At 38.1% G+C, this 72,089-nt stretch overlaps 2 protein-coding genes across 2 annotated transcripts; both read right to left on the reverse strand.

The window, feature by feature from the left end:
- Positions 1-2,268: 2,268 nt before the first annotated feature.
- On the reverse strand, positions 2,269-37,906 carry hck (HCK proto-oncogene, Src family tyrosine kinase). Its single transcript, XM_022202841.2, has 13 exons — positions 37,713-37,906; positions 21,709-21,848; positions 17,474-17,507; positions 16,866-16,959; positions 16,633-16,728; positions 15,110-15,213; positions 12,901-13,050; positions 10,328-10,480; positions 10,059-10,241; positions 8,435-8,511; positions 6,788-6,941; positions 5,637-5,768; positions 2,269-4,853 (listed from the first exon to the last, which is right to left on the reverse strand). Exons 2-13 carry the CDS (start codon positions 21,838-21,840, stop codon positions 4,651-4,653), a joined length of 1,512 nt encoding a protein of 503 aa, XP_022058533.1. The 5' UTR covers positions 21,841-21,848; positions 37,713-37,906; the 3' UTR covers positions 2,269-4,650.
- Positions 37,907-41,195: 3,289 nt separating this feature from the next.
- Positions 41,196-64,093, reverse strand: rbbp8l (retinoblastoma binding protein 8-like). The gene is made up of 13 exons (XM_051950159.1): positions 64,033-64,093; positions 61,238-61,280; positions 58,575-58,670; positions 53,446-53,558; positions 53,123-53,198; positions 51,549-51,733; positions 51,415-51,458; positions 50,327-50,406; positions 47,854-48,565; positions 46,876-46,972; positions 45,425-45,489; positions 44,942-45,086; positions 41,196-44,624 (listed from the first exon to the last, which is right to left on the reverse strand). The coding sequence occupies exons 1-13, from the start codon at positions 64,091-64,093 to the stop codon at positions 44,563-44,565; spliced, it is 1,779 nt and encodes a 592-aa protein (XP_051806119.1). The 3' UTR covers positions 41,196-44,562.
- Positions 64,094-72,089: the final 7,996 nt, after the last annotated feature.

Below are 72,089 nucleotides of genomic sequence, written 5' to 3' on the forward strand. Positions count from 1 at the left end.
CTCATTATGGGTCTTTATTTACCGTGATTCCTGCTCTATGACTCGTCTTTGTCTGCCTGTTATCATTTCCATTACAGTGCATATTTGCTTGTTTTCGGATGTTCATTCTGCTAATACTTAGTTTCATATGTTTAAAAAAAATGCACAGAATTTATCATTTTTATTCAGTACATTTTGTATGTGACCAGCCTGCTGATTATTTGTTAAAATTAAGAATCAATCATCTCAGTCGACTGAATGTTTGAAAAAAAAAAAAAAACAGCAAGAACTTTAGATTAGTAGTACAAATTTAAGGCTGGAGCAATTAAAAGGTTGAATTTTTAAATAATAATAACAACAAAAACTCAATTAATAAAACTATTAGCGAACTGTTTTAGCTCCATTTGGATGTACCGCTGGCTAAGCAACATATTTTGTAAATTCTTCATTTATTGTGTATGTGGAAGTCATAATCTGTGAATTAATTAAAGTTTATCACACATAATAAAGGCTAAGCAATTCGAATTTGTGCCCAGTTCCATTTGTACAATTCATGCTACCAAGCAAAAAAGTCATTATTATAAATAAGAGGTTAAAAACAGTAGAATATACACACGTGGACAAAATTGTTGGTACCCCTCAGTTAAAGAAGGAAAAACCCACAATTCTCACTGAAATCACTTGAAACTCACAAAAGTAATAGTAAATAAAAATTTATTGAAAATTAAATAATCAAAAACAGCCATCACTTTTGAATTGTTGATTAACATAATTATTTAAAAAAACAAACTAATGAAACAGGCCTGGACAAAAATGATGGTACCTCTATAAAAGATTGAAAACTATTTGACCAGAGTGACATGATTAACTCAGGTGTGTCATTTAATTGACATCACAGGTGTTTCCAAACTCATAATCAGTCCGTCTGCCTATTTAAAGGGAGACAAGTAGTCACCCTGCTGTTTGGTGAAAAGGTGTGTACCACACTGAACATGGACAACAGAAAGCGAAGGAGAGAATTGTCCCAGGACATCCGAAAAAAAATTATAGACAAACATCTTAAAGGTAAAGGCTATAAGACCATCTCTAAACAGCTTGAAGTTCCTGTGACAACAGTGGCTCATATTATTCAGAAGTTCAAGACCCACGGGACAGTAGCCAACCTCCCTGGACGTGGCCGCAAGAGGAAAATTGATGACAAATTGAAGAGACGGATCGTTCGAATTGTATCCAAAGAGCCCAGAGCAACCTCCAAAGAAATTAAAGGTGAACTCCAAGGCCAAGGTACATCAGTGTCAGATTGCACCATTCGTCGTTGTTTGAGCCAAAGTGGACTTCATGGGAGACGACCAAGGAGGACACCACTGCTGAAAAAAACTCATAAAAAAGCCAGACTGGAATTTGCAAAAATGCATGTTGACAAGCCACAAAGCTTCTGGGAGAATGTCCTTTGGACAGATGAGACCAAACTGGAGCTTTTTGGTAAGGCACATCAACTCTATGTTCATAGACTCAAAAACCAAGCATACGAAGAAAAGAACACTGTCCCTACGGTGAAACATGGAGGAGGCTCAGTAATGTTTTGGGGCTGCTTTGCTGCATCTGGCACAGGGTGTCTTGAAAGTGTGCAAGGTACGATGAAATCTGAAGACTATCAAGGCATTCTGGAGAGAAATGTGCTGCCTAGTGTCAGAAAGCTTGGTCTCAGTCGCAGGTCATGGGTCTTCCAACAGGACAACGATCCAAAACACACCGCCAAAAACACCCAAGAATGGCTGAGAGAAAAGCGTTGGACTATTCTAAAGTGGCCTTCTATGAGCCCAGATCTGAATCCCATTGAACATATGTGGAAGGAGCTGAAACATGCCATTTGGAGAAGACACCCATCAAACCTGAGACAACTGGAGCTGTTTGCTCATGAGGAGTGGGCCAAAATACCTGTTGACAGCTGCAGAACGCTCATTGACAAATACAGAAATCGTTTAATTGCAGTGATTGCCTCAAAAGGTTGTGCAACAAAATATTAAGTTATGGGTACCATCATTTTTGTCCAGCCCTATTTCATTAGTTTTTTTTTTTTAATAATTATGTTAATCAACAATTCAAAAGTGATGGCTGATTTTGATTATTTAATTTTCAATAAATTTTTATTTATTGTTACTTTTGTGAGTTTCAAGTGATTTCAGTGAGAATTGTGGGTTTTTCCTTCTTTAACTGAGGGGTACCAACAATTTTGTCCACGTGTGTATATGAGTTGCAGATATATATAATAATAAAGACACGTATGGGTATTTTCTTAAACAATTTATTGAAACATTTTTCATGACATTTGCACTGAATAAAGCATCTCACAAAATATGCTGCTGGTTTTATATTGATGAAGAAAAACATAAAAATATTCTTAACCCTCTTAATATGAGCCTATACAGAGCGGAGTAATGATTCACACAAACCAGTTCATGGGAGAAGAAATCTCACAGTTTTTTTTCTAAAATGATAAAAAGTGAAATCCTAAAGTCTAACACCAGCTTTGAAATTTTAGGATTTCTGTCCAATAAACAAACTGAAACTATTTCACTCAAAGTCATCAATATTACATTGTTTTTACTATGGGATTTTTTGTCTGTTGTGCATTAACTGTTAAACTATTTCCAACTTTTTAGAAAAAACATTTTTCAAACCGAGTTTTTAAAAAATGCGGCTTACTAAATAAAAAGATAGAAAAAGCTTTTACTTGTAGGAAGACAACGAGCTGTTCTATTCTCAGAAATACATGTTTTAAGATGTACCTTTTCACTGTTTATTTCAATAATTTAAGTAATAAATGAAAGACATGTAAGAATCAACAAGCATTATTAATTAAAGACCCTGAATACTTGCATCTCTTCATGTGTATCAGCGTATATACAGATCATATAGAATATATTGTACATGTTAAATCTGGAAGAAATAGAAAACTGCTGCAGAAGGCACTATGGAGGAGGAATTCTGAAACAAGCCACAGCATCATAGAAAACATCTCTGGAATATAAATAGAAGAGGATTTAAGCATAATCAGGCCTATATGTTGCAATCTGTAAAATTAACGACACCTGCTTTCCTTTCAAAATGTGAATTCCTGCACACAGGGTCAGTTGACAATCCTGTTTCTTGGTGAGTTGTGAGTCTAACCGGAGCTCTCGTTTCACCGTGAGCATCTGTGTTGTGGTTGAAATCTGCACAATGTGTGATGGAGCAGAACTACTGAAATCCAGGTGACCTACAATCAGCTGTCTGTGAATATTGTGTTCAGGGAAATGCTTTTACAGTACATGTACTGCATATAGAACACTTTTAAAGCATGTTAGGGACTGCACACAAGCTATAGTTGGGGGCAAAAGTGGATATATTCTTATTTTATTTAGGGAAAATCTAAAATCCTGTCTCCACCTGCAAATTTGTTAGAGGTCCTAGGCGAGTGTTTCGTCCCTATGAATAAGCATTTCTTTTTCCAGCCACACTTGCACATAGTGACAGAAGAATGTTGCCGGCACAGTCCTGCAAAATACCCCTCAGCTGCAAAACTCAAAATTGAAGTCGACAAATTATCTCTAGTTAGAGACATGCTTTTTTTTAGTCTTTTTGCAGCTTTATTTGCCGGTCACAGTGAGAGGAAGACAAGAAAGTGGGGAGAAGACTGGGGGATCGACCTGCAGCAAAGGGCCATGGGTAGGACTTGAACACATGACGGCTGCATGGGAACTATAGCCCCAATTTATGGATCGCCCACTCAACCTATTGAGCTACCTGGGCATCCTCCAGAGACATGTTTTAGATGTTAGGTCACATGTTTTCTGCTTTATGCAATTTGATAGACACCAAATAAGCTATCCCACTGTTCTCATATACACACATGCACATGCAATTGTCCTATTACCCATCCATCCATTATCTAGACACCGCTTTTTCCTCATTAGGGTGGCAGGGGGCCTGGAGTCTATCCAGGCTGACTTAGGGTGAAGTGAGGGGACACTGTGGACAGGTCACCAGTCTATCTCAGGGCTACACATGGAGGCAAACAATCACACTCACGTTCACACCTACATACAATTTAGAGTTACCAATTATCCTCAGCATGTTTTGGACTGTGGGAGGAAGTAAGAGAACCCAGAGAAAACCCACACATGTACGGGGAGAACATGCAAACTCCATGCAGAAAGATCCCGGGAAAGCCAGAACACAAACCGGGGATCTTCTAGCTGCAAGGCCACAATGCTAACCACCAAACCAATATGCAGCCTAAAGTATCCTTTATGATTTCTGAAATTAAAACGGCAAAGAAGACATTTTTCATTATGATCTCCTTCTAGCCATGACTGTGCTGTTTCCATAGAGGTGCAAGACTTTATATTGCAGTGAAAAAAAGAAGAACTTGTAGAAACTGGTTGGATTCAGACGGTTAAAATGTCCTCATTCAAAGGAAGGGCACCCAAAGAGAATATTAAGCTCTGACAAAACATCAGTTCCACCCACCAATAACCTGTGTACAGCCCCTATGTGATAAGAGTATTGAAATAAGAGAGACAGATAATAAAGACACAACATATGTGTGCTCTGAACTGCACGACTGCTTGTAGAAACTGGCCTTCCTGCTACAGTTCGTATTAATGGAACATCGCTGTAGCAGAAGCCTCATGGCTGCTGCTGATATTGGCTCTCTGTGGCCGTGTAGAAATCCTCCAGGACACTCTGCAGGTAATCGAAAGTGGGTCGGTCCTCGGGCTTGTTCTTCCAGCACTCCAGCATGATTTCATAGAGTTCGGTGGGACAGCTGTCCAGGCGCTGCATCCGGTAGCCCTTCTCCAGGGAGCGGATCACTTCTGGGTTGGTCATCCCTGAAAAACAGCAACACATGGCCGAGCTGAAAGAGGCTGCAGAACCAGACTGACTTAACAATCAAGGAGAAGCTTTTCATGAGTTGACTATTTGTTTAGCAGTTGGTCTCAGATTTTCCTTCTGATTTTGGTGACCCCCTAACTTCCTCTTTGGCACCACCCGGAAGTTGATATTTGGAGTTTTAAGTAGATATCGACTGATTATTGAGGCTTATATTTAACTTTTTTTTCTATTATTAAGTGTGCCAATATACAGTCCCCTCCAAACCTTTCAGAACAGAGAGGCCAATTCAATCAACCACTGTGGATCACAAATTGTCTAAAGATTTCATCCATTGAAAATCATACAACAACTGAGTAGCCTTGGCAGAGTACTGCGCTCTGTTAGTGTTTTTAGTGTTATTAAATGTTAGCATGCTTATTATCTAATTACTTGGTCCTTGTGTCATTTCTGACCTTCCCTGAAATTTTCATCTAAATCCGTCAGTCTGTTTTTCAGTAATGTTGCTAACAGACAGACAGACAGACAGACAGACAGATAAACCAACGTTGATCGTCACATAACTCCATCATGTTCCTTGGCGAAGTAATTACCACGAAACACAAATTACAGCTGAGAGTTTCAACAAAATTCAAAATTTGACTCGATAAAACTGAATAGAAATGAGAACTGTAAATATTAGTTTCAGAATCCAACTTCAAACCACAGGACAACTTGAACAAACCTGTTCCTACTGATTGTAAGTGGAAAGTTCCACAATGACATTTGTTGTTTTGTTTTACCTGGGTAAGGTGTTCGTCCATAGCTGATGATCTCAGTCAGCAGGATGCCGAAAGACCAGACGTCAGATTTGATTGTGAAGGAGCCGTAGTTGATGGCTTCAGGGGCCGTCCATTTGATGGGGAACTTAGCTCCTGTTTGTTGCAGAAAATTGAAAATGCAGTTAAAATCCCCGTCACATTCCCATTGGGTCCATGAGGTGCTTTATAAGTTGAAACTTGAAACACTCAGATTTTCACTACGAGGGTCAGTGAAATCATTTCACGTTACTTTGGATCCTTTTCTGAACTATATACATTAACTAGATTTTTCATCTGAGCTGGTAGATTGATACGTGTAATTATTTCCTTATTTTTAAAATATTCATTTTATTTAATATTATTTATCTTATCCCCCCTTTGTCTTCTTTGTTTTCTTTATTTAACTTTTCTTTATTTACTATAGTTATTTTCAAATCTATTTGCTTATTTTCTAGTATAGAATTGTTCTTTTTCATTAATTTTTCTCCTTTTTCTTTTTTGTGTTCTGAGCATTTGGCCTGGTAGTGGGTGAGATAGGGTGCTGACATTCAGATGTGACAATCAATGCTTTTTCAATATTTTTATACCTTGTCCTGTAAATCACACTGTCTGTCTAAAACATTCAAAATGTTCTATAAATAAAGTTGGAAAACAATGCAGTTAAAATAATGACACTGTAATCGAGAATTTAGTCATTTAGCTCCATGACTGTCATCTTCACTCTCTGCCTGCTTTGTATCTCATGTTGTAATCAAATTATTCCATTTTAAATCATCAGGGAGTTTCTGCTCGACCATCTCTGATTAACTTGAAACTTTTTCTTTTTTTGAAAAATCTTGATATTTAAAATAGTATGTTTGAAATCTTGGTTTGAAACGTCAAATACTCTCCTTTTACTGCCATATTCACTTTGTTCAATCCGAGGTTTACAATAATGAACAGTGCACTTTGCAACCACTGCTGCTGTCCGTTTAGGTATCCTTATTTATCTAGAACTGCTGTAGTTTTCTTTTTCTTTCTATTTACATGTACATGTAGCTTAAAACCAACCAGTCAGTTATCCCTTTTTCTTGAAACCCTCTTTCTGACACCACCTGGCTACACAACATGTGACGGTAAACACTTGGTCGTACCTTCTCTGGCCGTGTACTCGTTGTCTTCGATGATTCGAGCGAGACCAAAGTCAGCGATTTTGCACACTAAGGCCTTATTGACGAGGATGTTGGCGGCTCTCAGGTCTCTGTGGATGTAGTTCCTCTGCTCAATGTAAGCCATCCCCTCTGCAATCTGGACACAAACAGTTCAGTATAACATGGTTTACAACAGTGGATATGAGTGGCCGTGAAATGCTTGGATGTGTCGCTACAACATGAGAACTTATTCATGTGTACTTTTTCTGCTCAGCTCCTTTATGTTAGTGCAGGATAAGATCTCTCTTCTATCTGATGAATAATTTAACTGTCAGTCATAGTAGAACTGAATCAAAACATTTAACCTCTTTTCTCTTCACTTTCCTCTTTGCTTGACAAACAGACGGCTAACTGCCTTATTATCTTGCAAACTCATTCATATGTATTGATTTACTTATTTATGTATTTATTCTATTTGCTATCATTATTAGTATTACTTCTGGCCTGGTCTTTATTGTTTTACCTTCTAATTTTCTTTCATTCCACTTGTTCGATTTCCATAATTTGATATGGAATTTTTGATTATTTTAGTATTTTATTTATCTGGTGTTGTTGTATTGATTCATTCTGAACATCTTTCACCACGTTTAACTTGTATTTCTTTGGTCTTTCTCTTTCCGTTTGAACTGACAGACCTTGTGTTCTTCAATTTCTATTTTTGTTGTTTTAATCTTCCTTATTATCCTTCTTTTCTCATGCGCTGTCTGTAAACCACGTCGTAAACTCTGTTTTTCAGATATTATAGAAAAAAGTTATTGTTGTTGCTAGTATCGTGGTCGTTACATTATTATTGTGGTTATTATTGTTGTTTTGATCATAGTTGTTATTGTTGTTGTTATTATTGTTGTTACTATCAATTTTGTTGTTGTTGTTGTTGTTATCATTATTATTATTGTCATTATTATTGCCGTTGTCATTATCGTTGTTATTATTATTGTTGTTGTTACTGTGATTGTTAGTGTTATTATCATTGTTGTTATCATTGTTATTGTTGTTATTATCATGGTTATTAATACTGTTGTTGTTATTGTTATTGTTGTTATTATTCTTGTTATTATCATTGTTGTTATTGCAGTTGTTGTCATTATTATTGTTATTATTATTATTTTGTTGTTATTATTGTTACTATTGTTGTTGTTATCATTGCTGTTGTTGCAGTTGTTGTCGTTATTATTGTTATTATTATTATTATTTTGTTTTTATTATTATTATTATTATTGTTATTATTATTATTGTTGTTGTTGCTATCATTGTTGTTATTAATGTTGTTATTATTGCTATTATTATTATTTTTGTGGTTAGTGTTGTTGAGGTTCTTATATTTATATTTATATTTATGAGGCTCCAGGCTTTTTAAAAGCAAGGCAGATTGGCCAACGTCAGAGCAGGCAAAAATGTAACTTGTTCAACACTTCTAATGCTTTAATGACTGAAAAACAATAACATCACATGACTCTGAGGATAATCACTGGTGGACACCCTTTAAACAGTAGTCATCATTTTACTGTTCTCATAATATGACAGATTTATTTAAAACCAAACAACCAGTGGATCTGCTGTCAGTGGAATAAATGACTGAATAAATCTCACCTGAGCAGAGAAGTCGATGAGCTTTGGAAGCTGGACGCGATTTCCTTCATCACTCTTTATAAAGTCTAATAAACTACCTGTAGGAACAGACAAAATCCATTAACAAACACAAAAAACTGCTTGGGGTTGAAAGTTAACCTTCATTCAATAATTTAATCTATTTCATATGTTTTAGCTATTTTATTTCAACTAACCATATTAAACATAATCCATTAAGTTAAGCTAATAATCTGTTAAAAAAAAGAAAAAGAAAAAAGAAAATGAGAAAGTTTTTGTTTATTAGTTGAGCTATTTTGTCATCTTTACACAAACCTGTCAAATTCATACACAAAGAAAAGTAATATTTCTTGGGACAAACTTAAAGCAGCTCCTCAAAGTGCAGCAATGACTGACTTTCATAATCAAGAAAACAGTAACTGTGCAAAAGTTCTCTGCATGTATACACTGCCTGTTTAAAAAAAAAACTTGCACATTTTAATATTTAATTTGACCTCCTTTAGCTCTCAGAATGACACACATTGATACTATTTTGAAAAACTTCTGCACAGCATTTTTTTCTGTCCAGAGTTGGATTAATTTTCTGCCAGGATCTTTTATTGATGATGGAAGAATCGGACCGCTGCACAAAGTCTTCTCCAGAACATCCCAAAGATTTTCAGTGGGGCTGAGGTCTGGACTCTGTAGAAGCCAATCCATATGTGAAAATGATGTCTCATACTCCCTGATCCACTCATTCTCAGTGTGAGCCCCATGAATCCTGGCATCATCATCTTGGAACATGTCATCAGGGAAGAAAAACTCCACTGATGTAAAGACCTGGTCATTCAGTATCTTCAGGTATCAGCTGACCTCATTCTTTGGGAACATAACGTTGCTGAACCTGACCAACCCCAGATCATAACTCTAACCCCCACAGGCTGGTAGACACTAGCCATGATGAGTTCATCACTTCATCTACCTCTCTTCTTACCCTGATGCCCTCATTACTTTGGAACAGGTTAAATCTGGACCCATCAGACCATATGACCTTCTTCCATTGCTCCAGACTCCAATCTTTATGCTACCTAGCAAATTGAAGCCTTTTTTCTATAATTAGCTTCACTGATCAGTGGTTTTCTTAGAGCTACAGCTGTTTAGTCTCAATCCCTGGAGTTCCTTTTTTTTTTTTTCAATCCCTGGAGTTCCCATTGCAATGTACATGTGGAAATGCTCTTACTTTCACTATTAAACATAACCGTGAGTTCTGCTGTTGATTTCTTACGATCATCTAAGAGTTTGTTCCGACCACATTTGTTCCTCAGAGATGATGGTTCTCCACTCTCCTTCAGGTTTTAATAATGCGTTGGACGGTTCTTAACCTGATTTCAGTAGTTTCAGAAATCTCTGTAGTTGTTTTCTTCGCTTGATGCAGGCCAATAATTTGACCCTTCTGAGACAGATTAACATCTTTTCAATGACACAGGATATGTCTTCTAACATGGTTGTTTAAAAAATGAGAAGCTGCTCACTGCATCAGTTAAGGTTAAAAAAGTTGTTAGCAGCTTAGTTTTATCCAGGCGGCAACTTTGTTTTTTGGACAGGCAGTGTATTTAACCTGCACATATAAACACAAACAGATGCTCACCTTTCTCCATAAACTCAGTGATGATGTAGATCGGCTCCTCCTTGGTCACCACAGCGTTCAGTCGAACCAGCTTGTCATGCTGCAGAGTCTTCATCAGGTTGGCCTCCATCATGAAGGCCTCCACTGACATACTGCCTGGCTTCATGGTCTTTACCGCCACCTTGGTGTGCTTATTGTATGTGGCTTCAAACAAAAGCAGTAGCTATGATTAGCAGGTGTTGGTTTTATCATCTCCATCACCAACTGGATTCTGCAATGATTCATCTCACCCATCCAGACTTCTCCGAACTGCCCTGCACCAAGCCTCTTCTCCAGCTTGAGTGAAGATCTCGGGATTTCCCAGGCGTCCTTCTCCCATGGTTTCTCAGGTTTCGGGCTCAAGCACGGGTTAGTCAAGGATTGGCAGAGGCCATCTCCCTGCTCTGAATGTAACAGAATAAAATGTCATGATTTGATTTTTTCTGGATTGACAATCATGGACAATAGTTTGCAGTTTTTAGTTTCCAATAACTCCTATAACTCTGAAGTCTCGGTGTCCTGCTTGGTCAAAAATATACATAGAACAACTCTAATTACTGGTTAATTGTCTTTTGACAGTTTCCCCCTCAAATAGGAACTTTGGGTTTCCATCCATGACTTTTAGTTGTATCTTTCACCCCCCTTTACAGATTTGGTACAGGTAAAGTGAATTTGTTGTCTTTCTGACACAGACGTGCTTCTGTGATGATACAGTCCACAGGTTCCTAAAGAGGAAGAAATCACCAGTCTAAAATCTTCATTCTAGCCTGATTGAACCATTTCTTTACCACATTTGATGGGTTTTGTCAGGGCTCCCTCCTCACCTCCATCCTTCCCACCTGACATCCCCAAATACCCCTTTTCCCATCTGCTTTTCTCCCCCTCTCCTGTTTCCTCTGCCCTGCCTGTCCCTCATCCACTCCTCTGCCCCGCCTGTCTCATCTGTTCCTCTGCCCTGCCTGGCCTGCCTATCTTTCATCTGCTCCTCTGTCCTGTCTTTCCTCTACAGCTCGGTGCCTGAGTGGAGTCTAGCTTCTCCAGCTGACTCCACTCAGGCAATCAACTATCTCCACGTCTCCCGGGCAGCTGACAATCATCTCACTAATGACTCACCTCTGCAATAAAGACCGGCTCAGCCTTCCACTCCCTGCCAGAGTATTGAACAAAGAACCATGCAGTTCGGTTTGCTCTCTAGCCGCCTTCAGCATTTTCTGTTTTGAGTTCTGCCGTGTTTTTTGACATTGTTTTTCTCCTGCTTTCGTTCAGTTCGGCTGCCCGGGAACCCCCACTCCTGCCTGGAACCCCCACTCCTGCCTGGACCCCCCACTCCTGCCTGGACCCCCACTCCTGCCTGGACCCCCCACTCCTGCCTGGACCCCCCACTCCTGCCTGGACCCCCCACTCCTGCCTGGACCCCCACTCCTGCCTGGACCCCCCACTCCTGCCTGGACCCCCACTCCTGCCTGGACCCCCACTCCTGCCCGGAACTCCCCGCTCCTACACCCTGGTTTTCCCCCCACCTAGCCACCATTCTCACCCCCAAATAATAAACCCCTTGCATTCAGCCAGCCCTGGTAGTGTGGTTTTCTGCTCAGGTCCACCAGCTCAGCTCGTGACAGGTTTGGGCTCATTGTCTTATTGAAACATTAAACTGTGTCCAAGATCAACCTTCTGACTGATTTTAAATTTTTATTCTCCTTCTTCACTATTTCATTCACTTTGTGTAAAGCTCCAGTTCCAAACAGAGCATGATACTGCCACCACCACGCTTGGTAGCAGGTTTGGTTTTCTTTTAAGGCCTCACCTTCTGCCCTCAAAACAGATTTCTGATCAGCTTTTGTTCTATCTGACCACAGAATTTTCCTCCAGAAGGTTTTTTCTTTGTCCATGTGATCAGCAGCAGACTTGAGTGGAGCTTTAAGGTTCTGCTTCTAGAGGAAGAACTTCCTTCTTCATGGATCCTCTCAGTTCATGTTGATGTAAAACACTATGGACACTGACAGCTGTGTTCCAGCAGCTTCTCATTCATTGAGATCTGCTTTTTTCTGATTCTTGGTTGACTCTTGACCATCCTGACCAATGGTCTCTCAGCCCTCACCTCACCCTCTAACCCAAACCCTAACCCTAACCCTTTTCAGATCTGTGCTAAGCTCCTCAGACTTTCCACTGTAGTGACTGAATCTAATAAGTGGATCTAATGGGTTTCATTTAAATTGGCTCAGAGGAGTCAGCAGCTGTAGTCAATCGTAATCACCCAGGAGAATTTAAGAGGCCATGCTACTGAGAAAATTTGAGTAACATAACTGTCTACATAATTCGATTTGCTGTCTGTATATTTTTGACCCAGCAGATTGTCATATTTTCAGGAGACCTATAATAAATAAATGTTTTTTTTTGTGTCACAAAGATGCATGTGTTTTAGTGATTCCGTCATTGAAATTTTTGAGTTATTAACGGCCATGAAATACACGATCTTTACAAGTGTATGTAAACTTTTGTTCACAACATCTAGTTGTCCGAGTTAACGTGTTTCTGTTTGCGTGGACAATGTTGGTGCTGGTACTAATTAGAGAGCAATGCAATCTGTCCTTCAATCTGTTTACCCTGATAGTCTATCTATCTGAGGTACTAAAGTTGGCCAGCAGAGAGCGCTGTGCACCACTATGAGAATAATATGAGTTTGGTGATGGAACATAGCTGAAGTTACCATTAAATCAGTCCAAATTGCACAAGATTTCGCCTTAAAGATTACTGAGAATTTCTTGACAATCATTTCAGGAATACTACATGAATACTGAAAAGAACTTTTCTAGTCATAACTCACTCTTGTAATGGCTGACCAGCTCCTGCAGGGTGCTGAAGGTAATGCGAGGTGAGATGTAGAATCCTCCGTTGTCCAGCGTACGGATCTTATAATGTTTGACTGTGTCGCCGGACTGAGCATCGCTGTCCCGGACAGACAGGGAGTAGCTGCCTGTGGTGAAACAGAAACAAAACAGCAGTTCTCATTTCATTCACGGGGGATTTCTAAATGCTGAGACCAGCTTATATTTTTTACAAGATTCAGCATTTTAAAAGTCTAACATTGTTTATGTTAGGAAGTTACAGGTGTCCAGTGTCTCTCAAAGATGTAGAAAAGCTTTTGGACCTGTAGACCAACATAGGGCATTTAAAGATTATTAGATTTAAACATTCAAAAGTTTGGTATCACCCAGACAATTTCATGTTTTCCACGAAAACTCACACTTTTATTCATGTGCTAGCATAACTGCACAAGGGTTTTCTAATCATCAATCAGCCTTTCAACACCATTAGCTAACACAATGTAGCATTAGAACACAGGAGTGATGGTTGCTGGAAATGTTCCTCTGTACCCCTATGGAGATATTCCATTAAAAATCAGCTGTTTTCAGCTGGAATAGTCATTTACCACATTATCGATGTCTGGACTGGATTTCTGATTCATCTTCACTGAAAAAACAACTTTCCTTTCAAAAAATATGAACATTTCTAAATGACCCCAAACTTTTGAATGGTAGTGTAGCTTGCAAGCCTAAACCTTGAAGACATAATCTACCTTCAGAAAGCCACAGAAGACAACTGCTTTCATCAGCTGAACAAAACTTCAAATGACGAATAAACAGAACATGTATAAAACAGGACTAGAGTCCCTATAAACTACTTATTTGAAGTATCTGACCCATATTCACGTTCTAATTTATGAATTCATTGAGAGAAACATTCACTTTTGGTCACTTGGAGAAGCTGTGAACACACCATGGCCACTTTGCGGTTTTAAGCTAATTTTGTCTAATGTGTCACCAAAAAATGACTTATTCACATGTTCAGCAGACACTGAGCAGCATTTATTTTTGGTCAAGTCTCTGATAACCTGACCAAAATAAGGATATTAGTCACTGTCCTTTTAACTCTGCAACAGGTCTTGAGAAACTCTCTTTTAGCTTTGTGACTCTCTATGTTCACCAGTTGGTCACAAACTTGGCTAATAGTGTAGAAATCATGAATCTGTTTTTTGTGTTAAAACAGCTACAACTGGAACAGATGCTCATGAGATCAACCAAAATATTGAAGTTGCAGCCTGTAAACCCAATGCAGTGACTTCAAAGATGCTCAAAAAGCTTCTACAGCCATTGAGAACCGCAGAGCCTGGATGTAATTCTCAGAGAAGTTGATATTATGAGCAGAAACCTATAAGAGCAGCTTTAAAGGAAAGTTAATAACATTAATATTCTGAAGACGAAAATGCTGGTGAGTTTAAATTCATGTTCGCTTTTTTTTAAAATTTCCAAATTTACATTATTTATCAAACCCAGAAATTGTAAAAAAGAGAGAGAATCATTTACATTTTTTTAACTATTCATCTGTGACAAGCTATTTAGTCAAGAAAACCTAACCAAATCTAAGCTTATAATCATGGTACTTCATCAGAATCATTTTATTCTACATTTTTTACAAAACAATGTCAAAAATTAACCATTTACTTTCGCTAAAGTCTGTAAAAAACTAAAGATTTAAGAAGCCATTAGTGACTCAGGTGTGACCAACAGTCATGTGACAAAAATTCTGTGAGTTTTTAGCTGAATTAGGTTGAACTGCAGGCTGTGTTTACACATAGTGGAAAGGAGACAAGATCTCTCTCTCTCTCTCTCTCTCTCCCTCTCTCTCTCTCTCCCTCCCTCTCTCTCTCTCTCTCTCTCTATATATATATATATATATATATAAGTATATATTATAGGATTTCTAACTTTATCATATTGAACAGAAAACATTTCTAAGTTTACTCTGCTTCTCGTCATGGCTGTGCTGTTTCCATAGAGGTGCAGGACTTTTTACTGCTGGTAAAAAATGAGCCTACAGTGACTAAAAATGTGTGTGGGTTGAAGTCACTAATCTCATAACCTAAGCAGCCTGTAGTAATGTGCTTGATCTGGTTACTCATTGCCCTTTATGACTGCTCAAACTGCCCCAAGACGAAAAACAGAGAGTGTGTTTTTGACTGTTTCTTGACTCACCCTTGGTGGTCTCACTGTCTCGGATCATGAAGGATCCCATTTTGTTCCCAGGGGCAAGCAGCTGCCGCTCAGCATCTTTCCTGCTGACGCCCTTAAAGAACCATCTGAACAACAGGAAACAGATCCGTCAGCAGCGAAACGTCTCAACGGCTCCTCATGTCCCACTCATATCGTGCTCTGCTTCCTCGCTCATTTCCACTACAGAAGGTGCCACCTAAACCCAGCATGTGATACTACTGCTACTACTACTAGGTAAAATACACCACTACTACTAGAAATGATACCAATAGTGTAAACAAATGTAATGTGATCCCTTCTGACAGCTTCTCATGAATCAAAAACCACAGTTTACACCACTAATCCAGATGCAGCTGTGGACTTTAGCTTCCATACACTTGTAAAGATCATGTATATCATGACAGTCTTGAGATTCCTATAACTCTGATGTTTCACATGTGTCTTTGTCACAAAAAACAATCGTATTTCATGGATTTATTAAAGGTTTTCTGGAAATGTGACAAATTCTGCTGGGTCGAAAATATACAGACAGAAATGCTTATATATGGTTAAATGTGCATTAGTCATGTTAACCTCATTTAGGTGCCCCTGGTTTCCGTCCACAAATTTCTGGTTTATCTTTGACCCTCCTCTAAACAGAATTGGTGCATTTACACTAAATTTGTTGGATTTATGACACAGACTTGTTGGTTCTCAATGGGTTTAAGTCAGGACTTTGGGGAGACCAGTCTAAAACCGTCATTCTGGTCTATTTCTATTCTAGTCATTCTAGTCTATTTCTATTTCTTTACCACGTCTGATGTGTGTTTGGATCATTGTCTTGTTGAAACACCAAACTGTGTTCAAAATCAACCTTCTGCTGATGATTTCAGGTTTTCTGACGAATGTGGAGGCAATCCCACGTCTTCATTATTCCATTTACTTTGTGTAAAGCTCCAGTTCCACAGAGCATGATACTGCCACCACCATGCTTCCTAGTAGGTTTGGTATTCTTGGGTTTAAAAAAAAGACGGACTAAAGACAGTCAGAAACCAGTCCTAAAAAGTTGTAAATCAAAAGTCAAAATCAAACCTAAGCCAGTGCAAACAATTTTCAGAACCAGTCAGAATACAGTCTGAACTCAGTTCAAATCCAAAACTGAAACTGTTTTAGAAATAGTCCAAAAATAGTCCTAAAAAATGTCATAAACCAATATAAAGACACGACCGAAACCAAACCAAAATTAGTCCAAGACCAAGACTGTCTGCAATACCAAAACTGATCATTCAAGTTCTTGTATGTACATTTTTGACCCAACAGATGCTGTCATATTTCCAGAAGACCTGTTATAAGTAAATAGTTGTTGTTTTTTTGTCACAAAGATTCACGTGTTTCAATGATTCCTTCATAAACATTTAAGAGTTTTAGGTGTCATTGGAAACTCAAGACTGCCATGATACATATATGGTCTTTACATGTATGTAAACTTTTGTTCTAGACTGTAAATGTGTTTTTATTCCACTCACTCTTCCGCTTCCAGAGTATCTTTGGCTACATAATTACTGGGGATGTAGCCTTCCTTGCCTGTGCTGATTAACATGGCTCTCCACCACTCGCCCGACCTACAGAAAGCGAAGACACACAAACAACACAAACACTATAAACCACAAGTGTCACATATTCACGGACTAAATTGGGACTAAAAGTGAAACAGCCGAGAATAAATGTGTTATTTTGTCGCTGATCAAACTCGACGTACTCCTCTAAGATTTTGAGCTTGTCGCCCTTTTTGAAGCCGAGGTCTCCTTCGTGAATGGCCTCGTAGTCGTACAGCGCCATGGCAATGCTCTCTCCTGCACAAAACAAAAGAAAGCATAAAAAAAAGACTCTTATTGACATGTCCATTTGTGCATTGTCACGTGACAATGACCAGCATGTAAAGAAATACTCAAATATTTAATGTTATGTGACTGAGTGTGTTGGTTTTTTTTTCCACTGCATTAAGGGAGTGAACAGAGCTTATCTTTGTTACTAACGCTGGGTTCCCCATACGTACTTTGACTATGTGACTTCCTCATATGCAGGATAATAATAGCAGCAGGGCGGGTCTACTGTGAGCTGAAGCCTGTGTGGTGAGAGGGGCTATCGTCTGCACCCACACTGCACGCTTTTCCTCTCTCGAGCTTTGTTTTTGTGCCTCTAACCGGTTTCTCGTGCTTTTGAAAATGACATATTGCACGAGGGTGTTGACAGCAGATTAGAAATATATTTGTAATTGACTAAACTTGGTGCTTTATTTTATGGCTGGCTTAAAAAAAAGGTGCAAAATCAATCTCTAATACAGAAGAATTGAGTAAATAAACTCACCGTCTGAAGAGTTGGCATTGGAAAGCATTTTGGCCTAAGGAGACAAAGACAGAAAGACACATGAAGGTGTTGATTCTTGAAATAACAGTTAAGAAAACCTTCTTTCAAAGCCTCATTAGTCATTTTTGAGCTTCTTCCTTCTAGTGAATGCCCTGAAAACAAAGCACAACCATGAAAACACTAAGCTCACAGGAAGCAGGATTCCTGTGGAGTCATATTCCTGGTTACATGAAAATTTAAGACAAATATTAACTCTGTTTTCGTCCTCGGTAGAAATATTTAGTGCATTTTTGATTAATCTTTAACTTTAGTCAGTGGCTGACTCGGTTTACCAAGCCTTCTCATTTAAGCCTCAAAGCAACAAAACATGCAAACAATTGAATTTTAATGATTTTTTTAAATGAATTTGGATGTTAATTTCAGAAACATTGCAGAAATTACACCATTTATCAGACCCAGAAACTTTAAAAACTGAAAAAAAGACGTATTTTCAACTTTCTAGCAGTTTTTTGAAACAAACAATCCACATAAAGTTCAAATAACTTAAATAAAAGGCTTTCTCAAAGGGGATGCTTGAATTTGTTGGGTATTTTTGTAGGGGTTTTAGTTAGTTTTACATTAGCCAGGTACTGTAGGGCATCAAACATGCGGCCCATGGGACGACTTTGTAAAATGTAAAAATTCCAGAGAAGACATTAACTGCAAGTTGTACATTTGCAAAACTATAAATTTAAAATAATTTCTAGACCATGACAAACTGTTTTGGTCAGTAAGTAAAATACCAGATTTTGCTCATTGTTCTTTTGTCATTTTGTGTCTCATTTTTGTCATTCTGTGTTTCCTTACCTATAGGCACTTATAAATAAATAATATGTATTATTATTTACTCCGCCAAACAACACGGTGGAGTTATGCGGCAATCATTGTGTGTTTGTCCTTCCGTCTGTCTGTCTGTCTGCCTGTCTGTCTGTCTGTCTGGTCACAACATTACTCAAAAACGGACAAACGGGTCTGGACGAAATTTTCAGGACAGGTCATAAATGACACAAGGACCAAGTGATTAGATTTTGACAGTGATGCAGCTTATAGTCTGGATCCACGGATTTGTTAAAGATTTCTGTATCATTGCGAGACAGCGGCACGGCATCACTGTAACCATGACAACAAGTGAACACTACATCGGCTGTGTGCTTCCGATCACATGATTGTGATCCTACTACAAATCCACAACTGCAGACTTATCAGGACTTATCCATCAGAAATCATACAACACCTGAGCAGCCAGTACTGTGCTCTCTGAGTGCTTTTCTTGTTATTATTATTATTATTATTATTATTATATGAACAGTGTTTATTGGGATTTTTGAGTTTTTGGCATTTTTGAATAATTAAACATCACTGCTGTTCCTGAGAAATGAACCTAAGAGGAGGGTTAAGACTAAAATTCAGTCAGAATTGAAGCATTTGAAGAGAAGGGAAGAAGGAAGAAGTTTGTCTTGTCAGACCTAAATAAGCAGTCTGTAGTTATCTTTACTTTATGTGTCTCTTGATGTCAGAAACAGTTGCTGACACTGAGAGCTTATTTTAACTCTAACAGTTCCAGAGGTAAAATAAGCTGAGCAGACACCAGACAGACAGAGTCGGTAGACGTGGACGTCAATGAGATAATAGACATGTTGCTTAACACTTTTGATTCTAAATCCCCTGTGTGAGCGCTCCGGTTCTGCTTCTGTCATTTCCTCTTTCTGCACCAAGAGTGAAAGAGGTTTTTACAGTCAACACACAGGAAGCAGTGGCCAGAGGAACCACAGACTTACTGCTGCTCTCAGGCCACACATCAGACTGACCAGTACAAAAACACACAAATACTAATGAACACAAATCTATCCTCTTTTACCTGCAAAGAGGAAAAAACTGGTCAAACTGCGTGCTCTTTTATCTTTCACACCCCGCTGTATTTTTCTTGTTTCTGCTTTTACAACCAGAAGTCTTCCTCATTCTATATTTAAAGTCACGGCACTTCTGCAGGTGCATTGTGTGCATTGACTAAAATAGCATATTTTCAGTTATAATGCTATGCTATTTAATTTTTGTTTTCTGCTACATTAATCTGCAGGCTGTAGTTACTTTTCAGATCACATTTCTTCTTTTAGATCAAGAATTTAAGCATTAAATCAACATTTCATCAGATGGAAGATCAAAACAGCTACATTTAACCAGGTTTCCCCTCAAGAAAGCAAAGATAAAACAAAGGTGAAAAAGAGCTTGTCTTACAACAGTCACACAGTTTTTTCTTTTATTTTTTTTCCTCACTGTAGTTTAATTTTTTGCAGCAATATAAACTTCTGCACTTCTATGGAAACAGAGCAACCATGACTAGACGTAAAGAGAACTCAGGAACGTTTTCTAACACAGTTAGAATGCCATAAATCACTAAAAAAAAATCATTTACAAAAAAAAGAAATTTATTTGATTCTCTATTTTATAAAAATTGAAAATAACAATCAATGCATACACCATTTTTCCATGTTCCCATGGAAGTTACCAACACTGGAAAAAATAGTGGCTCTGCATACTGTCAATATTTTAGGATTTACTCGTTACTTGTGTGAACACATCCTGCAGTTCAGCCAAATCTTTACTGAATTTTTGTTGCATGACTGTTGGTCACAGCTGAGTTGCTGATGGCTTCATATTTGCATCAGGCATCACAGAATTCTTAAACTTTTCCAGAATCTGGTTTGAACAAAAGGTTTATTTATGGGGAATTTTTACATGAGACATGTATAGTAAAAGATTTAGACAAAATTGCACAATTTTGAGCTCACATTTGGTTGTTTTTCCTGATAGAACCATACATGACCGGCGATTGTTTCGAAGACTCTGATTTTTTTCTGTTTTTTACAATTCTGGGTCTCATAAATGGTGTTATTTTCTGATTTTTTTTGAAAAGATAACATGTTTTTGGGATCAAAGTCTTAATCTTATCTTATCTTAGAATAAAGCACCAAACAGTATTAGGTATATATCAGAAATACTTCATATGTATGTAATATTTAGTATTTCTAATAGTAATATGGGTAATATAGCTAGTGTTTTCGATACTTCAATTGACTCCGAGTTGTTAAAGAGTATTTTTATTTTGCTGTTGTTTAAAGTAGAGAATCTGGATAATGCTTCTCAGTTGGTTCTGGCTCTGTCAGAGCTTTCTTCTCACCACTGTGCTGCTCAGTTGTTTGGTTTTTCTTTTTAATATTCTTGATCTTACAATGGGATGTGCCCTGAAATGACTTGTGTTGGGAACTGGAGCTAATGAAAAGATTACACTACAGTATATAAACAAGGAAGGTGTAAACTATTGTTCAGACTTCTTTCCGTCACCACGTTGCTGCTTACAGCTTTGCTCCCAGAGTTTCCTTCGCTTGGATCTTTGATGCAGTGATAAAAGCCTAAATGTATTAAGTGCATAAATATGCATCTATGTTTGGTCCTGACTTCCTGACAAGTCTGTTTTACACTGCTGGTACTGCAGATAATAGAACACAGACTGGAAAATCAATTAGTTTATTGGTATTTCTAAGGGAATATTGAGTTTTTTTATTAATATTAATATTATTAGTATTAGTTTCACTTTAACTTGACCAAAAATTTGAATTACATTCTTCATTATGGGATAGTGTCAGATCTAAATTCACTTCTTGAGAATCCTGTTTAAATGAGAAATAATTAAAACTCATTACATAATTAGAAATAAGTCATTGAGCGCAGTTAAAAAAGTAGCAGTGAACTAATGTATTAACTTAAACATTAGCAGCCTGACCATTGGGAGGATCAATAATGTCTGTTTATGCTGGTCTTGTTGGGGCTGTTTTTAAACCCTAACTCTGGTTTTAATACCCTACTGTATATGCCTAAAAACCAATATTCTATCCACAGCTGGTGAAATTGAGTACAGCAGGGACCAGCTGGAATCATGACTTATGTATGATCTGGATAATCCTTCACAGTTAGTTCTGGTTCTGTCCGAGGTTTCTTCTCGCCACTGTGCTGCTCAATTGTCCAGTTTCTCTTTTTAATATTCTTGACAGTACAATGCAATGTGCCCCGAAATGACTGATGTTTGAAATTGGAGCTATATAAATAAAACTAAACTGAAATGAAAAGATTACACTTTATAAGAAAGGAAGGTGTAAATGATTGTTCAGATTTCTATCCATCACCACGTTGCCGCTTACAGCTTTGCTCCCAGGGTTTCCCGCGGTGGGATCTTTGACGTAGTGGGCCGTCTGTGCTGGGTTCAGCAGCTCATTGGTACCGGTCCCTTTGCCGAGAGCCTCCTGCTCCTTCTTAGAGCCCACACAGCCCATGATGCCTTCTGCAGGACGACAACAGAGAAACAGCAAGACGTTAAAACTGTGGACATGAGAAGGAATAAAACACACTTGGATGGTAAAAGCAGCCAAACCAAACCAAAGCCTCCAGACCTCAGAGTGGCTTGATGTGAAAGAGAGAGTTGGTATGTTTTGGTGGGATTTATTACTGAACATAAACTAAATGTGCAAAATAATAAGATAAGATAAGATAAGATAAGATAAGATAAGATAAGATAAGCTAAGATAAGCTAAGATAAGATAAGATAAGATAAGATAAGATAAGATAAGATAAGATAAGATAATCCTTTATTACTCCCCGTTTCCAGGGGAATTTCCCATGTCACAGCAGCATACATCATACAATAGATACATACAATAAAACATATTGGAAAAATAGATTCCTGTCTCATAAAAGGCGATAAAATGATATTTTCAGGCTTTTGTTACATAAACCTGGTTGAGAGCCACTAAAAGTCCTTATACTGGCTATGAACTAGTTCCAGTTATTCTGTTGACACATAATAAGTAAAGAATTCATTTATTAGGTGACTTTTGAAATAACAAAGAGACACCACCAGGAGAGAAAATAAACCTAGCTCCCTTCCATATTGATGCTATATGTAATAATCATGCTTGTATTTGACATTTGCAATCAATAATTGGAGAGTTAATACCAAACTTTAATTGTTCCTCCCATACACTGAGTAAATAAATCAATAAAACTCAAAGGTTGTTCACGCAAGCAGCATATTGGGACCCATAATTAAGCTTTATTGGAACAGGAACTCTAGCAACCATAATTATTTTTACTTCAGCAAAGGAGGAAGTAGAGCGTCATAAAGTTAAAAAAGGAGGTTGGGGTTGATGGATGGGTCAACATGTGAACTTAACATGGAGCACAGCTGTTCCAGTTCCACACCAACAAAATCAACATCTAACCCACATGTTTCATTTTTCTAACCATGACCCGTTTCAACTTGTTTTAACCTAAAAAATGAGCTATTTTTGTGTCTATCTGGCACGCAAATTCAGTAGATGCTTCCCTGACTTGTACTAATATGTTTGGGGGAACAAATCAACGACAGTAATGACGTATTAAAGGTAACAAAGGAGTCTGCAAAGGAGATCAGTGGGCTAGTGGGACTTGTTGAGCCTAAAGTCAGAGTTTTTAACTTGCTAGATCACCACGGTAACTGATGCTGCACAGCTTGATCGCCATGGTAACTGATGGTGCATGGTTAACGTGCTCCAGAGGAGGTTCTGTGCAGAGTTTCAGATTTATTTTGATGTAGTGTCACAATTTCAGCATTTTTTTTTTCTAACAATATTCTCTACAGGCAATGAAGTTCTTAACTTAGACGTATTATTTCTATACATCTGCTGAGCTGAAAGTTAGTAATCCCACTGGCAAAAGCCTAAATACATTTGGTTGTTTTTGTTGTAAATGCATAAATATGCTTCTAGTTTCAAGTTTGTTTTACACAGCTGAACCACAGCTAATAGAAGCACAGATGAATCAATTAATCTAAGAGAATATTCAGTTTTTCAATTAGCACCAATAATTTGACTTCAACTTCCAAAAACAAACAAAAAACTGAAGTGATTCCCGCAAATTCTTCATTTTGTATCAGACCTAAATGCAATTCTTGAGTATTATGTGTGAATGTAAGAAGTTTAATATGCAGCCTTCACGTTTAAAATAAGCTGAGTGTAGCAAATAAAGTAGCAGTGAACTAATATATTAACTTACTGTTGAGCTGTTGGGGCTGTTTTTAATCCCTAACTCTGGCTTCAATGCAAAACTGTATATGCCTAAATACAAATTCATTACAGCAGGTAGCAGCTGGCATCATAAGTCAAGTAAATTGAATTGAAAAGTATCACCACTCAGGATCTTGTTGTTTGTTCTTGTTGGTTACAGAGTAAACCTGCAAACTGCGGTGAAGGTACTAAAAAAAAAAGTTTTGCTGTCTGATGCCACAAAGTGTGAGACGGAGGTGAAGAAGACAAAGCTGCTTCGTCCTGCTTACAGGTGCTCTGCTAAATTTACTAACCAAAAGTGTTTTTACATTTTAGTGTAAAGAGTCCTGCTACCCTTAACAGTCTCAAAATTTCTTTAAATTGTTAAAAAAAATGTTGTCAGCAACCAAAAATAAAAATGTAAATTGCATACTTTTCTCCTTGACTGCTCCACGAGCCTTTTTTCGCATTACAGTTTATAAGGGATGTAATAGGTCATTACCTGCTATGTAATAAAATGATTTGTTGAATACTTTAAATCTAAACCAACAGTGAACGTGGCTCTGAACAAGACAGAGAAAAATCAGTGGAGGACGGAGCTGAAACCAACACAGATCCAAATAGAGGTAAACTCTGAGTGAGTGACTTAAAGATTCTAAAAGCGCTTTGCAACATGTCACTCATTCACACGTTTGCACACCAGTGGTGACAGAACTTCCAAGCAAGGAGCTGCCTGCCATCATTAGCAAGTTGGGGTTCAGTGTCTTGCCTAAAGACACTTTGACACGTGTGAAACCTTGAAATTAGTGGACAGCCTAGTCAACATCTGAGCCACAGCTGCTCAGTGTTCAGTTGTACCTTTGAAATGGAGACTTTGAATCATCTCGTGACTCTGAGAAAGAACCACAGACCGTTGTGTACAGACCTCATCCTTGAAAACATGGATGTGGTTGTCATGTCTGCCATTTTAGAAGAATTTACCGAACTACGCAACCATTCAAAAGTTTTGGCTCACATAGAAATGTCCATATTTTTGAAGGAAAAGCAGTTTATTTCAATGAAGATAACATTAAATGAATCAGAAATCCAGTCTTGACATTGTTAATGTGGTAAATGACTATTCTAGCTGATTTTTAATGGAATATCTCCATAGGGATACAGAGGAACATTTCCAGCAACCATCACTCCTGTGTTCTAATGCTACATTGCGTTAGCTAATGGTGCTGAAAGGCTCATTGATGATTAGAAAACCCTTGTGCAGTTATGTTTGCACATGAATAAAAGTGTGAGTTTTCATGGTGGGTCGCTATCGCAGGTCCTTCATTCCATCTGCTGTAAGACTGAACAACATCAGCATCACTGGCTGATGTTAACATAAACTGGACTTATATCATATCATCTTAAACCATAAAAATCTGTACAATTCCTTGCACTGCTGGCATTTTCTGCACTTTTACATTTATTCCACAAGCCATTTTTTGCTGATTTCATTTATTTATAGCGCAGTAATACTCTATTTATTCATTTTTCCTCCTTCATTCTTGTATATATTGTATATATTATTGGTATTATAATTATTTTCTTCACTGTACTTATGGTTAGTGCTGCTCTGAAAGATTTTTGCTGCTGTAACATGGGAAATTTCTCCTGACGTGGGGAGTAATAAAGGATTATCTTATCTTACATGAAACATGAAATTGTCTGGGTGACCCCAAACTTTTGAATGGTAGAGCATATTCAAAAAGTATATTCCTTATTTCACAGAGCATTCCATATAAGCTTACTAGGAAAAGACAATTACTGAAACTCCAATTACACCCTTGTCCTCCTCCAACCCAAACCTCTACATTCATCCTCTCAAGCTTTCTCCTCCTCTTCCAGCTCTGGGACCTCCATCAGCTCAGCCCCACCTCACCTCACTCATCTTCTCTGTTCTCCGTTGTCTGGTGTCTCAGCTGTCTATGTCAACATGCTGCTGTTACATATTAATTTCCTATTAAGGATCAATAAAGGAGATATTCTATTCTATTCTAATCTATTCTATTCTGAAAATCAGACACAAAATAATATAATACTTTTACTTCAAGTACTGTTTAAGAGCGGCTCAAATGAAAAACATTACTGTTTTTGCTGACCTCCAATGGCTTAACTTCTCCATTATTGCAGAAATGTACTGTCGCATTACTAATATGTGTGGCTAGAAGCTCAACATAGTGCATTTCTTAGTACACCTCTCAGCGTTTTTCAATCTGATGTTTTGTCGTCTGATTTCAGAGGTCTGTTCGAGTTACTTCAGGTTTAAACCTGACCTTTCACGAATAGAGGACATCGTCATGGTAACATATGCTGCACATCTAAAATGTAACAGAGTGACAAATATAAAATCAGTACCTACTAATTTATCATTTCTTCTGGAGCTCAGTGTGCAAACCTAAACCCTTTTCTTTGAGCGCAGATGTGACAGATTTTACTTTCCTCTTGACTACAAGCAACACCAAACCCGTTTCAGTGTTGCGTTGGTATGTGTAGAGCGATTTAATCCAATAACCAAACCACTAAAGCCTCGTACTTAGTGGAGATTTACAATAAACAAACTTGCTGGTTTGAATTATCTTTTAATATTTGCCCTTCACTTGCACCCAAAACCCAACCAGAGCTGCAGCTGAAAGAATGAGGATAAAATGGCCTCACATAGGAGACGCATAACTCAATTAAAACCTTTTTACAGTCAGACCTGCTCATGCATGATGGCGCAGAGATAGGAGCTTATTGACCCTTTTTACCAGCATTCCTTGCTGCTTTGGCTGCGTTGTTTTTGGCCTATATTTTCCTCGCACCCTTTTAGAATTACAGATTGTTCTTATTTTGAGAAACGTGCAGCTGTAGACCTGTTCATGTTTCATCATCTGGTGCACCACTTATCTGAGGCGCTCATAGTCACATTTAGAAAGTTTGGTCTGACTAAACGAGCAGATAACCAGGTTTGTGTGACCGAAATAACAACAAGAAAAGCCCTCATAGAGCGCAGCGCTCCACCAAGGCTGTTCACTCCCCAATATGGCATTGTCAGAAATGCAGCATTTTTTTTGTAGAAATGCTGCATTTTTTAATTATTGATGATCAGAAACCACTGCACCATAGAATGAATCCATTTAATATAGATGTACCCACAAACAAAATGACCTTGCATTGAGCACAAACGTGTGTTATGCATGTGTATGTTATGTACGGATACCAAATCCTCGACCTAAATATGTAGCGAATGGTGGAAATTGATGGCACTCAGAAACACTCCCAACAATTTAATCAGTTATTCCTTGAATCATTTCCGATGGATAAATCCCAATAAGTCTGCAGCAGTGTATTTGTAGTAGGATCACAATCATGTGATCGTCAGCAGGCAGCTGATGTAGCGTTCATATGTTGTCATAGATACAGTGACGCTGTGACGCTATCTGGCGATGATACACAAACAAATCTTTAACAAATCTGTGGATCCAGACAATAAGCCACATCACTGCCAAAATCTAATCACTTGGTCCTTGTGTCAATTCTGACCTTCCCTGAAAATTTCGTCCAAATTCGTTGGTCTGTTTTTGAGTAATGTTGTTGCAGTACAAGCCCCGGGTTTTAAGGAGTATTATTGTACGTTAGCTGCTACCAACATAAAACACAAGTCAACACGTTTAAGACAGAACATTTTAACATTCAAAGGATATTCGGAGGATGTTGTCAGATTACGTTCCATGGTAACAAAAGAAGAATGTTCTCAGAACATAATTCAGAAAATGTTCTCCAGATGTTATAGACAGAATGTGTTTTTATAAAACATTCCTGTAATTTAAAATATAAACAAAAGTGGAACATTTCGTCTGAAATGTTGTGAGGATGTTTTGGGGATGTTGCTGTTGAGAACGTTCTGCTATAAAACATTCCTACAATGACAACAAAGGAAAAATGTCCCCAAAGCAGCATTTGGAAAATGATTTAAGAACATTTTTTAGACCATCTTTAGTGGACTTTATTGTTCCTTTAAGAAGAACATTCTGGGAACTAAAAGAAAATGTCCCACTGAATACATTACTAGAATTAATTCTATGTAATTAAGCGATTATTAATATTATTATTATTATTAGAATTGTTATTTCTAAGACATTGTGTATCACCACAGTTGCATTATTTCTAAGTTTTTTTCTTTCATAAACAACCAAAAACAAATTCTCAATGCAATCTTTCCAAATCGTCTTTAGAGAACTTTATCCTGCCTTAAAGAAGAACAATCTGTTAGCTAAAAGAAATGTTCCCTCTAAAAACATGACTACAGTTTTGCAAAATTTTCTCAGAATAGAATAAAACAAACAAAAAAAATTGATCTGTGACATTATTGTAGCTTTATTTCTGTGAGTGTTGCTATTAATGTGCTCTGAAATGTCGATAATTTGGGGTGGATGAGGTGTGAAAGCAGCGAATCACACCATGCTGTTATATGTATTCTTCTCTGCAGAGAAAACAGCGAGCTCAAACAGTCGTGACTGCATGATTTCTACCTCGTTGTTCTGCGTTTCTCATGACTAACTAATCGTTTTTACAGAAGCTGCTGTCTCTTTTATCAGTTTGTACCATCAAGATCTTCTAAGAAGCTCTTTCAACATCACAGTATTTCCACACAAGCCTCTTTTTATTCATGTGTACCATCCAGGGAATGCGTTGCTTTCTTCCTGTAGCTGTATTCCTACATCTGCATGTTGTATCCATGTATGTAAATGTCTTGTAGATAAGCGGAACGAGGGGAAACTGAAGCGAGAACAAAGAGGGAGTCTGACGCTGAGTTTTATAACTGCAAGCATATAAAGATAGAGACGACGTGTCAGAATAAGGCTTTCTGTTTGATCTATCTCCGCGGGGAGGAAGTTGTGTTTATTATCACGACATGCACAACAGATCTAATGTGATTTTTTTTTAATCTGCTTCACCGGTAGATGCAAGACTTTCAATGTCTCCAGAATAATTTTTTTACTCTGTTCTGCAAACTATATTTACAGTAATCATTACCATACTTGCCCCCTCCTGTGCAGCAGTAAGCAATGGAAAATGTTTTATTTGAGTGTTTAGACACAGGAAGTGGGGTTTTAGAGGTCAGAACTGGTGTTAACGTGTTTGCTTCCCCTTTTCGCTCCTCCCTGAACCTTCTTCCTCTTCAGATATCTAATTAAACAATGATTCAGAGTTCACTGGATAGTTTTAACTTCAATATGAAACTCTAAAGTGTGATTCTTCTGCAACATAACCCTCTTCTGTATGTTTTGCTGATCCAGAATGGGGGTCAGCACTGGTCGGATGATAAAGTGTTGCCCTAGTTCGGCTAAATAGAAATGAACGACCACAAGACTAAAGAACTTACCCTTTCCCAGCTGCTGTCAGGCTCTGAAACAGATGCCTCTAATCATCGACTATGTCACGGCAGTTTGCTGTCTAATTTCATCTACACGTCAAAAGAAAAACACTTGACCAGCCACTGAAAGGTTCGCTGACGGCAGCTTCATAAAACTGCAGCCTGCTGTGACAAAACTTCACATTACAGCATCATTTGATTATCAAATAATAATCCAGAAAATTCATGAAAACCGTGAGATGTAGGAGTATATAATGATATTTCAGATTTCAGTGGCGCAGTTGATATAAATATTGGTTTTATGTATTTATTTGAGATTGCCGTGCCTACATGGGACCACTAGGGGAGCCAAAGTTGAAAATCCAATTTCCAATTAAGCTAAGCTAGGTGTTAATGGTATTAGTGGTGTTAATATTCCATGAAATTTAAATTATTCTTTTAAATGTCAAAGTACACATTTGAGTTCTTTCGATCTGCAGCAGCTCATGATGTTGTCAGTGATGAATAGATATAAATTAGAGATTCATATCATTAATGTACAGCACACATTAAAAATCATGTGCATGCAAACTTTATACTTCTCTATTATCTCAGTGAATAATACAATGAATAAAATGGAAACAACCATTAATTTCTAACAAGAAATTCTATGTATAATAGTTAGATATATCTAGAATCCCCAAAGGAAACTCTCCACTATAAGTTTATCCACAAATTGTTACACATTTTTGAATATATATGGTGGAGCTACACTGACGTATGCTGGATGCTTTGGTTATTGGGATACTTTTAATTAGTAAGTAAGAGCTGAAATACTTAAGTTAAAGGGGAACTTCGTTTTTTTTCAACCTGGGGTCTGTTTTCATATGTCATTTCATACATGTGAGTGATGGAGAAATGAATTTTCGACATAGCTCCAGTATTTAGCCAGGCAAGCAGCTTCGCAGCTCAGCTAAATACTGGAGCTATGTCGAAAATTCATTTCTCCATCACTCACATGTATGAAAAGACTTATGAAAACAGAGCCCAGGTTGAAAAAAAACGAAGTTCCGCTTTAAGTTTGAGGTAATTTAGAAACTGTACCACCTTTACATATGTTGTTGCCAGCTCTGACAAGTTGAATTTTCACCTATTAAATGTTTCACTTAGCATATATCTTGGACTCATTAAAAAAAGAGAGGCTTGTAATTCTGGGAGCTATGGTCTTGGGATTATAAACTTACAGGGTAGGGTTTCTCACGTCTCAGGTGAGGACTAGAACAAAAACCTCTACTGGAACAGAGCCCAGTGGAAGGAGTTATATGACCTGGAAGAGGCAACCTGAAAACCTCCTGGAACCAAGCTTCAGAGATGAGCTTCTAGTGGCTAAACCAACAATAACGATGACCCTGAGGGTTGGCTGCCATGCTTGCCAGGTAGCAGTCACAGGTGAGTATTTTGGAGAATATCCCTGCGGAAGTAGGTTTTTGGGGTGTGGAGAGATAATATATCCCTAGGTGAGAGAGGTAGGATGGGGTTCAAGGTTTGGATATTTGGGCTGATTCTGGGTAATTGATGGTGGATAATGATAAAACAAACAGACAAAAAACGCCAACTATCCGTCCAACCACTTAACCAATCTACCTACCAACCAACCAACCAGCCAACCAACCATTCATCAACCAACCAATGAACATCCAACAAACCAACCAATGAACATCCAACCAACCAACCGACCAACCGACCGACCAACCAACCAGGCATCCAACCAACCAACCAACCAACCAACCAACCAACCAACCATCCAACCAACCAACCAACCAACCAACCAACCAACCATCCAACCAACCAACCAACCAACCAGCCAACCAAACAACCAACCAAACAACCAAGCAAACAACCAGCCAACCAACATGTTGTCCAGCAATGTTTTCCAGCTCCTACTGAAGGATGCCCAGGTGTTCCCAGGCCAGATGAGCTATATGATCCATCCAGCGAGTTCTGGATCTACCTGGGCTCTCTTCCTAGTTGGACTTACCCAGATGACCTTCAAAAGACAGAATCTGAGGCCCAAACCACCACAGGTGATTCCCTTCAATGTGACAGACTAGTGACAATAGTCCAAACTCCCTCTGGATTTCCGAGGCGCTCACCTCGTCCCTTGGACTGAACCCAGCCACTTTACAGGAGAAGAAACCCTTTTCAGCTTCTTGTCTCCACAATCTCATTTTGTAGGTCATTACCCAGAACTTATGAGCATCGTCAAGGGTTGGAATGAAGACTGATGAATCGAGAGATTCACCTTTAAAGCCAACATTACAACTGATACTCTATACCAAACAAAAAACTCAGTAATTACCATTTTCCTAGCAGAAAGCACTGCATCCAGAGAGAAGCACATAGCATCCTGAACCACCACAAACACAGTGGTGACCCTTAACTTCATGCTAAGCTAATTTCCTATTGGTTCAAGTTCCATACTCAGTGCACAGCCACAAGTTCTAGTAAATAAGTAGATAAACATATTTCTGAAAATACCAAACTATCTCTTAACAGCAGCCTCCTTATCCACAAGTTTGACATGAGGCAAAAACATGCACCAAAAAGCAAACCAGAATAGTAAATTAGCACAACAAAACCACTCTGCAACCATTTTGGATTCTCACACTGACCACTGAGGACGGAAACATCTTCACCAGACTGTCACGACTTGTTGCATTCGTTCTACTGAGCAACAGACCGATGATGGGGGAAAAAATATGAGAAAAACTGAAACATCAACCATTTAATGAGTATGAAAACTTTATCATCTACAGCTGAAATTTCAGTTTTTCATCCAAAAACTGGTAAAAACAAAGAAGAAAAAGAAAAAAAGAAGCTTTTCATGTCAACTTCAGTTTTGACCCTGTTGTTGGAGATATGAAAGATAATTTTATGAGATGATGCTCTGACTATGCCAACAGTTTCAGTTCTGTGCTTCAGTTTCTTCCCTACTTTTTTAGATCTTCTTCCTTGTAACTTGTGCTTTAGTGTCCCGACAGCATCGATCTAAAAATACAACTTTCGTCACAGTTGAAACCCACAAGAAAAAAAGACTTTGTTGGATGAAATGAATTGCTTTGAACTCTTTTGAACAGTTTTAAACAATGATATTGAAAGAAAAGGTCACATGCAATGGTGGAAATCTCAAATGTATATTGACAGTAACAACATGAGCTTCAACAGGGCAACAAAAACAAACAAACTAAGATGTGACAGCTACAAACAATTGTTTGACATTTTGTGAAATATTCTTGTTCAGAATTAGCAGACAACTAGCCTAGCCATGCTATACCCATGTTTCTGACGGCACAAGGGTCTAGGGAAGCTCGACAGGGAGGGAGGCGAGCTAAAAGGTTGTCTATCAAATCCCTCTGCAGCAATTGGGTAGGTACACAACCAATCAACGCTACGAATAGGCTGACGTAGTTCCGAGAGCACCGGTGGATTGTGGCTAAGTCCCATTAGCTTCCCAACCAGCGGAGCCAACTGGTATATTAAGGATTTGCCATATCCCGTCGGCATAAGTCCAAATACGTCTTTCTTCTCAATGAAACACTTCAGTGCCGTCCTTTGTTTATCTTTCAAGTTGAATTTTAGCTTCAAATCTTTAAGGGCTGTGGCCAAAGCCGAGTCAAAAGATAACTGTTTATTGTGCACTGGTTGTTTCTATCAGAATCGTCACGCCTCTGTCGTCACTTAGTTACGCCCGCCTTCTGACTCTACACTTCAAGGTGATTGGTCCGGCCAGTTTTAGGAGAATCCAGCCTCGAGCCTTATGGAGGGTAACTAGACCCACCCTGGCAGAGAATTAAATTCGTTGTCGTGGGTTGTCTAGCGTGGCTAGGATAGCAGACAACACCACTCTCATGTTTATAGGTTAAATGTATAGCAACAACGAGGAGCTTTTTAACTTAGTTTAGCTTAGCTTTGCTTAGCGCAAAGAATGGAAACAGGGGAAAACAGTTAGCCTATCTTGGTCCAAACATGGCAGAAATCAAATTAACACAATTCCTCATTTGTTAAACCTGAGCAAAATAAAAGAATCGAAAACCAGCACAATGATGTCAAAACCTCAGGAGATCTGAAGATTAATGCTGACATGAAGAGAGTTATAAGATGTTGAATATGACTTTAAAGTCTCAATAACAGGGTTTTTATTCAACGTCTCTGTGGTGATTGTACATTTATCTCTTGCAACAAATACAGTATGTCACAAATAATATATATACATGTGGATGATTTGTCCTGACTCAGGGTCGGTTAGATTATTGTGAGTAAGGTTGACTAACTAATTGCACAACTTATAATCTTGCATCAACTGTTATCAGAACCCATACTTATATTTCACCAAGTCTGTTTATTCCCTTATATGGCATTGTCAGAAATGCAGCATTTGTTTATTAGTTATTGATAATCAGAAAACACGGCAACATAGAATGTGGCCATTTAATACAGATGTACATAGAAACAAAATGACATTGTGCTGAGCACAGCTGTGTGTTATGTGTGTGTATGTTATGTACAGATACTGAATCACATGACCTTAATGTATAGCGGATGGTTGGAATTGATGGGACTTGGAAACACCCACACAATTTAATCAATTGTTCCTTGTTTGAAGTCCAAATGAGTCTGTAGTGCTGGATTTGTTGTAAAATCGCAATCATGTGATCGTCATCAGGCAGCTGATGTAGTGTTCACTTGTTGTCATGGCTACAGTGACCCCATGCAGCAATCTCTCAATGATACAGAAATCTTTAACAAATCTGTGGATCCAGACTACAAGCCACATCACTGCCAAAATATAATCAGTTGGTCCTTGTGTCATTTCTGACTTTCCCTCAAAATTTCATCCAAATTCGTTTTAATAAACCATTTTGGGTTTATTAAAGTACTTTCAGTTCAGTAAAGTTGCATGGGACCATTTTCAGCTCTGGTTATCACCTTCGTTTTTCTGATTGCACTAGCGATGCTATGACTTCATGTTTTTCTGCAAATTCAGGAGCCAATAGTGCTTCTAACAGCATACTGACATCATGAGTTTGATTTAATTGTCCAGGACAGCTTTGGATTAGCTTGGTTTATCTCTCTCATGATAAAATGTATAATAACAAGCTGAAAAAACTGTAATTAAATCAGCAAACATACTCAATGTTATCATCATTCTGCAAAAAAAGAATTTGCTTAAAATTCACTATAGTGAAGCTGCAGCAGCAAAAAAGCTTCATAGCACTGACTTGAGCAACAGTATGACTCTTTTTTTTGCTAATGAATTTGATTTCTTAATTTTTATAAAGGGGAAAAATGTGATTTTTCTTCTTTACCGGGCTACAAGCTACATGGTTATGCTTTAAAGTAAGTCCTACACTGTTCACTAGTAATTCGTCTGAAACCGCAGATGTTGGCGGCCATGTTTAAAAACAGCAGCACAGTGTTTCAGAAGAGCAGTGATGGTCTGAGCATATGTAGGTCAAATATATACAGAAATACACATCTAAGTATTTATTTTGATCACAGGAAACTATGAGAGGGTTAATGTATTTCATATGTGAGTTCAAACTGCACCTAGTAGGGTTATAAAATACACTAAGTTTTAAAGAATTTCCACTGAAGAGCAGAACAATGATAACAGAATAAAAAACCAACCAAGCCAGCTACCAAGCAAGCATCCATCCATCCATCCATCCATCCATCCATCCATCCATCCATCCATCAAACCAATAATTTTAGCCTGAAACCACCATTTATTGGATCACAATGAAACTTTTCCGTCTCTTTAACATAGTGTGTTTGTATAAAAGCCTGGTTGTGGTTTATCTAATCATTACCCACCATGCAAATGACGCTGTACAGCCATAAATCCACAAAACCAGAACAGGAAGCTGCAGTCATTCGGCACAATGATGCTTTTTGATTTTAAATGAAGCCATAAACACGCAATTCAACTTTGTGGACGTTCTCACTTCACCTGCTCCAGTCCACACCATGTTTTAGATGAATTCCTCATGTTTTCCTGCTCAGTTTTAAATCTGAGCCAAGACTCCATCTGGAGACAGAATCAGGAATAATTCATGTTCTGTTATGATGGGAGGGATTGTTTTTTTTTTACTTTTACCTGCCTGGGGCCACAACAACAACATCAGCTGCTGCCTGGTTCAGCAGCAGCAATAAAGAACAGACCGCGAGATTTTCCACTTACATCGTTATTAAGTCACTGATTAACAGGAAAAAACTCACATAATAAATGACTTTGTTCCTACTTGGACTTCATGTCATAAAGATATTGAACTTTATAGACAGTGCTGCTTGATTTGTGCATCTTTGTGATTCGGTAGAGCAGGAAACGTTCTGACAGCATCCGCTAACATTAGGTTCTGTTAATATTTCCAATAAACACATTGATCAAATGCTTGAAAGAGAAATAAAATAATGTATCTGTTATGTTAAAAGTGAACTCAGGATGTTTAAAATGGACAGAATGTGTGTTATCAACAGTGTTAGAACGTTTTGTCTGCAGTGTGGGAAAACATTACAGAACGTTCCCAGAACCCTAGCTAACGTTCTCTACACATTCGAATTGTTTTTCCAAAGAAAATGTTTCAATGCAATGCTATTTTCACGTCATGTTCCTAAAGGTTTTTATGATGTTTTAAGGTCAACATTCAGAGAGCGTGTCAGGAATGCAGATGATGTTCTATGAAAAACAAAGGAGGAACTTTCTCAAACCAACACTGAAGAAATGTTCTTTGGATGTTATTGAGGTTTCAGATGATTTTTTTTAAATAAAAAGTTCCTGTAACGTGATATATTAACAAATGTTTAACAATCTGAGGATGTTTCAGGGAACATATTATAGAACGTTCTTCAGTGAAATGTTCCCACCATGTTCCATGCTAACACTAAAGAATGTTTTCAAACAACATTCAACAAATGTTTTCCAGATGTTATCATGGCCTCAGAATGTTTTCTTTTTTAGGCAGAACGTTCTTGTGATGTGACATATTAAAGGTAGAACACTTATTTGCTGAACTACTGCATTACAGAATGTTCTTGTACAGAACGTTTCCACAATGATGACAAAGGAAGGATGTTCTCAATGCAACATTCTAAAAATGTTCTTCAGATGTTATGGAGGCCTCAGATGACAGAACATTTTAAAACGTTCCTGTAATGTGATATTAAATGTAGAACACTTATTTGCTGAGGTACCACATAACAGAATGTTCTTCTATAGAACATTTCCACAACAATAACAAAGGAAGGATGCTCATAAAAAGGCAAAGGAACAACAACATTCGTAAAATGTTCTCCGGATGTTATGGAGCCTCAGATGATTTTAGTGAAACGTTCCTGTAATGTGGAATACAAACAAAGGTGGAACATTCTGCTTGGAATGTTGTGGGGATGTTCTTCAGGGAACATACCAAAGAATGTTCTTCCATAAAGTATTCCCACAGTGTTCTATGATAACAACGTAAGAAGGTTTTTATGCAAAATATTTTTTATAATGTTCTATATTAAAGGTGGAACATTTTGCCTTTTTGTTGAAGGAACACATGACAGAACGTTCTTCTGTAAAAACGTTCTATGATAAACGAAGGACGTTCTCAAACCTATATTCAACCATTTGCTTTTCTGTTGAGGGAACACATCATAGAACGTTCTTCTATTACTTCTATTTATTAGAAAATTAAGTAAATATTTAGTTGAAATGGTGAGTTCAACATTGTTTTGAGCTTTGAAAATCTAAAACTAGTTAACTCCTCGTGAAAAATTGCACAAACTCAAGAAAACACCCTCACTGGAAACAGATATTTGCATTTTCTCAGTATTAAGAGCCGCTTCTTCAGTTGTCAGGAGGAACTTAAAGCTGCAGCTGCTGAAGACATTTTGTTCCAGATGATGATGATGATGATGCATTCACTGACTCTATAGTGCCGGGATGCTTGAAATGAACGAGACCAGAATATTTAAATTAATCCAACAATAAAAGATGAGTTGATTCTACTATGTAATCCAGGATGGATTATTTTTTGCCCCCTTGTTTTTACAACATTTCAGGGGGAAATGAGGCCGGTGTGACCTCAGCACTGATGCAAGATAAGAAGCTGGATGTGGAGTTTTATCACTGCTCACCAGTATGATGTAATATCGGCATTTCTGCAGCGTTTGCTAAGACTTTCTCACTAAGACTGGTTGGGATTAACACAGGAACATTCTTAAACACACGTCTTCATACACTAACATATCTATTATGCAACTCTGCTGGTTTTCATGTTGAGGGGAGAACTGAAACTTGTCGGTTCAGTCTAGTTGGACAGTCTAAAAATAACTAACACACACAGTTAAAGACCAAATTAAAGTGTGGAAATATCTGAGACTTCTAGAATAAAAAAGAAAATAAAGATGAAGTAGAAAACAAAAGTGTGTTTGTCCACCTGTTTGCGCCGCTTTCACACCTTCCTGCCTTCTTTACATCTCATTTGTGATTGTGCAGGCGGTGGCCAAGTCAGCTCAAAGACCTTCAAGTTCCTCTTTTTGGACCTGAGCATCCTCTTTGTACAACTTCTTTTGTCACAGGCAAAAAACTCTCTAATTTTACCCTAAATTTAATTCAAAATTTCATCTTCTCTCTCATAGGCATGTTTCAGACAGTTTGGCTTCTTCCTCTCCACAGACCAACATTTAAAAAAAAAAAAGACGGAACACTCACCGCGTTTTAATCTCCCACTCTTCGACTCTCTGCGGATGTATACAATCTTCTAGATGCGGATAAAAGCGCCAAAAATAGTCCTCATTGCTTTTCTGGAGCGTCCATCCCGCGCTGGTCCCGCTGTGTTCGGCTGGAGATGCGCACAGGGCGGCGGAGCTCAGCACACTGGACTCGTAGGAGGAAGTTGGAGCTGTGCGCATCACGACGCGCTGTGGTGTCAAAAGAGGAACCAGCGAACACCAATCACACTCTTGGTTTCACTGGCTGAATCAGCCGCAGCCGCTTCTTTTTCCGTCAGCTGTTTCTTTTGGCTGTGAGTTAATGAAACGGAGAGGGGCGCCATGCGTAAAAACGCAGCGTAAAACATTCAAGATGTCCCCAAAGCCGACAAATGTTTTGGGTTTTCATCATTTTCCTGATTTGAAATTGAGGTTATCGTCCAGTTTAACCACCTTCTTGTCATTATTCTGTTTAAAATCGGGTTAATGCCTGATGGAAGAGTGGCTGGATGGAGGGAAGGATGGAAAAACGCTGTATAAAACATTCAAGATGTCCCCAAAGCTGATAAGTGCTTTGCTTTTTAACATTTTCCTGATTTAAAATTGATGTTAATGTCCAGTTCAGCCACTTTTGTCATTATTCTGTGTTTTGGGTTTATGTCAGACAGAAGAGTGACTGGATGGAGGGAAGGATGGATAAACACTGTATAAAACATTAAAGATGTCCCCAAAGCTGACAGATGTTTTTGCTTTTAATCATTTCCTTTATTTAAAATTCAGGTTAATGTCCATTTTAGCTGCTTTTCTGACATCATTCTGTGTTTAAAATCGGGTTTATGACAGTTGGAGGAGTGTCTGGATGGAGGGAAGGATGGATAAACGTGTGGACAGGTGAGGGACACATTTGCATGATGTGCCGGGCAGCTGAACAGGTATTCAAATGAAGGTTTGACAGCTATCATGCTCAGTGAGTCCTTGTGGCGGAGGCGTGGGCGGTTCAGCCTCGGGGCCTCAGCAGCAGCAGCTCAGCATTAACACACCAGAGAAAGCGCTCAGCTATAATCCGTAATCAACATCCGGGATTAGAAAAGAAGAGTTCCCTTTGAATGAGGACTGGATAAGAATGAAACAGATGAGGACAAACAAGAGAAATCTAGAATGGAAGAGCTGAAGAGTTGAGGGATGTAACAAGATTTAACCAGTCCCAACAGGAGGGATAAAGATGTAGAATTTGTTTTGAATTTGACTCAGGTGAGTCATTTACAGGCCTCAGTTTGCGTCTGCATTCAAACCTCAGCGAGAGAGGAGTTCCTCATTTACCAGCGTGAGGATCCAGTTAGTTTAATTATCACAGAGCTGCAGGTGTATTTTAACCATCAACATGTCCTCTGACCTGCCGTCTGTGATGCTTCGTGCACAAAAGAATAACAAAAAGACTTGCAAGGAGGCATCTGATCAAACATGGATGAGATCAGTTTAAATGCTCTTTTTACTGTTCCTGTATTCTGTTGCTATTTTCCATATTTGTAGTTCTTTGATCTTTTTGGATTTCCCCCATGAAAACATGACAACTATAGCAACTTCTTAAACTCTGCTGTAGACACACAGGGAAACCAGGAGTGTCACAAAATAGTGTTTACCAGTAAGGGGGTGTTCAGGTACAGAACCAAATGCAGGAATTCAAATATCTTACTTTGGGGAGACCCGCCTAAGACAGTCTGAAACCAGTCCTCAATAAATCTAAAACCAGGACCAAAATCAACCTTTAACCAGTCCTAGAAAACTTCACAAGCAGTCAGAATACAGTCTTAAACCAGTCCTAAAAAAGTCAAAAGTCATTGCAAAGTCTGGACCAAAACCAAACCTAAACTACGGTACTCCTAAAAAGTCCAAGAGCCACCCAAGACAATCTAAAACCAGTGCCAAATCCAATGAGAAATAAATCCTAAACCAACTTTAAATCACCTCCCAAACCAGAAGAACCAAGACTGAAACCAAACATAAACCCATCCCAAGAAAGTCTAAAGTCAGTCCAGCATACGGTCTGAAACCAGCCCAAAAGCTCTTCTAGAAAGCCCCAGAGCATGATACTGCCACCTCCATGATTGATGGTAGGTTTGGTGTTCTTGGGGTTAAAGGCCTCACCTTCTGTCCTCCAAACATATTTCTGCTCAGTTTTTGTTCCATCTGACCACAGAACTTTCCTCCAGAAGGCTTCTAGAGGAAGAACTTATTTCTTTGTGGTCTGAAAAATGCGGAGGTAATCCTCCTTCTTTATTATTCCATTTACTTTATGAGCCACAGCCCCAGAGCATGATACTGCCACCCCCATGCTTGAAGGTAGGTTTGGTGTGCTTGTAGTTAAGAAGTCAGAAAGCCTTTCTTTCAAGCTAAACTCCCATAATGCTCTCTGCTTGGCAACCTGGAAGTACCAGTCTCCTCAGGTTGATAAAAAGTAAGAGGTGCCACCTGGAGCTATCTAGAATGCTGACACCAGGGATCAGTAGATGCTAAATAATACATTTGGAATGGATCAGAAGCAAAGAAATCCATCCATCCATTCTCTATACACCGCTTTATCCTCATTAAAGTCGCTGGGGGCTGGAGTCTGTCCAGGCTGACTTAACGTGAAGGTCACCAGTCCATCACAGGACTACATATACAAACAATCACACTCACATTCACATCTACGGACAATTTAGAATTTCCAATTAACCTCAGCATGTTTTTGGACTGTGGGAGGAAGCGGGAGTACCCGGAGGAAACCCACGTATGCACAGGGAGAACATGCAAACTCCATGCAGAAAGATCACAGGCCGGGACGCAAACCGGGGATCTTCTAGCTGCAGGGCAAAAGTGCTAACCAGTACACCACTGTGCGGCCCTAGAAGCAACAAAAGATAAATTAAAAATAAATAAATAAATAATTGACTTGATTGGGACATCCTTAAGTTTAGAGTTTAATGGGAAAATTATGACCTTTGAGGAACTTGTTCTAAAACATCTTTAGTTTTGGTTCTCAAAGGAGGATAGAGTTTCAGTTCACATTAAAATGGACATTAAAAGAGAAAAGGGAAGCAAGAGGTCATTTCACTTTGAAAGAGTTTAAATTTCCATCAGTCATTTCCTGTTGGTGAAACCCAACCTGCAAACCGGGACAAACCTTCGATTTCTTGAACAGAGTTGACGAAACGCTTTGATGTGTTTCAGACGTTCGACTCGGTCACATGACTGAAGCTTTAATGTCTTAACTGGATGCTTTTACAGGAGCCGCTTTCCTAAAACGGCATCATGACAAATGTTCAACCGCTCAGCTCTGGTTGATCAACTCACCACAACTGCTTTGCATAATGTCCTGAACACAGCGTCAGCCGTGATGTTGCTTCTGTTTCCCAGAACACTCATCGTTATTCAGCCTATGAGAGGCCGTCAGCGAGCTTGTTACGCTACAAAATACAAGATATGAATCACAGGGAGGCAACACTGAAGAACAGAAATTTATTTCAGTGTCGGAAAATAGAGCATTTATAGAAGAAGCTCTAAAAGAGAGAGTGCTTTAGTATTCTTACAAAAACACAACAGAGCAGTATTTAGCTTGACAGATGAGCATTCTGTGGAAGTCGAAGCACTTACAGTAGCACACATTTTAATTAAATGACATGGAAAAGGCCGCTTTGTCCTCTGACCATTGACAAAGAACTTTACTTAATGGAATATAATGGTACCAGAGAGGCATAACAGAAACAGTACAGATCAATAGAACAGCATTAGGAGAGCACAGGATGGCGCTGGGATGTTTCATGCACAGGAAAATTTTTAAAAAGTGCACAAAAGAAATGAAGAATTGGAAAGAAACTTCTCCTCAATTAAAAGAACATCTATAGTTCTTTTACACATTTAGCGGACTTTCTCTCTGTGTTTCGTTGCCTCGATTCACACATTTGTCACAGCTGAGAGTGGAAAGTTAATACTTGCAAAAAAATGTACATTCTGAAAAAAGAGGAAGAGGAACATGTTTTTTCTTTTCCGTCTTTCTTCGCAGGCTACGCATGACGACTAAACGGAGAGAAGGGAGGTGTCGCTGTGGTAAAAAATAGCCAACAGTGCCAGGAAAAGTTGCACTTATTTGGCTTTTAAACAGAAAATGTCTGTAAATGTTAACCAGAAGATGAGAAGTCGAGAGGGGTTTAACTGCTGCAGAGGGACTGGAAACAGTTCTGACCGATCAACACCTGAGAATGCACCGGACAGAGCAGTTAAACCTGATAAATGTACTCATTATCTACATGAAGACTCTGAGTTGTTGCACTTGTCTTCAGTTGGGCTGCTGTTCAGAGCTGCAGTTTGATGAAAACACAAAAACAGTTTGATGGTGTTGCAAAATGTGTGAATTTCTGAGCCGGTTTCTCCACCCAGCAGCTCGGCAGAATGTGTTAACACTCACACTAAAGTCCATAACAGCAACCCTCAGCAAAGGTTGAGCATTTGGAGATGTTAAAATGACCATTACCTTCATTTTACTGTAGTTTTGGCTTCAGGGACTCGATGAAAATCGATTTTGTGCCTCCCAATAATCGATACTAATGTGATGTTTACACGACAAACAGCTCTGGTTCATGTGTCAGACATCGCAAACATCGTTAACTTCTGAAAATCTGCCGAAATCGCAAGAGCTGAACACAAGGACGACTAAAATGCAACCAAGCAGAACACAGAGGCCTCCAAAAATAACGGCTCTTCACCGGGAAGCTTTGAGGAAGTAAAACAACAGGCGTCTCTTTTCTTAATTGAACCTGAGTTTAGTAGTTGTGGCTTCTTTTTGACTTCTGTTTCATCCCATATGTGGAATCTACCTTTATTTTAAATGTTCACTGTGAAAACCTCTTTAAAATCTCATCAATATCTGCATATTAAAGCTGCTATATTTCATATTTTCATGTAAAAACTGATTAAAAAGGCTATTTGTATTGCAAAATGAGTTACTCCTTAGAACAAACTTTAATATATTATCGAATGCAGCTCCCTGGAGACAATTTTTTTTTTGCATCTTTAGCTCGTCGTTTTGGTTTTACATGCCACAGCTTTCACAAATTAATGCAAATCAATGCTACTTTTTGCTCCATCGCTGCTGAATGTGTAAAAGGAAACTGTTGAAGTTTGTCTTTTCTTCCTCTAAGTAGCCAAACATCAGTAAACGCAGGTTTAGTGATATTTTTAAAACAGTTTTCTAAAATTCTGGCCTTTAACTTTTAATCTTTTTTATAATTTACATAAAATACAGCCCTAAATCCAGTTTAAAAACCGTATGAATAGAAATTAAAATGAAAAAACACAAAAGAAAACATGTCAGATGAGGACAGTTGAAATGCAATAGAAGAACTTCAAAATGTTTTAATGACTGATTTAAGATCTATAGATGAGTGGGTCACAAATAACAAGCTTGCTTTAAACACTGGTAAGACAAAGAGCATTGTGTTTGGAACCAGAAATATGCTGTTGAATGAACCCAAACTGAAATTGGTGGTCAAAGATACAACTGTTGAGCAGGTCATGGAGATAAAACTTCTTGGTGTTGAGATTGATAATAAGCTATCCTGGTCTAAACATATTAGAACTGCGGCCCGTAAGATGGGCAGAGGTCTCTCAACAGTTAGAAGACGTTCTCACATGTTACCTCTGAACACGACCACAGATGTTATAAAAACACTTGTACTGTCACAATTAGATTACTGTTCTGAAATGTGGTCATGTGCTGCTGCATCAGATTTAAACATTTTACAAATAATTCAAAGCAGAGCAGCGAGATGTGCTCTCAGATGTCCATTTAGAACGAATGTAAACTGGATGCATAATGTGTTGTCTTGGTTAAAGATAAATGACAGATTTAAAGCATCGCTGCTAAATTTGACAAGAAATATTATTGAATCCAAATGACCAAATATACTCTATCAAAGAATAGATTTCAGTTCCGATGTTCATTGTTATGAAACAAGACATGCCACAGAGGGGAAATTTAAATTACCTTCAGTAAAAGGAAATATGGGAACAAGTAGTGTAATGTACAGGGCTATGATAAATTGGAACTCTTTGCCAAGTGACGTCACTCATGCAAACAGTAAACGGCAGTTTAAATTTCTTTTAAAAAGGCATCTTTTGTGATATTACTTTTTTGGTCCAAAGGTATTTGTTTTTGTTTGTCTTTGCTTTTGTAAGATCTTTAAGTAGGTGTGTGTGGGTGTGAATGTGTGTGAATGGTTGGGGGGTGGGGGGTCACGTTTATTTTGGTATTATGTGGTGAAAAACAGGTGTAAAATGTTTTCTTTGTAATGCTGTTGGACTGACTCCATAAAGAGTAGCTGCACATGTTGCAGCTAATGGAGTTCAGAATAAATACAAATACAAATGCAAACTTGAAATTTAATCACTAAAATCAATTCCCGGCTCGATAACGACCTCTCACATAGGGTTTTTAAGAACTAAAGTTGCTTGGATCGATGTTTTTATATCAATTTTTGATCAAAATACTCCTCTTGTTAAGCTTCAACAGATTTGTTTTTTTCCAACGTCCATTAATTGATTTCACAGCTCACATCTTTACCATTTTGGTTCCTGTAAACTTAGCGGAGCATTAAAGGAAACTGGTGGAGAACAAAGCAGAGCTAAAAACAAAGTGAATATCCAGCTTATTGTCTGCAGATAGATAGAAACACGAGTCAGAATTAATGCAAATGCTGCTTCTTGTCTGCTGGGTGAGTACCTTCCAGCTGTATGAACTGTATAATGTGATGTTTTATGTTGTGTTTGCAGTTGATTGATCAGATATTGGAGGTTTTGATGTCACTCATCGTCTTCTAGCTTGAGCTCTGCTCCTCATTTCTCACCCTGATCTTGATTTTCCTGTCCTGATTCCTGTCTGAAAGAAAAAAAGAAGAAAAATAAGAACTTCTTTCTCTTTTTTTGGTGGGAATAAAAGCATGCTCACGCTGTAAAATATATATTTTTCCCCAATAATTTACTGTTATGTTACAAATTTGTCCCGTTTTGTTAAATTAAATAAATAAAAACGTTTGTTAAATGCTGTGTTTCTCCAGAAATGTAAACGAACATGCACCACTGAGAGAGCAGACTGTTAACGCATGAAGCTTTAGAGACATGATCGGAAGGCCCCATTAAAGACCTGAAGAACAAAATGAAGAAGAAGATGGAGTGAGAACTCCCACAAATACTCACTGCTAGAGTCAGAGTCTTTGTCGGTCTCTGTCTCCACCGGCGTCCTCTTCCTCTTACAGCCTCGGCTACTTTCTCGCCCTGAACTGCTCTCGTCTTCGTCCTGATCATCAGAGTTGGTCTCTGGTTCGTTATCTGGTGACGACGACTTTGAGGAGGCAGAGGAAGTGCAATGAAATGAAAATAAACTATCGACATGAATTAAACATAAAATGGCAAACGTCCCGCTTGTGGATTTATAACTGCATGAACCATAAAATCCCCCCAAAAAAGAGCCTTTAATCAATCAGATTGCATTAAAGAAATGTTAAAATCATAGATTTATAAAGGTAAAATAGAAGAAACTGTCCAGAAATATATTTAAAAATTCAAAATCAGATAAAAAATAATGTTAACTGATCAAAAACAATACAAAACAGACACAAAGTAAAATAAAATGCTGATATTGAACGGGTTGATGCTCCTTCACTGTATTTGCTTTGTTACCTTCCCATTCGAGGATAAAGATTCTTGCTTCTGCAGAGCAGAGTTCAGAGTCTCCAGCACGACTACTGTAATAAAAACACGACACAAAGAAATGTTTTTACTCAATAATAGGGGTGTCAAACATGTGGCCTGTGGGCCAAAAATGGCCGACCAGAGGGTCCAATCTGGCCTCGTGGGACGGCTTTGTAAAGTGTAAAAATGACAGAGAAGACATTCACTGCAGATTGTAAATTAGCAAAACTATACATTTAAAATAATTTCTAGACCATGACCATAAAGTAAAATACTAAATTGCACATTTTCTCATTTTCATAATATTTTGTCTTGTTTTTTTTGTTTTTTGTCTTTTTTGCTTGACATGTCATTTTCTCATATTTTTGTCATTTTGTGTTTCCTTTTTGTCTCGCTTGTGTTTTTTGTCTATTTTTTTATAATTTTGTCTCTTTTTTGTCCTTTTTTGTCTAATTTGTGTAATTTTTTGTCTCTTTTTTGTCCATTTATTGTTGCTTTGCAACTTTTTGTGTAATCTTTTGTCATTTTTTTGTCATTTTTTTCTTGCCTTTGTCAGTTTGTCTCATTTTTGAAATATTTTGTCTTGTTTTTGTTGTTTTTTATCTTTATTCAAACTTTTGTCATTTGTCTCATGTTTTTGTCGTTTTGTTCCTTGTTTTTGTTGTTCTGTGTTTCATTTTTGTCTCGTTTGTGCTTTGTGTCTTATTTTTCTCATTTTGTGTTTTAGTTTATTTGTTGTTTTGTGCTGTTTTTGTCGCTTTGTGTTTTCTTTTTGTCTGGCTTGTATTGTTTGTTTATTGTTTGTTGTTTGTTTCTTTTTGTGTTTTGTTGTCTTGTTTGTGTCATTTGTGTCATTTTTTGTCTTGTTTTTGTCCATTTCTTGTCGCTTTCTAACTTTTTGTCACATTTTTTTGTTTCTTTTTTAGTGTCATTAGTATGATTTTGTGTCTCATTTTTTAATATTTATTCTTGGTTTTTTGGTCTTTTTTGTCATTTGTTTTGACACATGTTTTGTGTCTTTGTAGATCTGTAAGTTGTAATGTATAAAAATGATCAATTGAGGTGTAATATTGTGGAAATTGAACTTATTTTTCTTAAGAAATTTCAGGTTGTTCATGATGTTTTGTGAACATTTTCGCAGCACTAAAACAACGGAAATTTGGAGTTGTGGTTATTTATAGGTTATTACGCTATCATTTTACTGGTCCAGTCTACTTGAGATCAAATTGGGCTGAATGTGGAACCGGAACTAAAACGAATTTGACACCCCTGTTCTATAAGCTGCAGTTTCATTCAAAATGAAGCCACTTTTATCTGAATTGCAATAAAATCTGTATGTTTTTATAGTTACGTCAACTTTTCCCTCAAAACACAAAGATTTTTTTTGCAGTATTTTGTGATGTAGGACGGAGATGAATCTACAGACACAAGTTCTTTACCTGGACGTAATGATATGGTGAGGACAGGCACCTTCTTCCCATTGCTTTGGTCTGGTTTTCCGTTTACCTCCTCGTTCTGCTCCTGCTCTTTTGCAACCTGCAGCGACAGCAGCATTACACCATATGTTAATTTCATTTTCTGGGGTCTAGTAGAATATTTTTGCACATTTAAATATTCAAAAAACACAGTATTTTTCTCATGCTATACATTTATCTGACTGACACCCTCCTGAAAAGCCCAGTACGTTCCAATTGGTCAGCTGGTCCAACTAAAGCCAGCTAATGTTGGCTTTATACCAAAAGACTGTAATAGTTAATTTTGGTGCACTATCAACAAATTCATAGCTGTGAATTTTGAATATTTTGAACATTTTAAAACTCTTTGCAATGTCAGTTTTTCTACATATACTAGAATTTGCAACCAATATCGCTTTTTTCTACTTATGGACAAATCTGTGCAACATAGAATAAAAATAATGATACTTTTCTATCAGTATTTCTACTCATGAAAGAATCTGTGTGGTACTGTTATTTCCACCCAGACAATCAGAACTTGTACTTTAGTTTTTATTTTTCTACTGATATTCCTTAAATGTTCGAACTATCCCCGTCGCTGCTGTAAAAACACAACTTTCCCCACAGTGGGATTAGTAAAGTCTTGTCTTCTCTTGTCCTGCAATTTCAGATATAAGAGGAAATAAAGATGAAGTTGCTCACTATTTGAGGCCAAATTAGCCGTTCAGCAGGAGTTATGCAAATGAGGGGCATGATGATGTCGATAAGTGCAGGAAGTAAACCCTGAATTTTCAAACAGGGTGTTTCAGAGTGTTTTGTGAAGGACAGTAAGTCCTTTCAATGTCGACTCTGCAAGTTTGTAGATCTGCTAATGCACAAAAATGCAGCTCAATTTCTAATTTCATGTTAAGAACCCCAAAAAGCACAACATGGGCTCTTTAATTTCATTGCTAAAAGGCCTACCTTGTGGTTGTGGTCGCTGCTCGGCTCTTCTTCTTGCTGTTTAATCGATGTCGTACAGGAGGATGAAGGCAGGACAGCGGGTGATGGCGATGATACTGGTGGATTTACATCCTTGTCAGGACTCTTCTGCAGTTTTGATCCACCTTGTAGGGCTAACGGTGAATCCTCTCTTGCTGTCTGGCTGGATTTGGACTTCCCTCGATCAGACAGGTCCAGCGGTGCATCGCATGCTTCTCCAGAGACCCTCTCTGCCTTCAAAGGTGGGGACTCCTTCACCGGAGGTTTAGTTTGACTCTCCGCAAAATCAGTCAACCCTCTCAACCTGAACACCACCGTGGGCTCTTTGTTTGGGGGCTGAGAGGCGTTTTGCTTCGGCCAGGGGGAGCTGAAACCCGGCCGTCGAAGGCTGGCCTGTTGGCTGGTGGGGATCAGGTTGGGGAAGCGAGGGAAGTTTATTTTCGGAGACGTTTGAATCAGCGGGTTGCTTCCTGCAGCCGCCATGTTGACCCAGTCAGAGGAGTCAGATAGCGGCCAGGGGAGGGAAACCGGGGAGCTCTTGGTGGGTTGAGGCCGACAGGGAACCGGAGCATGAAGAACATGTCTGCTGGGCTTCACATCTCTACCAGGGGAGGACGAGGAGGAGGAAGAGGTCTTCAGGTGAGCTGGAGGAGGGATGGAGGAGCGCTGGTCCAGAACTTCAACACCTTGAGGTCTAAAAGGTGAGGAGCAGAAGTTTATAGACGTCAGGACTGGGTGGCTCTGCATTCAGAATTCTCTACAGTAACAACAACGTGAAACTCAACTTTCATTTGCATTTTTGAGTAATCATTGTTTTCAAATCGCAAATCATAGAGACCATCAATGATTATTGGTAAATAATTAATTACTGCAATTCTATATCGTATTTTTACATTTTCTAACCACAATGATGAGACATTTTAATTCTGAGGCCAGTGGAAGACAGACGGAGCTTCAACTTCTCTAAAGGATTTGGAGACAGTAAAGAATGAGACGTCCATATGTCAGGTTGTAGCTGCAGATCGACAGAATGTCTCTAACCCTTAGATGTGAGTGACTGGACCATATGCTCTTCCATAAGTGAGTGAAAAATGGCTCATATTAGAACCAGTGTGCTTCTATGCCATTTTGGTTAAGAATAATCATTTGAATCATTTGTTTTTATTCTATTTTAGTCCACAAAAGACTCATTTCATGTTTGAAATATGTATTATGTTTCACTGTATAACACATTTTGAACATTTTGATAACTGGAAAAGAAAAATACCACACAACAATAGAAGAATGAACATCCATTTTGTTGACATTTTTACGCTCTTTTCCTCCTGCTGTGGCTGCTCTTCATGTACAATAACCTTGCTTATCAATGACACTTCTGACATAGTGTGTGAGGCTCACAGTAAATATGTTCCTGACAGCCACAATTGATAAGAATCACAGGTTTCCATGAGATTCTACAGGAAATGCATGCGGGTCATTTGTGACCCTCTTATGGAGGCTTGGAGTCATAATAAAAATGTTAGAATTTTTTCAAAGGGTTTAAAAGGTAACTTAAAAATTTAAATGGAATGATATCAAAAACATGTTTTTTGAGGAATACCTGGAATATGAAAAGATAAAGAATTTCCATTACAAAGATATTGCAAGAAAACAACCTCACCGGCTCATTTTTGGCCCACTGATGCATCTAAGGGTTAAAGAGATTCATGGACAAAAAACAAAACAAAACAATGAGTAACCAGAGCAGGGTTCAAGAGAACACCAGGTCTTGGATGAACAAATGGAGACAGATCTTTCATTATATACGGTGTAAAAGTTTCAATTTTACTTCAACAGACTTGATGGCACAATTTACCCCAACGTATTTTCTCCAAAGGCTCAATTTACCCCAAGTTGAGACAATAAAACACTTTTTCTGGACAGCCATATTTTAAAAACTGTTTCTTTTGGATCCAAACCAATTATTCCCAGGAAAGCCCCACATCCTGAAGTGTATGTACATGTTTTATTTTCACATATTACTGTCAGGCCTCCACTGTAACGATGCCTCAAGTAAATAAATAACATTTTACCCCACTCTGTCCTAAATCCTAAACCTTCACATGAACCGTTGTTCTACTGATTCATGGATGTGAACCAACAACAGCCTTAAACCTGAACAGGACTCTGACTCATTAACAGAGACACCTGTAAACCACTGAAGACGAGTTTTCCTGGGTCGTGCTGAGACATGCACCCTTTAATTCTGCTCTTCAGGTGAAAGGAGGTTGGTTTTGTAATTATTTGCATGTCAAGTCTTTGGCAACATCTGGATTTGTTGGTGGTTTGACGGATCACAGCTGCATTTGGATGCAGACATAGTTATTTTTAAAAATCCTTTTCAGTGCACACAGTCACTGATTTGTTTGATGCACCTATTACTTAGTCGGTTTTGCAGTTTTCTGTTGAGTCTCACCTCCTCTCTCGGGTCGTGTTGTGTTCCACCTTCCAGGTCGGTAAACCGAGAGGCGACAGTGGATGAGGCTTGTAGGACTCCTGAGTGAGCGAACAATATCAGGAAATAAACACAAAAATGAGCACACTTGTAGCTGTTTTGTCACATAAATGAAAGGAACAGTTTGATATTTTCAAGGAAAACATTCTTTCTTTTGGATAGTTTGGTCGGTACCAGCAAATTTAAAGCTGCTTAGCTTAGCTTAGCTTAGTTTAGCTTAGCATAAAGAACAGACACTTCATATTGCTGTGGTGATTTCATTTCTGTTCTCAAACCAACATGTATACAACATCTGTCCACCACAAAATATGAGCTATTTACTTCTCAGGGTATCCATTTTCATTTTTTTATACAAAGTGCTCTTTTTATGAAGTGTATTTATTTTTATTTTATTGTGTATTTTTAAATTATTTGCTATGTTATTTTTCTTTGCAAATCGTGCAACATGACATGATGTTCACTACTGTTTAAAAGTTCAGGGTCATCCAGACAATTTCATGTTTTCCATCAAAACTCACACTTTTATCCATGTGCTAACATAACAGCACAAGGGTTTTCTAATCATCAGTGAGCCTTTCAACACCATTAGCTAACACAATGTAGCATTAGAACACAGGAGTGATTTTTGCTGGAAATGTTCCTCTGTACCCCTATGGAGATATTCCATTAAAAATCATCCATTTCCAGCTAGAATAGTCATTTACCACATTAACTATGTCTACATTGGATTTATGATTTTTTTTTTATGTTATCTTCATTGAAAAAAAACCTGCTTTTCCTTCAAAAACGAGGACATTTCTAAGTGACCCCAAACTTTTGAATGGTAGTGTATGTGTTATATCCCCGACATATTTTTTCCACTCTCAGAAACAGAGAACATAAATATAATAGGTTATCTTGTTTATTCTATAAGTTTCTCAAAAGTAGTGTCTTGTACCTCAAATGCATGTTTCAGGCAACAATCTAAAGTTTTATCTTTTAACCTCAGCAAGAAAGTTAATAGAAGCATTAAACATATGATATGAACATAATCTGCTGTCCAAACTCACCAAATGGCTTCTGTTGGTTCCTCTCTGCTGCCTCCGCTCAGTTTCTGTTTGATCAAATCCAGAAATGCAGTAAGAAAACAAGCATCACAGACAACAAACAAGCAAACAAACTCTTCCTCCTCCTTCTTCCTCACCTTCACTTCTTTGTTCCGTGTCCGTTTTCACTGCAACATCGCCATCTGCTGGCTGGCTTCCGGCTCTGCTGGTCACTGGATTAGTAACAAGGGCCACTGGTCCGGAGGAGGACGGAGAAAGTTCAGGAGAGCTGTTTGGTTTGACCTCCGACGTGCTGCTGCTGGAGGAGTGATTGCTGGGACCTCTGTGAAATAACACATCATATTACATGCGTGAGAAACTGTTTTCAGATTGGTAGATGTTATGGATTTGGTCCTAAAGGCAAAACATATGGACATAGAGTAGTTAAAGTTTACATCCACTTGTAAAGGCCATGAACAATACCGTTCAAAAGTTTGGGGTCACATAGAAATGTTCTTATTTTTAAAGGAAAGCAGTTTTTTTTTCAATGAAGATAACATTAAATGAATGATAAATCCAGTCTAGACATTGTTAATGTGCTAAATGACTATTCTAGCTGGAAACAGCTGATTTTTAATGGAATATCTCCATAGGGGTACAGAGGAACATTTCCAGCAACCATCACTCCTGTGTTCTAATGCTACATTGTGTTAGCTAATGGTGCTGAAAGGCTCATTGATGATTAGAAAACCCTTGTGCAATCATGTTAGCACATGAATATAAGTGTGAGTTTTCATGGAATTGCCTGGGTGACCCCAAACTTTTGAACGGTAGTGTAAATCATGGCAATCTCGAGTTTCCTATGACTCCTATAACTATGAATTTTCTAAAATGGAATCACTGAAACAAATGACAATCATATATTTTGGTTCTTTTGTGAATTTATTAAAGGTTTTCTGGAAATCTGAAAAACTCTGCTGGGTCAAAAATCTACATGTAGCAATTCTAATGTATGGTTAAATGTCCTTTGGCCATTTTCACCTCAGTCCAGTTCTTTCGGTTTCCGTCTACAAGTTTCTGGTTTATCTTTGACTCCTCATGAGAGATTTGTTGCAGTATTGTCTTTCTAACAAAGACTTGATTCTTGACGGGTTTAAGGCTTAAACCTGTCAAGAACCTGTAGACTGATGATGAAACAAGTCTGAGTCAGAAAGACAAAAAATTTAGCTGAACTGAATCAATTCTGTCCAGAGAAGAGTCAACCAGAAGATTGTGGATGGAAACCAAAAGCATCCAGTTGAGGTGAAGATGGTCAATTAGAGTATTAGCATTGCTGTATTTCTGACCCACCAGATTTTGACGTATGTGCAGAAAACCTTTAAATAAATCCACGAATGAACAAAAACGTATGATTGTTTTTTGGGAAAAAGATTCATGTGAAAATTCAGAGTTGAAAAAATGATTGGAAACTTAAGACTGCTCTGATATACATGGTCCATACAAGTGTACCTATTAAACCTTTAATTGTATAAGGCATGAAAAACTGCTCTAAAAGGTAAAATTCAACTATATGCAGTACAAGCAAAAAATTAATACAATTTACATTTATGCTTCACTGAGAACTATCATGAGAAATCCTTAAATAACAACAATTATTTAAAAAAAAAAAAGATTCCTAAAGGCTCCTCAAAGTCAAATCTTAAGTCTTGACAATCAAATGTTAAATACTCACTCAAGTGCTGCTTTAAAAGTCCTGATCTCATCCCTCAGCCTTTTGTTCTCCTTTCGCAAGTTGTTCAATTCTCCAGCTACCACAACAACAAAAAACACAATCTACAAATCAGGACACTTTAGGAAAAAAAGTAATCCTTAGCTTTTTTTTTGGTATTTTTAGTATTTTTTAGTAACAACCAAAAGAAAACATGGATGATAAAACAATCAAATGCCAAAAAAGCAAAGAAATAAGGGAATTAATGTTAATAGGGATGCAGAACCTTTAAGAAACATTCAGATGGATGTGTTAATGAATCAGAAATGCAAAGCGAAGGTGAATACCGAGTAGAGAGATGTGTTGGAGGCTCTGGATCTGCGAGGCCTCGAATTCCTGCTGCCTTCTCTTGGCCACCTCCTGAGTTACTGTACATCTGTCGCAGAGCCCTGCCCTCAGCCTGCAGAAAAACCACACAACATCAGAAACATACAAAACATTCTGGAAGATTTACCGTCTTCTGAACAACAACAAAAAAAAAGAAAACATCATGTGAAGTTACATGAACAGTTAATCATTAACAAAAGATCGTTTTTAATGAAACTTTTCTCGTAAAAAAGAAAAGTTGAATTTGTGAATGTGCTCTGGATTGTTGAGGCTGCAGCATGGTTTGGTTTGGTAGCACCAGCAGCTTACAGTGGCTTTAATTTCCGTTTGAGTTTAAGTGGTTCTCATAGGCGTAACGGACGCGGGGTACGCATGGGACATGTCCCCCGCACTTTCCACATCTGTCCCCTCTGTCCCCCGCAGTTTTTTCAGCCGTTACAACAGCTAAACCCGTTATGAGCATCCAGTAACGTGTTTTCCCGAGCCATCTTTGAATGCATCATGAGCGCATGCTAACGCAGGTGTTCAAGAAGAGACGTGCTGCTGAGCAGTGCTGAACGTGCGTCTGGAGTAATGTTTAGCAAACCAGCCAGAGCTAGCAAGAATCAAAACTTTGCACAGTTTTTTTTCCAAACAAACCGTGTAAGTTGTGTGACCTTGTTGGATGCAAACAATTACGGTAAACTTGTTAGCTAAATGATGACAAGGTAAAACGTGGCAATATATCAATATGTTAAGCTAGTTAACAATAATTCAAATGTGGTTGCCTCTGTTACATTACTGCTAATTAGTTTATTCTTGGAATAAACCCAGTCCTCTTTCATTTCTGGGCAGAAGATGTGCTCACAATTGCTCTCCATGTATTTAAGTCTTTTGGTCGCAAAAGAGAGTCAGGGAGGAGAAAAAAGAATAGGCTAACTATGGTATAAAAGTGGTTAAATTTACAACTATTTTTTACTGCTTCTCTTTCAAATTCTATCTCAGAATTTTGATTTTCAGATTTTTTAATGATTATTTCCATAACAAAGAGCAGAGTCAGGCAGGAGATGGACCAGAGGCAGCGGCCAGCAGTAATGTTGACCATGCAGGGTCTGCAGAGGTGAAAAAAATATATAAGTGGCTGAGAAAAAAATATGTATCTATGGGTTAAAGTGATTTTGAGGTTAAATTCTACTGCAATTTTTACTCTTCCTAATGCTATTTCAGAATTTTTCTTACCACATTTTTTATGTTTATTGCCATAACAGAAAGAGCAGAGTCAGGGAGGAGATGGATCAGAGGCCAGCAGCAGGGACAAGGATGTAGGGTCTTTACAGGTAAGGAGAGATTATAACTTCCTGAAAATAAGATATCTATTGCAGGGAGAAACCAGGCAGTACTGATCATTTCATGTTCAGTGTTTGGCACCTTTGGCTACTCGTCCAGTAGATGTTCAAGGGACATTGTTGTCAACTCAACTAGAGTTTGGCCACTAAAACTTTAGATTTTATAGTTTAAAGTTTTATACTTTATAGTTTAAAGAACTAGCCTAGTTGGTCCCCTGGTATTGTACTGTGGCTGTTAGGGATTATGTGGTTCTTTAGCCACTAAGGACGGTGCAATTAAATGTAGGAGAATGATAAATCGCTCTGAAAAATTTGTCTCCCTCACTTCTGAGATGGTGGTTACGCCCATGGTGGTTCTAATGGAGAGCTTCAGTAAAACACAACTGGACTCCTCGTTTTGATTCTTGAAGACTCCCATCTGAGATCTGCCTTCGGCTCCACCTGCCTGATGGTGAATCTCAGGTATTTATAATCGTCCTCCAATGATACGAGTCATTAAAGACCAAAGACTCACATCTTAACTTAAGGTATTGCCATTGCGAGACTGGAAGGTGAGGGACGACTGAAGGTGTTAATGTTGGTGAAACTGTCTGGGGAGGTAAACTACTGTTCAAAAGTTTGGCATCACCCACACAATTTTATGTTTTCCAGGAAAAATCACGTTTATTCATGTACTAACATAATTACACAAGGGTTTTCTAATCATCAATTAGTCTTTCAACACCATTAGCTAGCACAAGCTAACAGCAGTAAACTTGCTTGAAAGACTTATGTTTGGAATCTGTCTCATTAGATACATTTTTTGTGAAACTTTGTGTATATATGAAAGTTTTATTTTTATGTCTTTTATTTTCAATTTTCATGGTGTCAGGTGACTGACAAAAAATACATGTAAAAAAGACATCTGTATGATCTGAGGCCTTCATTTTATCAGACCAGAGTAGTTATAGTGTTTTTATGTTGTTTAAAATAAAAATTCTGAGGCATCGACCCAAACATGGACAATTAAAAATCAAACTGAAAGACATCCATCCAGCGGTGAATGAAAGTTTCAAGCCAATTTTTTATTTCAATTCAATGATTTGATTTGAACAAAGGGCTGCGATGTGCTGTCACATGGACCACATTAGCAGCCAACTATACATAATAGATCCTTCTGCTTAACCAAAGTTGGGTTGCAGTAGTGGAAGAAAGCTATGTAAGGAATCCAGCAAAGTTTTCCAGTCCCTGTTGGAGGGATCTTGAGTTGTTCTCATGTCAGATGAGATATAATCTCTCCGATGAGTTCTTAGTCTATCTTTGTTTCTCTTTCACTAGTTGGACATGTCTGAAAACCTACATGGAAGGTCCTAAACAGAGGCCTGAACCACCTCAGTGGGCTCTTTTTGACATGAAATGATCTACTTTCAGTTCTTTCTGGATGCATGAACTCATCACTCTAAGGGTTCATCCACAAAAACCCAACAAATGACACAAATTTTTGCTGATTGTATTTGCAATCATTCATCAGCCACCCAAAGTTGATGAAGGTCAGAACACAGAATTGATGCAATGAGAGCAAGAGCAATATCTAGAAGAGTTTTCAGAGAGAGTGAAGTTCAGTAAATATTCTACCATTCAAAACTTTGGGTCACCCACACAATGTCATGCTTTCCATGAAAACTTAGCCTTTCAACACCATTAGCTAACACAATGTAGCATTAGAACACAGGAGTGATGGTTGCTGGAAATGTTCCTCTGTACCCCTATGGAGATATTGCATTTAAAATCAGCCATTTCCAGCTAGAATAGTCATTTACCACATTATGTCTAGACTGTATTGCTGACTCATTTAATGTTATCTTCATTGAAAAAAACTGATTTTCTTTCAAAAAAGGTACATTTCTAAGTGACCCCAACTTTTGAACAATATTGCACCAAAAGATTGCATTATAAGTACCTGATAAGTGGTGGAGACCCTGTCCTTAGTTTAAAGACAGTTGTTCTAGCTTGATGATCCCTTCATTTCCACCTAAAATCATCTGTCTTCTGTCTCTTACACCCAAGATCTGTATATTAACCGTGCTTTGGACCTTCTTTCTTTTCTAATCTCTCAAATCATTGGGTTTCTCTATCCAGAACGTGAATTCTGTTTTCCACAAAGCTGTGTTACTCTCCACAACATTGGCTATTGTTACCCCACAAGTTCCAATAACATTCTTAACATTTTAATCTAATGTTCAAATTATGTTTAAAGATGTGTCTCCTTTTGAAATAATGTTGCTTTGACTTTAAACACTTTATCTGGAACATTCAGAAGATGACTGAAAGAAGTTGTGAGATTATGTTCAATGACAATGAAAGAACAATCCTACATTCAGAAAATGTTTTCGAGATGTTATCAAGACCTCAGAAGATGTGTTTTTTACAAAATGTTCCTCTAATGTGATATTTGTGTATTTGGAACATTTAGTTCACATATTTAGGTTGTACATCATGCTAAGTTGTACTAGTTTTCAGTTTTACCGGTGCTGGAGGATCCAGGCTTCTGTTGCTGGACTCATCTGGTTGGATTTTGGCAAAAGTTGGTGTCAAAGAAGCTCCAGGTTTATATACCAGAGCTGCCCATCGGACTAAACCAAATACCTGCCACATCTAGGGGGGGGCAGGGATTATTACATTTAAATATTACATATTTCATCTGACTTATGTTGGGTATTTGGATATACTTAGATTAAAAAAATACTATTTCTCTGATATAGAAGGCCAACGGTGCGGTTTTGTTAGCCTAGCCGCGCTAGACAACCCACGGCAACGAATTTAATTCTCTGCCAAGGTGGGTCTAGTTACCCTCCATAAGGCTCGAGGCTGGATTCTCCTAAAACTGGCCGGACGAATCACCATGAAGTGTAGAGTCAGAAGGCGGGCGTAACTAAGTGACGACAGAGGCGCAACAATTCTGACAGAAACAACCGGAAACAACTAGCCTAGCCGCGCTAGACAACACACAGCAACGAATTTAATTCTCTGCCAGGGTCGACAACAAAAACGACAACAGTCGTTGAGCTCCATTAGCACCGACTCTGAATAATCTTTCTGTTAACGTCTGTAATATACTTGAGCTTCACCCATTGACTGTATAAATAAGGCTTCACCGAACTCCCGCATCCTCTGATTTCCGGCACTCTCGGAGCCTATTCGTTGCACTGATTGGTTGTATACCTACCCAATTGCTGCAGAGTGATTTGATAGACAACCTTTTAGCCCGCCTCCTTCTCTGTCGAGCGTGCCTCGACCCTTGTGCCGTCAGAAACATGGGTGTAGCGTGGCTAGGCTACGGTTTTGTTGCTTTTGCAGTTAGTTTAGGTGTTTTATGTTTCCCCTGTTCTGTTAATTTGATCTGATCAACCAGAATATATATATCTATGTCTATATGTATATCTATATATGTATATCGATATCTATATATCTATATATCTATACATATAGACATATACATACACTCCCCTTTAGCTAGTTTGTGTGGTCGGTTATGAGTTTTGGGTAGTTGGTGCAGCTGTTTTACGGAGCCCTTTTAATTATAATAACCCTATTTTAGTTCCGTTTGTTTGGGCCCAGAACTCGCTTTTCACTATTTAGCTAAAATAAAACCCTTTTTCAAATCTACCTCCACATGTTTTCTAGCTCAGTTCCCTCACAAAGCACAAAACAAAAGTTTGAACAGGTTTCTTCCTCGTTTTCTGGTGGTTCATTATCTGAGAGAAAGCAGAACGTAGCGTCAGTACCTGTTCTCCAGAGTCTTGATGTTCTCGGTGAGTAATCTCTGCTGCTCTTTCATCTGCTGGTTTCTGGTGAACAGCTCCTCCATTCGCTTTGTATCACTGGAAGAAAATGCACAGACAGGTTAAAATACTCTTAGGATGTACTCTATTTCGCTTTAGTTTGAAGAGTTCTTTACATAGCCTAAAAATGTGTTGCATTCAATATCTTACTGAAGCAATAGAGCAGAGTTTTATTTAAAAATGTCTCTAAAGTGGCGGAAAATTTAAAATTTTGTGCAGAATGGCTGGTGCTGAGGTTGCACTGCTATCTTTAGATAATATTATCAATGCATCAGGATGTAAAGGGCATGTTCATGGTGGCTGTGGCTGGTTTAGGTCATTTGGATGATGTTGGATTATGTCCTCTGAACAATATGTCGAAGTACCTCAAAACTGTATGTAACTGCAGTACTTAAGTGAATGTTCGTAGCAACTTTCCTCCAGACATTCAATAGACCTTGAGGGCAAACAGCAACTGAACATTAGGATAATGTACATTTTGTTGCAGCCGAATCTTCAATCTGAGATGCTGTACTTTCTCATGTACACTGTTATGAAGTGGAGTGTTTTCTATACGAGGGAAGCAGAGACAGGGTGCCAAAATGTGGCTGGAAGTTGCTGCATTTCCAAATCTAAAGGTCGGTTTCCACTGTTACAGAAACTTTACCAGGAAACAGGGACCTTCAGAGGAACCAGCATCTGAGGCACGCCCACATTAGTACAAGTATTTTATGAAACTGACCTTTTCCTTTTACATTTTAGCCTCTCATTTACAGACAAACAGACATCTTAGCTCATTTAAACAGCTTTTAAAGTGAAGATTTTATATTTTAAAAAACTCTATTTATGTAGACATGGAAGGTGGAGGTTTGGGAAGAGATGGTTTCACTCTTGAATTCTGTTGTTACTTTAAGTTATGAGTACATTCCTGAAACTGTGAAAACAAAAATGGATATTTATTGGTTTCTTTGCTCTTGGTTACTTGGCATTGCTGCACCACTTTACCAGCTAGCACAAGACTCTATATCTGCTGCTCCCTGTATTACTTTGTCCAGGGCGTCCTTGACTAATGAGTCTTTAAATCAATGATTAGGTCTAAATTGCAGTTTGTCCAATATGCAATTTTAACCAACTAATAACATCCACATCAACCTTAGCTGTGCTTTGTGTTGAGCAAGTTTTTAACATGCTAACATGTTAAAAAACATGATACCTGACACACGTTAGCATGTTAGCACTAAGCCTAAAGTACCACCATGTGACCCTCTCTGTTATTGTCTTCATGACTGATTTCACCTGGTTGCAAACTGATCAGTTCCTTAGGAAATATAAATATTGATTGATTATTGGTCCCATTTAAAGACTTCAAATAAGTATCATAATTCAAACCTCACATTAGTCAGGCCTTTAATGGAGAACAACAAGGAATGCTGGTAGAAAAATAGCAAAAAAAATAATAAATCAGTGCAACCACTTATTTTAACAGACAGCTGCACATTAAAGCTGTTAAACTTTATATATGTAAACATACTATCGTATTGAAGTGCATTTAGGTCTGACACTGTCCCATAATGAAGAAATTTTTCACCAAATCAAAGTGAAATTAATGTTACTGACTGAATATTCTTTATTATAATCAGATCAGCTGCAGTAAAAGGACCAAACATAAAACATATTTACGGTATTTCTGCATCGCCAACTCCGGTTGCCATGGCGACACGAGGCATACAGTGTGTGATACTGTAACTACACAGCTTCATTCAGTGGTTTCAGTAACGTACAGATCAATAGAATCTGTGTCGCTCATAGAGAATCATCAGGAAATGATTTGGTTAAAGGGAGACGTGTCTTACAGCCAATTTAAATTCAAAACTTCAGGTTACTTCTGCAGCATCAATTACCATGGAGATCTAGTGGGTTAAAATAGACTCTGACACTGAAAAAATTTGAAGCTCAACAAACCTGCTAACACACTAGTCTCACTTCACAATTCAGCCTTCTGATCGGTTATCTTTAAAATAAGCTGCCCTGATAAGCAGGTTAGACATTCAGCATGAGTTACCATGGTGATGCAGCCGGTAATAGATGAACCCTCGTCGTCGTCAGGAAAACTCCGAGTTAAACCTGAAGTTATCTAAATAACCTCAAATCCTGCTCAGAGCTCTGACTGTTGTAGCACCAGAGGGCAACATTGCTGAATGTTTTGTACTCAGCAAGCTTTGAAAACTGGCGACACCTTGTGTTTTAACGACCTGCTACAGGTTTTAAAGGGTTAATAAGTTAATATGATGAGGCCCTGCTGAGTGGAACAATGTGAGGCAATGAGGGGATTTCTCTGGACTCAGACTTTCCTGCATTAACTTGTAAAACTCATATTAAGGCTGTAAGGCAATCCCTTCTCCTTTAACATTTCTTTAGTTCTGAGGAAAAATGAAAGTTTGGTGACTCAGCTTCAGACTGAGCAACTTGTTCCAACATGAGCTGAACAAACACCAGCTACAAGTGCAAGACCGGAGTTCCACAAATCCTCCAGTCCTGTCCTGGATAAACTTTTTTCTTGCTAAACTCGACCGTCTCGTCTAAACGCGGCTGTCCGGAGACGTTAGGAATGTCAGGAACTCACTCACCAGCCTTTCTTGTTCGACAGCTCTTGGACTTTCACCTGCCACCCTGGAAATAAAGAAATAAAGACAGGCTCAAGTCAGGCTTTTAATGGAGAACAGCAAGGAATGCTGGTGGAAAACTAGCAAAAGTAGTGAAAAATAATAAGTGCAGCCACTAATTTCTAACCGACAGCTGTACATTAAAGCTGTTAAACTTTAAAAGTCCTGCTCAGGAGGAGCTGAAATAAAATGATTCTTATTATTAAGGAGCACGCTCAGTATATTGTCTAAAAATTGAAGCCCCTATTAAGATTTTACTACAGAAACAAGTCTTGCTGTTCTTTTTGTGTGAAACAGAAACCTTTTGCTTGTTTTTGACTGTGGAGATATGCTTGTATATAAAGGCTTCTGCTAACTGTCTTAGCATGCTGGGTAGTGTGTACCATGTGGCACTGAGATTCATTATCAAATGTGATCCCCTTACTCATCATTGTGTGCTCTGCTCTAAAGTTAACTGGAAAATTCTTAAAGTTCTTTAAGTGCTTGACGTGTCAGTCATTGTTGTTTATTTACAGAACCATTCTGGGTATCGTTCCTTCCTATTTGCCTTGTCTTTTGACAAGGAAACATGGAAGTCATAATCTCTGATCGATGAATACTCTGCAATTTGATCTGAACGGGCCAAAAAAGCCTTTAGATTTTCTGCACCTAATGCTTGGAACAAATTACAATCTAAACTTTAACTTCAAGACCTTGTTACACTGAATCAGGGACGGCTGGTATAAATGGGCTAACAGGGCTAAGCCCTCCCAGGCCAACACAAAAAAGATGAGAAAATTATTTTTCAAATAACTTACAACAGATTGTTTTAAGTTTAGGTGAAAACAAAGGTAGCAACAGCACCAATCAGTCAAAAGAAAAACATAGAATATCTCTAAATGGGCTTATTTTTTACAGCCCCAGAAGATAGAGTCCACTTTCATTCATTTCGTTCTTGTAAGTGATTGACAGGTGTCATGTCCCGCCCCCGTGATTTACTGATCATTTGGGCTAACTTCAGTCAGCCCACAGGCCTTTGACGCAGCGAGAAAAGGTTAAGCTATGACGGGTGTTAGCATGAACGAGGTGGATTATTTGCTTTCATGCCCATTTTCCTCAATGTCTTTGGAGGAAAAGCTGGAAGTTAAGAGACTGGGATCACATCGGCCGTCGATGTGAGCTTCTTTTCAAATAAGGTAGGCCCATGTTGACCTGTTAAAGGACTGTGAAACCTTGTTTTTGCTGAGGTTATCTGTTGTATTGAAGGCGTGTTTTGCACTACATGTCGCCAAACAGTTGTAATAAGACGGTTGCAGCAGGCTATCTGTGGGCAGTCATTGCAGTTGTAACATGTTTTGTAGTGGTGTGTGTGTGTGTGTGTGTGTGTGTGTGTGTGTGTGTGTGTGTGTGAGAGAGTGAGTGAGTGAGAGAGAGTGTTGATGTAGAGCACTAAAGTATAGTGCACCTGTAATTGATGTAACTGTGTGTATCATAGGTGATGTTGCTTTTGCAGCTGTGTTAACCATTTAATTGGTATTATGCATTTGTTAGCCCACCCAACAAATTTCACCACCAGCCGCCACTGCACTGAATGAATGTAAAGCTCTGGTGAAATCACTGCAGTCTGCCTTGTCTGTGTGAAAGTGTTATATGTGAGCAAGTTTTAATGTTGTTAATTACTACGTCAAGGAACGCAGCAGAGTGATGTGACGATCGATGTACATTTGTCCTTCTGTCCGTCTGTGCGCAACATTACTCAAAACAGACTAACGGATTTGGATGTAATTTTCAGGGAAGGTCAGAAATGACACAAGGGCCAAGTGATCAGATGTTGACAGTGATGTGGCTTATAATCTACCCAGTACTTGACCAAGGCTGTCCATTCCCCCATATGGCATTGTCAGAAATGCAGCATTTTTTTTGCAGAAATGCAGCATTTGTTTATTAGTTACTGATGATCAGAAATCATTACAACATAGAATGTGGCCATTTAATATAGATGTACCCACAAACAAATTACCATGATCTGGGCACAGGTATGTGTTATGCATGTGTACGTTATGAACAGATACCCAATTGCGTGACCAAAATATGTAGCAGGTGGCAGGAATTGATGAGACTCAGAAACACCCCCACAGTTTAATCAATTGTTCCTTGTATTATTTCTGACAGATAAGTCCCAATAAGTCCCCAACGGTTGATTTGTAGTAGGATCACAATCATATGATCTTCAGAACGCCACTGACGTACTGTTCACTTGTTGTCATGGTTACAGTGACGGGTGTTGCTATCTCACAATGACACAGAAATCTTTACAAATCTGTGGATCCAGACTACGAGCTGCATCACTGCCAAAATCTAATCCCTTGGTCCTTTTGCCAATTCTGACCTTCCCTGAAAATGTCATCCAAATCCGTTTTTGAGTAACGTTGTGCACAGACGGGTTCACATACGCCCATCATCACATAACTCGGTGTGCTTTTGTTTGTCTGTTAGCAACAATACTCATTACGCTGCGATTGCTGATCATCAATAACTAATAAACAAATGCTGCATTTCTACAAAATAGGCTGTATTTCTGACAATGCCGTATGGGGGAATGAGCAGCCTTGGTGGAGTTTCTTGTTTTATCTGTTGTTTTTGTGTTTTTAATGTGTTTATGCTGCTGCCCTCTTGGCCAGGTCTCCATTGAAAGGGATATCTGTGTTCTCAATGGGACTAACCTGGTTAAATAAATGTTAATAATTTTTTCAACTTATTTTTGCATCGTTTCCACTCACCCTCCACTTCCCGCTCGTGAACCTCCCTCAGCTTGTGCAGAAGGTCATTGAAACACTCCATCGCAGCTGCAGTCGCCTTCAGGCCTCAAACTGACTGTGCAACAAGAGAAATATAACATTCTGTTATTTCCTTTAATTTTCCAGTAAAAACTCAACTGGACACACCTTAAAAGACAGAACGTGTCGTTGCTCAGAGTGGAAGCACAGTGAATCAGTCAGATGTGAGGCGTTATAGCCTAAAGGCTGCAGCAGCGTCTGAAGATCTGCTGTTCAGCCCACTGCTCTTCACATGTAACAGCAAATTTTTTTGTTGTTATATCGAGGGTGATTGGAGCTGGTCGGACCGGTCCGGCAGGTCTGCAGTTGGCGCTTTATGAAAAACAGCTTTGATAGTGGGAGCATGCGTGCACAGAAGCTGCACTTTTGAAGGCTGTGTGGAAGTTAGAACAAAGAAAGGAAACTGCTGTAGACATTCTGTTAGTGAGCGTAACGATTTACAGCCTGAACCTGGTGGATTTACCTCAAATATAAACCTACAGAAGGCCAAATAAAGGTTTAATTACTAGCAGTACTTCCTCAAGTATATTCCTTTTAACTAGCCCTGCTCTTGCCTATAATATAATAGCAACAGTAATAACTTTATTTATAGAGCACCTTTAAAAAACTGAGTTTACAACATACTTTGCAGACATTAGACCAATCAGTAAAAACAAAATAAAAAGACCAGAGAGGGAAAAGTTTAGAAATAGAGTTAAATCTGGTAGAAGATTTTAAAAGTAAATCAATACAACACCAAATAAAATAACAAAATGCCACATCCAAGTAAGGTGATGAAGAACTGGAAGAGAAGGGATAATTTTTTTTAAATTTTTTAAAAATAAAAATAATTTAGTAAACAAAGTTAGATAATAATAATTAGAATAATAATACTAATAAATATCTAAAATAGATTCTTAAATAAATAAAAGGTAAAAGAAGAAAAATGAATAAAGGATAAAGAGAATAAAATGAACAGTAAAAGAATTGCATTAAAAACGAATAGATGATGATGATAATAAAGATAATAATAATAATAGTAATTAAATATATAAATAAATGTAAGGTAAAAGATAAAAAAGAACAATAAATAATTTCATAAAAAATATAATAATAATAATATCTAAAATAGATTCTTAAATAAATAAAAGGTAAAAGAAGAAAAATTAATAAAGGATAAAAGAATAAAATGAACAATAAAAGGATTGCATTAAAAACGAATAGATGATGATGATAATAAAAATAAAATAATAATAATAATTAAATATATAAATAAATGTAAGGTAAAGATAAAAAGAACAATAAAATAATGTCATACAAAATATAATAAAAATAATAATAATAATAATAATAATAATAAAATAGATATGTAAAAATAGGGGATTAAAGAGAATAAAATTAACAATAAAATAATTGCATTAAAAATATAATAGATAATAATAACAGTAAATAAATAAAATAGGTATGGAACTGAATTAAAGTTAAAAGAGAATAAATGAATAATAAAATAATTACATAAATAAGATTAATAGAAAATGATAATAATAATAATAATAAGAAGAAGAAGAAACATTATCCCTTTGAGTCTGTTATCCAACTCAGTCCAGTGTGATAATTCTTTTTTTGTGTTTGTTTTGTAATATTTTTGATAATTTAACGTTGTAAATTTTTTTTAGCCTAACCAGATTCTGTAAAAGACAAAAAATTCTTCCCTCCTCACTGCAACCATGAATCCATTAGTGACCCAGCTACAACCAACAGTCACCGAGTATAAATTCTGAAAACGTTTTGCTGGCTGAACTGCAGGCAGTGTTGATACACGACTGATGAGAGGGACGGGACAAGAGAAAAATGGCATTTTAGGGGGAACTCTAGACTTATATGGTATTTAAAAAATATTATAAATTTACACAACAACTGCAAGTTTTAGTATTCTGTACGTGGATTATTTTAAATTTGATGGATGGAATGTAAAACGTCCTCCAGTTCTGGAATGACCCCAATTACCCGTTGAGGACTTTTTGTTTTTATCCTCAGAAAGAGGAGTTAAATTCCCACAGTGCAACTGTGCAAACACATGCACACGATCACTCGCAGCACAAACGCATGCAGTGGACGACTAGTATTGAGCGTTTTTATCAGCGCGTCTTCGACTCCTTCGACATGTCAGGATATGTCAGCGGAGCGGCTGTTCACATCACCGAAGCAGAGCAAGAAAAGACCTGCCTGCCTTTATGTGCTGCTATCTCCAGATCACCACAAAGACACACACACACACACACACACACACACACACACACACGCATAAGAACAGTTTAATATTTGTGCGGTTGCCCTGTATTTCCAGTATCCTCACCCTGAAACTCAAACTCTAACTGCACCACACTTGTCTCCGCTGTTGACACACAACATCTTTATGAGCGAACACAAAGATGCAAAGATAACACAATAGGACACATTTCCCCTAACTGCAGCGTCACTTTAACCCTCCCTGAAGCTCCTTTAAATTGTTAATAGTGTAAGTTCAGACCTCAGTCGCACAAAACCAGTTGACCCAGATGTTGGATTAATAATATAACTGGAGATTAGCAAATTATCTTGTGTATTTGGGCTGTTACAGCCACAAAAAGACATAAATTTGGTGCAAATAATGATCATATTTATGCATTTTCATATATACCTACAGTTTGTCACAAAAACAGCTCATAAATATGCGTCCCCTCCCATCATTTCAGGAGCTTCGTGGCTGTTTAACCACACCTGAGTTGCTCAATCACACAATATCAGCTGATCCAGATGTTGGATTGATAATATTGGCAGAGCTGAACAAACTATCTGGTTGATTTTAGATGTAAGAACAAGAAACGACCGATTTGGTGCAAATAATGGTCAATAAATGAGTCACACACAAACCTATGGCGCAAACAGACATAAAATGATCACAAAAGGCACAAAATTACCACAAAGAGACTAAAAATGACCCCAAACAGGCCAAAAAAATTACCACAAAGAGACACAAAATGACCACAGAAGCCACAAAATGACAATGAAGAGACACAAAATTATCGCACAGACTAAAAATGACCACAAATAAACCCAAAATTACCACAAAGACTTAAAATGACCACAAAGAGACACAAAATGACCACAATAACCAGCAAAATGACACAAATCAATTCCACCAAGACTGAAAATCACCAAAAGGACACAAAATGACCCTATGATACACAAAAAGACCACAAAGAGACTGAAAACGTCCAAATAAAGAGGCAAGATGAACACACAACACAAAATGACCACAAAGTCACTAAAAAAATGACAGAGACACAAAATGATCACAGACATGTACACAGTGCGACACAAAATGATCGCAATAAGAGACAAAATGAACAGCGAAATATAAAAAATAACTACAAAAAGACACAAAATGACCACAAAAGAGACAAAATTATCACAAAAGGACACAAAATGACCATAAAGAGACACAAAATTATCGCAAAAGATACACAATGACTACAAAGAGACACAAAATGAACACAAAATGACTGCAAAGACACACAAAATGTCCACAGGAAAACACAAAATGACCAAATTAGACACAAAACCCCACAAAAATTATACAAAATGACCACAGTGAGACCCAAAATGACGAAGGCAAAGTTAAAACAAATATACAAAATAACTACAGAAAGAAACAAAATGAACACAAAGAGACCTAAAATGACTCACAAAGACAGTCAAAATGAAAACAGTGGAATGCAAAACAACACAATTCAATCACAAATAATTGCAAAATAATAAAAAAGGGACCCTACATGGCCCATATTTTAAATGATAATTTCCTAATTAGAGCTTTAAAGTCTGATCTAACATGAAAGTTTGAGGAATATGATCAGATGACTATAATTTGCTAAAATCCAACAGCAGCAGCAGCAACTTTATCCCACATTATAAAGAAACCTGTAACATCTGGTTCATGTGTCCTCATATTGAGACTATAAGCAGATAAATATTGTGATTAATCATGACCTCTTTAAACTTTGTGCTCCTTTGCATAGATTTCATGCTGTAAAAACGTCCGACAGCAGCATTATGTGCATTAATTCTCCCCTCTGACCCCTTATGTCCAAACATGAAGGCTTGTCTCCACACATACCTGCAGCTCCTCTCCACACCTGTCAGTTGCTCTATCCTGGTCCTCGGGCAACAAACTCCCCTCATCCGACCGGGGCCTCCCTGCGCCGGTCCCTGCAGAACTCCTGGATGGGCCGAGCGGGTTCAGGAGAATGGAGTTTGTGACAGGAGCCGAGAACGGAGAGCCCGGTGAGGGAGAACGCCCCGCCACCGACACCCTCCTCCCCTCGCAGCTCTCCACCCCAGAGAACCGGTCGGAGCGGTCGTCCCCTTGAGGAACACAAACACTGAGGCCCGGGCAAGTTCTCCCTCGATATTCCTGTTCTGCTGAAATCCCACATAACCGGCCAAACCGGTTCCATAAAGCCCTGTGTGGATAGAGGGACTGGGAAGCTGAATTGCCCAACACAGAGGCCTGTGAGTGTGCACTGGAGGGACACGTTTCAGTGATTTTTTTACATGATTCTTGGCCCCGTTTTCCTTTAAACCTTACAGCTCAAGTGTGAAAATAACCAGAGTTTGTTGTTCTGATTTTAAATCTATAAATCAGGTATTTTCAAATCGTTCAACACATGGGTGTGGTGGAGGCGGTGACGTTAAATTTGATGGCAAATGGCAAACAATAGCGATGGCATGTTGATTGTCTCAGAAACCAGACACGATGTTAAACTTCCTCCTTCCTGAACCAGATTCTTCACCTCTAAGTGCATCAACGTGAGCTCACGTGATTCTATTGTCTGAACTCATCAGTGCAGCAAAGTTAGTCGAGGGTTTTCCAAACCGTCGCCAGAAACGAGACTCAAATTTTACTGAAACTTTTGCAGGCAGATGATGTCTGATTTTAAAAGAAAGCAGGATGAGTGTAAGATCTGGTTCATCTGTTCTGAAACTGAGATTAGCAGATAGAGAGGGAAATATTTTATGAGAGCAATGACCGCAAAGAGACACAAAAACACTACAGAGAGACTTTAAATTACCTAAAAAAGATACACAATGACTACAAAGAGGCTCAAAAAGACCACAAAAACACACAATATGACGACAGTGAAACAAAAATTACCACAAAAAGGCTCAAAAAGACCAGAGAAAGTCACAAAATGACTACAGAGACAAAAATAACCACAAAGAGGCTCAAAAAGATGAGAAAAATACACATAAGGACCACAAAGAGACTTAGAATAATGACAAGGAGACACAAAATGACCATAAAGATGCAAAATGACTACAAAGAGGTACAAAATGGGCTGCAAAGTGGAGTAGTGGTTAGCACTTTTGCCTTGAAGCAAGAAGATCCCCGGTTCAAATCCCGTGGTGGGCCTGGGATCTTTCTGCATGGAGTTTGCATGTTCTCCCTGTGCATGTGTGGGTTTTCTCTGGGTACTCCGGCTTCCTCTCACAGTCCAAAAATATGCTGAGGTTAATTGACTATTCTAAATTGCCCGTTCGTCTGTATATGTAGCCCTGCGACAGACTGGCGACCTGTCCAGGGTGTCCCCTGCCTTCGCCCGAGTCAGCTGGGATAGGCTCCAGCGACCCTGGTGAGGATAAAGCGGTGTATGTATAGAGAATGGATGGATGGAGGTACAAAAAAGCTCAGAAAGACCACAAAATGACCACAGAACACATAAAACGACCACACAGATACTAAAACAACCACAAAGTGATGCAAAATGATCACAAAAGATCCTAATTAACCACATAAAAACACAAAATAACCATATAAAAATGCACAAAGACTACAAGGACTCTCAAAATGACCCCAAAAGACACAAAATGACCTCAGTGAGACTTAAAATTACCCCAAAAAGACACAAAATGATCACAAGCAGACATAAAATAATGACAGAGATACAAAGTGACCACAAAGAAACACAGAATGAGCACAAAAAGACACAAAGTGACCACAAAGAGACACAAATAACCACAAAAAAACACAAAATGACAACAAGGAGGCCAAAAAGACAAGAAAAAGATACAAATTGACCACAAAGAGCCTTAGAGTAATAAAAAAGAGGCACAAAACGACCATAAAAACACAAAATGACTACATAGAGATACAAAATGACCACAAAGAAGCTTGGAAAGGCCAGAATAAAACACAAAATGACCACACAGAAAAAGACAAAGAGGCTCAAAGAGAAAATGACCACATAAAAATGCAAAAAGACTGCAAGGAGTCGCAAAATGACCCCAAAAGGACACACAATGCCCAAAGCGAAACTTAAAATTACCACAAAACACAGAAAATAACCACTAACAGACTTAAAATAATGACAATGAGATGACCACAAAATGACCACAAAGAGAAACAAAATGACCATAAAAAGACTAAAAATGACCACAATCAAATTACAAAGATACGGCTCAAAAGAAACAAAATATGACCCGTGTTTTAAATTATAATTTCATCAGTAGTGTCCTCAAGTCTGATGAACATTGATGTTTGTTTGTAATATAATCAAACTTTCTAGTTTTTATTCAGGTCCAGGCAGCAGCAATTTTCTCTCCTGTTATTTAATCAGACTGACCTCCAGCAAACCAAACTTGAATCCATGTTTACAGACTCTTTAGTTTGAACAGAAACCAGGTAACATCCAGTTCAGCTGCTCTGATACTCAGACTAACCCAGAGAGCAGCTGACACAAGTATTCCTTGAGTATGACAGGAATGAACTGTGGACTCAGAGCATGCTGACATTGATCTGTGGCACATTAAGAGTTGTGTTTGTGGTTTAATTCTATTCACAGCAGCTGCTGGCTGCACGACTGCTTGGTTTCTTTTTGTGCTTCTGAAATTAGATGACAAAGTCGCAGACAATAGCAGCTGACTGCCAAAGTTTCTGGTCAGAAAGGAAATCAAGTGATTATAGAGAGAGAAAAAGAAAGGCAACATTCTAAATTACCTCAAAATGACTCCAATAACACTTAAAACAAACACAACAAGACACATAATGACCACAAAGAGACACAAACTAATCACAAATAGACTTAAAGTGAACACAAAAAGAAACAAAGTGAGCACAGACAAAATATGACCACAGAGAAACAAAACAACCACAAAATGACCACAAAAAGACTAAAAGTGACCATAAAGAGACACAAAATGACCACAAAGAGATAAAAAATGACCACAAAGAGAAACAAAATGACCACAAAGAGATAAAAAATGACCACAAAGAGTAACAAAATGACCACAAAGAGATAAAAAATGACTACAAAGAGAAACAAAATGAGCACAAACAGTAAAATGTCCACAAAGAGAAACAAAATGACCACAAAGAGACTAAAATAATCACAAAGAGACTAAAATGTCCACAAAGAAAAACAAAACGAGCACAAAGAGAAACAAAACGACCACAGCAAATGGCAAAATGACACAATTCAATTCCAATAAGACTGAAAATGACCAAAAAGACATAAGAAACAATGAAATTACAAAGAATAGCCAAACAACCCCAAACAGACGGAGCATAGACCATTATTAAAATATAATTGTATTATTAGCACATAAACGTCTACACTGACCTAGAAGTTTGTGTGTAAATTGGTTAAATGTTCTCGTTTTTGCAGCACTGAAGATACCTGAATTAACCTACAAACTCTGCAATGAAAACTGTAAATAATGATGTGCAATTTCAAGGAAATTTTGCTACAAATATTGTATTTTTTTCTTCTAGAAGAAGAAATATTTATATCCATGCACTATGTGCATTGTGTGCTGTTCTATCTGCTGCTGTTACACTGGAAATTTCCCCGCTGTGGGATCAATAAAGGTATAATCTATCTATCTATCTATCTATCTATCTATCTATCTATCTATCTATCTATCTATCTATCTATCTATCTATCTATCTATCTATCTATCTATCTATCTATCTATCTATCTAT

Source organism: Acanthochromis polyacanthus, chromosome 6, assembly GCF_021347895.1.
Source record: "Acanthochromis polyacanthus isolate Apoly-LR-REF ecotype Palm Island chromosome 6, KAUST_Apoly_ChrSc, whole genome shotgun sequence".
NCBI lineage: Eukaryota > Metazoa > Chordata > Actinopteri > Pomacentridae > Acanthochromis > Acanthochromis polyacanthus.

Coding starts and splice junctions, on each gene's coding strand:
- hck (XM_022202841.2), bottom strand. CDS start 21,840: ATGGGCTGTGTGGGCTCTAAGAAGGAGCAGGAGGCTCTCGGCAAAGGG. Junction 10,242..10,327: donor GTTCGGAGAAGTCTGGATGG/GTGAGATGAATC, acceptor TTTTGTTTGAAG/CCACATACAATAAGCACACC. Junction 5,769..6,787: donor CGAGTACACGGCCAGAGAAG/GTACGACCAAGT, acceptor TGCAACAAACAG/GAGCTAAGTTCCCCATCAAA.
- rbbp8l (XM_051950159.1), bottom strand. CDS start 64,093: ATGGAGTGTTTCAATGACCTTCTGCACAAGCTGAGGGAGGTTCACGAG. Junction 61,281..64,032: donor TCACGAGCGGGAAGTGGAGG/GTGAGTGGAAAC, acceptor CTTTATTTCCAG/GGTGGCAGGTGAAAGTCCAA. Junction 50,407..51,414: donor GAACCAACAGAAGCCATTTG/GTGAGTTTGGAC, acceptor TCGCTCACTCAG/GAGTCCTACAAGCCTCATCC.